We start from the raw sequence: 72089 nt of genomic DNA on the forward strand, positions 1-72089 counted from the left end.
CACAATTACCACTTGTAGTCATTTGGTCATCTTGCTTATCTAGAAACTTTCACATATTCAATTCTAGCTTTCCTTGTTTTAATTTATGCTTATTTGCCATTGTTTGGGTTTCTGTAGTGATTAGAACATCCTTCTCAGGAAACTATTTAGTACAGTAATACTTCTCAAACTTTAATGTACATATGATATCATCTGGGGAATCTTAAAATACAGCTTTGATTTGGTAGGTCTAGGGAGAACTATAAATTGTGCATTTCTAAGAAGTTTATCGGTGATGTTGATGATGCTGGTTTGTCTCTAGTCAGAAATCCATATATTAATTTAACTCACTTACTGAAAAATTAACTTCAGTGTTGGCTACGACTTTAGACCCTTCTGCATTCCTGATTTTTTGTATGTCCAAAGAACAATAAATTGGTCGCTTCTTCATTTCCCTCCTCCTGTGTGGTACAAGGAAATAATCCTATCTTCTCCCTTTATTTCCTTTTCAGTTAAGGAGCTTCTTCTATATTGTATGCCTTAATATAAATTTCAAGCAGTGTAATGTTATATTATTTATTGCAACATTTCCAGGAAGAACAGTAAATTTTTTCCTTTGGGGTGGGACCCTCACTGTTCCATACTCAGAATGTATCTATTGATGGAAATATTTTTGCATACAAGTAAAATTCTAAAATGTTAGTTATTACATGGTTTATTATTTTTAGTCTTTTATATACATGTGCATCAGTTTGTACTTAATTTGTCTTCTTTTATTTCAAGGGTGTGATTACTTTAGAGTCCCTTGGTAAAAGGGGTTATCGAGTACCTCCTTCAGGAACAATACAAGTGGTATGTGTTTTATAGCCTACAATTGCAATAATCATTCTCTCACATACATATAGAACTTAGCCCTTTCTCCTGCTACTGCTGCTGCAACAACTTTGGTAAGTAACAGTGGGGCTGCAGCTTTCTTTGGAGTTTCCCTGCTCTGCCCCAGGAATGGCCATGTGGGGACCTTCATAAAAGGAAAGCATAAATAATCTAATGAAGGTGAATGCTTTAGAAAAATAGTGTATGACAGTTTACACAACTTAAATAGAGCTCTTTTCAATGTAATTAGAACTTAACATTACTAGTGCCTTCTACTTAATATGATTAGCCAGACTGAGATTGACCTATTTAAAAGGAGACCTCGAATATTAGTATTGCTTTGGCAGAAAAACTTCGAAAACAAAATTAACCCTAGTGTAATAATTTCTAAATTAATCTACTAAGATGGTTATACAAACTAGGAATGTAGTCTGACAGATACGAGGGCAGAGAAGGCATCCTTTCCTTTTGGTCTAGGTGTTGGTCTAGTTTGGGCTCAGGAGAATTCCTCTAGCCCAGAGCAATCATTCATCATCGTTCTCGTGGTCTCAGAAGAGTAATTTGATATCAAGGCCAGTTTGCAATTGAGTTCATCTCCAAGTCAGACGCAGGATAATCCTGTAGGCCCAGAAGTCTGTTACAAAGCTGGCTCTTGCAGACTAAAAAGAATCTAATTGATATTTGTCGGTTATTCCTCAATAAAAAAGCTGAAATTTAAAAAAGAAAAAAGTCTAGCTAAGTTCCTTACACTCAGTATCTGGTCTAATTCAATAAGGCTGCTTAAGACTTTTGGCCTCAATGTAATCAGTGTTTCACCAGACCACTTTTACTCATCACCAGTGTTTGAATACAGCAAGGAGTCTGTACATTTATTTCCTGTCACACAAGGATGAAACATAGTACTGTGCAATACATATGTGTGCATATAGTGCAGTATATACACATACATGAATTTTACCAAGGAAGAATCACTGCATATTAAAGTAAGACTTTTATGTTAAATGGATTTCTTGAACTAAAACGAGTGATAATCTTCTCGTTTTCTTGCCTCTGGCTGTGTGGTTCGTGTGACAGAGGGGGTCACTGGAAAGCTAGCTATCAGTTGTCATAATAATAAGGCATAAACCCAGAGGCAGTATATTCGTACCTCTTTGTTTGAGGACTGCCAACTTTTAAAGTGATTAATTTTAAATCTGAAATTTAGGTATGTCTTCATTCCTTATATAGTTTAATTATGTATAAACATGGTTTGAACTGGCTTGCTAGTTGTTGTGGTTATTGAATGTATTAGCCTTAATCTTAAGACTCACTAGATTTCAAAAGTTGGATCATAATATTGATATATTTCTCATTTTGATTCAGTGAGTGATGTCCAGTGCCACGGATGAGCTTCTGAAAGCATGGGCACCAAGTTACCTATTGATGTGTTGGTAATTTGGTTAAAGTCAGATCAGCAGCTTGGGATCTTGTTTAAGAATTAGTACTTTAAAAAATAATATTCCTCCAATTATTAATAGCCAAGTATCAATTGAATTTAATTCAGTCTTCATTGAGGATACATATTTTGGTCTATTATGATATTGATGATTTTTTTTAAAGCTTAGTGTCACTACAGTTTTTGCAATGAATCCAACTGTGAGAACATGAAGTATTATTCAGCCTACTTTGTAACTAATAATAATGAACTTTATTTTCTAAACCTGGAAAAATTTTCCAAATAAGGAAATTTCTCATTTTTGAGAACATATTTTTAATTTTACGTAATTATATATACCTAATATACCAAAAAGTCTAGTTTTATCTAGCTATTTTATTTTTAAAATTTTCTTTTTAGTCACTGTTAAAATGTAAGGAAAATTAACATTCTGAGTATTTTGCAGCTGACACACTTTAATAAAGCTAATGTTTGAAATAAGTGAACTGGAATGTTTTTAATTCAGTAAGGGTGTATTTTGCTTACTTTAGTGGAAACACTTCTTAAAATCTGAACAAAGAGTAAAAGCTATGTATTGTCTAATATGAATTTTGTGACTAAAAATTTCGATTTGTTACAGGATTTTATAGTATTGGGAAATAAAAAATTGAACCATTTAAAAAAAATATCGAATATCACTTAATAAACTTTAAAAATGTTATTAACTTTAGTTTCCAAAACTGAATTATATCCCCTGGGATTAACTTATTGTTTTAAAAAACCTATTTTATTATTGGCACAATCATTTTGCATCAAATCAACAAATCACTTTTTAAAGAGTAATTTTTATGTTGTTTCTTCAGACCTTATTTAATCCTAATAAGACTGTGGTGAAGATGTTTGTTGTGATATATGACTTACGAGATATGCCAGCCAATCATCAGACATTCCTACGACAAAGAACTTTTTCTGTACCTGTTAAACAAGAAATGAAGAGAAGTGTTAATAAAGAGAACATCCGACATACAGAAGAACGGTTATTACGCTACCTCATACATCTGAGGTAATGTTTCAAAAAAATATGAAAATATGTTACTTCAGAAGAACAACTTCAAAATTTTAGTTTATTTTAACACCTGTAGCTGGACCAATGTCCTTTGAAATTTGCTTAATTTGGAAACTTTTCATATGCCAAGATGCAGAAGACACATGGCATATCTTCTTGTGGTCATTGTTACTTGTTGAATTAGGAGAGTTTTCATTTATAGCGACGTAATGTCAAATATTTTATATCAAAACAAATGCTGACATATCTGGGGCAGTGAAACACATTCTTGAAACCAATAGAATTATAATATGGACCACATATGTGGTTCTGTATTTTCTAGTAGCCACATTTTAAAAAGTAGTAAGAAACAGGAAAGATTAATGTATTTTATTTAATCCAACATACCCAAATGTTATAATTTGAATATATAATCAACATAAAAATTATGAATGAGGTATTTTACATTCTTTTATTGTACTAAATATTTGAAATCGAGTATAGATTTACAGGAACAGCACAACTCAGTTTGAACTAGCCACATTTCAAGTGCTCAGTATCCACATGTGGCTAGTGGCTACTGTATTGAGCAGAGAAGTTTTTAACTTTCATTCGTTCATTTAACAAATAATTATGTGTCAGGTATGCTTCTGGGCACTAGGGAAACAGCAATCTGTGTGAAAATCTCTGTTCTCAAAGAGTTTATATTCTAGTAGTTCCATCAAAACTACCTTTTCCTCTAACTTTTGCTACCCAGGTCACAGCGCTAGGTTGTGAGAAACTGTTTGCCCTTGAGGTCCTAGTTGCCAGTATTCTAGGGTTAGGTTTTCAGCCCTGAAATCCTAGTGTAGCTCTCACGCAATGAGCAAATCTGTTGGTTAAGAGAGAGCTGAATAGCCTTTTTTTTTTTTCTAAAGATTTTATTTATTTATTTGACAGGGAGAGAGCACAAATAGGGGGAGCAGCAAGCAGAGGGAGAGCGAAAGCAGGTTCCCCGCTAAGCAGAGAGCCTGATGTGGGGCTCGATCCCAGGACCCTGGGATCATGACCTGAGCCTAAGGCAGATACTTAACCAACTGAGCTGCCCAGGCGCCCCTGAATAGCCTTTTGCTTATTACTTTGTTCTTAGTAATTTTCTGATGTTGTTCATAGTAAGTTCTCAGTCACATCAGAGAATAATTTTAGCTTAACTCCTTGCTCCAAAAGTCACTATTCGTGAAAAGGAGGCATCTCTCATCCAGGGCCTAGGCAGAAGACCTCTTTAATCTGCGACTAATGGTGACCACCAGCTATCTTTCAATAGATCTGCCTTGTGGTGGTCTGGAGTGAATAAAGAGTGAGCTGGCCACTCAAGTCCCATACTTGAAAAAGTCTAGTACTGCTTAATTGATACTCTTACCGTGGGGTCTTGTGCCTGGTATTCTGAATCCTAAGGACATGTTGAACTGGCTCAGTGTTTCTAAACCTAACTCTACACCACTGTCATGAGCATAATGGGGAGTGTTATACAAACTGTGGAACGAAAAATCCGAAAACAGACTTGGAAGACTTTTAAAAAGAGAAATGGTATGAAATAGCAGACTATAAGAATAGCTCCCAGCCCAATCTAGGGTAAGATTCAACTCTCTCTAAACTTCCATTTGATACCATTCCTCTTGAAGTTTCACCACCATAGCCATAGGTAACCAACATTCACTAAAGTAAACATCAACTACCCCAGGCTTTCTAACCCCCACATAGTGATTAGGTACTTTAAATGCTGTAAAGAAACCTCTCTGGGAAGTATACCACATATGTATGAGTGTATTATGCTTGCAAAATGTCTCAGTTTTCTCCTTCAGATTAAGGAGAAAGATTATAGTAGTGTATATGGTAGCAGATTTTAAGATTAACTTAAAAAAACTTCAGACAGAATGAAAGAGTGAGCTAACATTCAGCTCACATACAACTGACCACCAGATTTTTCAGCTAATTTAGGAGTAAAATTCATAAACCCAAAGAGTATTTCTTCTATGCAAAGGGAAAACCAGAGAGATGAGCACTAAAGAGTATATTTGTATGTTTGACTATCTTCCAGATAAGTTTAAATGACAAAAGACTCTAGCCCCCGGTATTATGTTATAGATATTAGCAGGAGATAGACACAGTTCTATACACAGTTTTGATAACCATTTTCATTTCACTACAAACTTGTCTTTTTAATGATGGTTAGGCTTTATTTAGCAAGCCATTACTGATGATAGCAGTAGTTCCTCAGTACTTGATTATTTTCTGTGGTGAGTTTTCAACTTTGGAATCCATTTTAATGCACTCAGAATTGGGAGAGGACAAGTTATGTGAAATGGATGTGACTAGAAGATGCTAGGACTACAAATCCCAAATGTTGTCTGATTGACTGATGTGAACTGAAACTTGACACTCTAGGTGAGGGAAGGTGCGTGTGTCAGGGATGAAAAGTAGGATGGTATGTGAAACAAGCGTTATAGAAAGAAACATCTCTGATAATACGAGAAGGAAAGGGCGTATGGATTGTTTAGGGAGTAATAAGGGAGAAGCACTTAACTAGCAGCACATACTTTGGCCATAGAAGGCTAAAATATCTTGTTAAAGAGGCACTCTTAATATTGTAGCAAGACTTAATTCTTGTTGCTCTCAAAATTTAATGACTCAAGTTTGTTTGTTTTAAAGACTCAGTCCCTGAAATATTGTATCTTTCTGTTTGCTTGTTTGTATAGGTTCCAGAGTTCTAAATCTGGAAAGATCTACCTCCATAGAGATGTACGGCTCCTGTTCTCAAGAAAGTCAATGGAAGTTGATAGCGGTGCTGCATATGAACTCAAATCTTACACTGAATCGCCAACAAACCCTCAGTTTTCACCAAGATGTTGATAAGGAGTGACAGTTTAAAGCATTTGCTCAGTACCCAAGTTTGAAAGTAAAAATTAGCGTAGAACGGAGTGTACCAATTAACAACCAGGAGAGTGGATCCTCTCCTGTTATCCTGGACCAGTTTTTATTAAAGGATTCCTGGAATGAGATCCACATATTCCAAGTAGACTGGAAACACTCATGTCCTAATAATCCTTTTTGTACTGTTGAAACCACTTCATTGGACGTGTTGCAATAGCAAACCCCCCCCCCAGTTAGATTAGTGTTTACACATTTTATCTCTCAGTTATTTAATATTTAATGTTTTCCTTAATACTCAAGTGATGTTTGTCTCTAGTGTTCTAATGTAGCACAAATCCTATGTAAAATCATACTATGTATTTTTGACATTAATGTTGAAATCCAAAATATATGCACAAGTCTTTAATTTTGTGTGATGTGTTTTAAGTACTATTCATTTAATTTATTGAAAATGAGAATGAAATGTTGAGCTTCTTTAAGATTAACGCACTATGCAAGCATGTGTACTTTTTATATCTCCCAGCTCTAGTTTTTACCCCATCCAGGTTGCTGTCTCACATACTAGTCCTTTAACATGCTGTTTTGGCAGTGCAATGTGGACTAAGCTGCTTCACATTCCCTTTGCAAGTTCAAATCATTATGCCCATCCATACTCCTAGAACTCCTTCTCCCCCAAACAGTTCTGTTTTCCCTTAATTACCACTACAGAGGCTTTACATTAAATTGCTGTCCCATGCTAGATAACTTTTGCAAATTGTTAAAAAGAGTATGTACTTTGAAAACAAATTAGTATTTATATTGTAAATATATGCAAAAAACAAAGAAATGTGTATTTGGCTTTTATTTTTAGATGAGACATTCATGTGATTGAGTGATTTCTGGTAGCCATCAGATAGTTTCCATTCTAGCTTTACAGCAGACAAGAGGAGAGGGAAGATGTCTTGAGCCTCTTCCCCAAAGAAATTTATCACTTTTTTAAGATTTTATTTATTTGGGGGTGCCTGGATGGTTCAGTCAGTTAAGTGTCTGCCTTTGGCTCCGGTCATGATCCCAGGGTCCTGGGATTGAGTTCTACATCGGGCTCCTTGCTCAGTGGGGGAGTCTGCTTCTCCCTCTGCCCCTCCCCACTGCTCCTGCTCACTTTCTCTCCCTCTCTCTTTCTCTCTTGCAAAAAAAATAAATAATAATAAAATTTTAAAGATTTTATTTATTTGGGAGAGAGAGAACAAGCAGGGAGGAGGGACAGAGGGAGAGAGAGAGAAGAATACTCCTGGCTAAGCAGAGAGCCTGATGGAGGACTGGATCCCAGGACCCTGAGATCATGACCTGAGCTGAAGGCAGATGCTTAGCCAACTGAGCCACCCAGGTGCCCAAAAATTTATCACTTTCTTGCTCAGGGTCACGATGGAAGGAAGGCATTTGGCAGCTAGGAAAACTGTTAAGCAAGGGAACTTGACTGAATGCATGGAAAGCCCTCCCTCCATCACCCTTAGAAAGAAGAGTGGTTTTAGATGTTTGTGCAGGGACCACTGACAACAGCAGATGAGATAATAAGACATAGATACTGGGCATGCTGGTACAAATGTGCAGATACAGGTTAGAGAATACGTACCCCTCAAGTAGGCCATATGAGGAGATCTGGGAGTAAAGGACCAGGTGAGTGCTCTGGAATTTGGGAGACTGAAAAGTTTATTTTGGAACCCAGCTAACGGATGACTATTCAGGGGAAATCAGACCAGTGATGAGTATGTGGCTATAGGTTGTGGGGTGGCCAGTAAGAAGCCTCTTATAAATTTCTTTTAAAATACCAGCAGGGCACCTGGGTGGCTCAGTCAGTTAAGTGACTTGACTCTTGATTTTGGCTCAGTTCATGATTTCATGTGGCTCAGGTCAGTATCTCATGGGTTGTGAGATTGAGCCCCTTGTCAGGCTCTGTGCTCAGCAGGGGGTCTCTTTGAAGATTCTCTCCCTCTGCATCTCCCCCCACTTGCACGCATGTGCTCATTCTCTCAAATAAATCTTTAAAATAAAATACCAGCTAAGAGAGAAAAGTCTATTGATATTCCATAAAGCTGAAACAAAACGTCAGTGGCACAAATTTATGAAGATTTAGTCTTAATTTTCAGGCTGTGGAAACAACATAGAATCAGGACCCAGAACATTTGGATTGTAGTCCTAGCTCCAGTAGTATCTAATAGGACTGACTCCAGGAATTCTCTGACCTTTCTGGGTCTGTATGATTGAGAAAATGGGGTGAGAATATTGATGATATGCCTGCTTAAATTCTGGTCATCTGATTCTTGGAATAAGTATCCCAATATATGTATCTTGATTTCTTATACATTTGACCAAAGTAAATATTGATTATTCTATATAAAACTTGGAAAACACCAAGCATTTAAACCATCAAAATGCCTTTTTAAAAATTAAATGTTATTGTTTCTTTGAGCTCTCCAGTAATTCAAAAAGTAGTGATGTATGTTGTATGCAGGTGCCTTTTTATGTGGATACTCCACCTTTCTAGAATTATTTCTAGTACATGGTTTTCCATGTTTCTGGGCATTAAAAAAAAATTTTTTTTTGGGTAAGATTTTATTTGAGAGAGAGAGAGAGTGTGTGTGTGTGTATGTGTGCATGAGTGTGTGTGTGTGTATGTGTGCATGCGTGTGTGCATGCGCAGGAGGGGAAGGGCAGAGGGAGAAGACAACTCCCCGCTGAGCAGGGAGCCCCATATGGGACTCAATCCCAGGACCCCGAGGCCCCTCTATGGGCATTTTAAAGAAAATTTTAAAAAGATGAGTGGAACACCTGGGTGCATCCTGTGCTCTTGCTGGCAAGTTTGTGCAAGGGAAACATGTACTGACATTTTGTCCCTCTTCTTAGGGCCTCTCATGCCTACATTGTTTTTTCCAGTTGAGGTATGGTCCCCCAGCGCCTGTCTGCTCCCACTTGCCCTGGCACTATCTCTAACATAATAGTTCTTTCCCCACCCTTCTTTTGTCACAAGCTAAGACTTGACTACACTTCCCATGTCACCCCTCTTTGTATACACAGACCTTGTCACTAGATTAATTGTTGGCATGTAGGTAAAGCTACCAGCAGACAACCGGTTCACCTGTGGTAGATAATAGAGATCTCTTCACTTCCTGCAGGATCACTGGGCAGTTTTGCAGACTAAAAAAATGAGTCATTCTGATAACTTGCTTTAAAAAGGAACTCCAGAGGCCCCTGGGTGGCTCAGTCAGTTAAGCCCCAACTCCTGATTTTGGCTCAGGTCATGATTCAGGATGGTGGGATCAAGCCTGTGATGGAGCCCCATGTCTGTCTCCACACTCAGCAGGGAGCTTGCTTAATATTCTCTTTCCTTCTCCCTCTGCCCCTCCCCCTTCAAGATAAATCTTTAAAAAAAAAAGATATTATTTATGTATTTGAGGGAGAGAGTGCACGAGGCAGGGGTGGGAGGTACAGAGCGAGAAGCAGACTCCCCGCTGATCAGGGAGTCCGATGGTGGGCTCTCTCCCAGGACCATGGTATCCTGACCTGACTGAAGGCAGATGCTTAACCAACTGAGCCACCCAGGTGCCTCACAAGATAATAAATCTTAAAACAAACAAACAAAACAAACAAAACAACTTCCAGGTCACAAGCAAACTGCAGAAAGTCTTTGGAAATTTTCTTATCAGATGAGATTAAGTGATGAAATGGGGACTGAATAGAAGGCATCCAAAGGAAGATCCCCTCCTGGGGCGCCTGGGTGGCTCAGTTGGTTAAGCATCTGCCTTCGGAGGTCATGATCCAGCTCTCTGCTCAGCGGGGAGCCTGCTTCTCCCTCTGCCACTTTCCCACCCACCTCACCCCCCCCACTTCTGCTCTCTTTCATATAAATAAATAAAAATCTTAAAAAATTCCTTCCTCTGCCATTTTCCCCCACCAGGTCTTTGTCATTCCCAGAATGAAAGAAAGGAAAACATTTCTCTTTCAAGGCTTCATTCTAAGGATTCCCACTCTTCCCTAATTAGTTTTGTGAATGAAGCAGTGATTCTTTTTCAAGCTTAAAAGATTCATGCAATACATGTTATCAGATTTTTTCACATAGTACCTAATTATGTAAAGTAAATAAGAAAGTCCCTTTCTCTGTCCATCCTTTTGGCTATCACTTTACAGAGGTGGTCACTGTTGAAATTTTGGTATTTGACACTCCATATGGTCTACTAGACTTAGGAATTCAGTCTCAGTCTAGATAGGAAGAAGACTTTTCATCATAGTAGGAATTCATTTTCAATTTCTAAAATTATATGTGCATTGGAATCAGCCCATCCTACTCCATCATGGGTCATCTATAAGAAAGATGTCTTTTCTAAAAATTTTTATTGTGGAAGTATAGTTGGTGAGATATGTATTTTAAACTTGGACCCTGGGAGGAGGAAGAGAACATATGAATGCCTACTATGAATGTGCCAGCCAGTGTAACAATTTATATGTTACTTAATACTTTAAAGCCATACTGCAGAGAGGATAGATCTATAATGAAAGAAAAGGAAGCTTGAAGAGCTTGCCCAAGATCTCACTGTCAGAAGACTCAGGATTCAAATCTGAGTTAAAGCTTATGTCTTTTCCACTCTACTACCGGCATTTTGCCTCTTTTTTCATTGTTTTTCCACTAGTAATTATGGTCTGGCATAAAATATACTTTTCATCAATATTCTTGGCAATAAAGTTTATAAGTTGCGTGTGATAAGTGAGATATATAAGGTAATGCCTATTAATCATTAGGGGAAAAGAGAATAAAAAAAAAAAAGACTTTAGGAAGAAATGTCCTAAAGCTACTCAGAGGCCGTTCAACTTAGTATACGGTCAGGAAGCATGCAAATAACGTTGAGGGAAATTTTAGAAACTCATTGTAAATATTTTAAGAGATTTTATTTTTGAGAGAGAAAGCAGTTTGGGAGGTTGGAGGAGTAGAGGGAGAGAGAGAATCTCAAGCAGCCTCCATGTCCAGTGAGCCGCACAGAGCCCGATATGGGGCTCAATGCCACAACCCCAAGATCATACAACCTGAGCCAAAATCAAGAGTCAGACACCCAAACAACTGAGCTACCCAGGCACCTCATTTTAAGAAATTTTAAAGGTTTAAAGTTTGTGGAGTCTCTTCCAGACCCCACTGTTCATCTTTCTTTTTAACTCATTCGACATTTTCCTGTTTGTACTTTCAATTGATATGAAGATCTCTCATCTAAGTTCCTAGAGAAATGGCATCCTCCAATTTCTAGGTTCCATTTCCAACACTGAAGTTTTTGAAACTGCTCTCTCTCTTTACAGTTAACAGACCTTATTCAGGTAATGTTTGTTTCCTGGGCTTAGCTCACAGAAGTCACCATTTATATTCAGGGTTTTTGGCATTCTGTACCTCACTTGGCTTCCTGAGTTCATCTTCCAGGCTCTTCCTATATCTTCCTTTCATAAATGTATGCTGTTCTTGGGGCACCTGGCTGGTTCAGTCGGTGGAGTGTGCAACTCTTGATATCGGGGTTGTGAATTTGAGCCCCACATTGGATATAGAGATTACTTAAAAATGAAATCTTTTTTAAAAATGAGCTGGTGCCGCTGCCACTACAACCAAGATGGACAGGAGACTCAGCCTTCCTCAAGGATGCTTGGGCCAAGGAGCCAGGGCTGGCCAGGGCTTGGGGGCCACACTATAATTCTGCCTACCCTCAGCCCCTTCACCAAACACACCACCATCATCAACCAGGCCACACACTACAACTCTCCAGTGACCCTCCGAGATGATGGGGACATGCCCAACATGCCCAGGTCTCCAGTTGGGAATGGCTGAAGAAATTGTGAGCACCTCCGGCAGCATGGAGGAGGCCCCCTCCCCTGTGGACAATACAGTGCGAAAAGCCACCCCAGGGGGAAAGAATGTATTCTGTTCTTGATACTTGCTACAATACCAGCGATGATGCAGATGAATTTCCTCTCTTAGCTGCTTGAGGAATGGATGGGGTGGGACATTATCCCCTTTACTCCTACAACTCGTGCGCTAGGGCACCTACCCCTCTAAAAGACCACTGATCTTTTTTTTTTTTTTTAAGATTTTATTTATTTGACAGAGAGAGCCAGCCAGCGAGAGAGGGAACACAGCAGGGGGAGTGGGAGAGGAAGAAGCAGCCTCCCAGCAGAGGAGCCTGATGTGGGGCTCGATCCCAGAACGCTGGGATCACGCGCTGAGCTGAAGGGAGACGCTTAACGACTGAGCCACCCAGGTGCCCCAAGACCACTGATCTTTTTTAAGCTTTTTCACACCTACCAAGTTCTAAGCCTGAAAAATCTTGTGCATGTGTGGATCAGAATCACCAGGGGGAGCTTTGGTTAAATACAAATACTTGAACCTTGCCCCAAAGCTAACGAGGATCTCCTTTCACAGGGTTTCTCAGTGATTCTAATCCCTGTGGCTAATTAAAATTAAATAAAATTTAAAATTCAGTTTCTCAGTTGTTCTAGTCACATCTCAAATCCTTGATAGTCAAATTAAAGGCAATTGTTTTTTTGTTTTTTGTATTTTTTAGGGTGGGGAGGGGCAGAGAGAGAATCTTATGCAGGCATCTTGAACTGGTCAGAAATCAAGAATCGGACACTTTGGGGCACCTGGGTGGCTCAGTCAATTAAGCGTCTGCCTTTGGCTCAGGTCGTGATCCAGGAGTCCTGGGACTGAGTCCTGGGATGGAGCCCAGCGCTGGGCTCCCTACTTAGCAGGGAGTCTGCTTCTCCCTCTGCCTGTCATCCCACTCGTGCTCTGTCTCTCTCAAGTAAATAAATAGAATCTTAAAAAAAGAAAAAAGGGTCAGACACTTTAACCATCAGAGCCACCCAGGTGCCCGTTTCTTATTTTTTGTTTTTGTTTTTTTAATGTAGGCTCCATGCCCAGCGTGGAGCCCAACACAGCTTGAACTCATGACCCTGAGATCAAGACCTGATCTGGGATCAAGAGTCGGAGGCTTAACCAACTGAGCCACCCCGGTGCTCTTGACTAGTGACTACTGTATTGGATAGCACAGATACAGAATATTTCCGTCATCAATGAAAGTTCTATTGATCAGCACTGATCTGGAATATATAGATCACACTTGAAGCTATGAGGTGGAAGTGATCTAGAGAGGGTTAAACTTGAAAAAGAAGGGGACCTGAGGACGGAATTGTTAGAATCCTCCCATTAAGAAGAAGATAGAGACTCAACAAAAGAGATTAAGAAGGAACGGCCAGAGAAGTAGGAGAGAATAAGAGAGTAGTGTCCTAGAGGTCAAGAGAAGTAAGTTTTGAAAAACAGGATGTTGGTGATCAGTGTGCAATTTTAAACATTAAGGTACATGGTTAATAATGCAGAGGAGTGTTACCTGGGGAAGGATGTCTTCTCAGGTCCCCACAGTGTGGCACTGACCTTTGTAAATTCCCCATTGACCAAAGTCTGCTTCCCAGAAATTCAGACTTGCCCTCTTGTGTCACTATCTTTCAGAAACAGAATCCTTTTATCCAAGATCACATATACTGATTTTTTATGTATGTGTTCTCTGATTTTAACTCAAGCTCACAAATACATTGATACAAGATATATACCTGAATGCCAATTTATTAATAAAAATACAACTGTCAGATGCTTCAGTTAGCCTAACTAGTGAATTCTCCTTTCTCCCTATAGTTCTGCGTGAAGGGAAGGCAAATTTTCAGTAAGTTGCTTTGCCGTTATGGAGTGAGAACAAATAGTTGATCTTTTTTTTTTTTAATTTTTTATTTATTTGACAGAGAGAGACATAACAAGAGAGGGAACACAAGCAGGGGGAGTGGGAGAGGGATAAGCAGGCTTCCCACCGAGAGGGAGCCCCATGCAGGGCTCCATCCCAGGACCCCTGGATCATGACCCCAGCCAAAGGGAGATGCTCAACGACTGAGACACCCAGGCACCCCGAACAGATAGTTGATCTTAACGAAGTTTCTCAGCTGACCCAGCTTAAAGCACTCTCGATATAGTCCTCAAAGAGTTGGCCTTTTGGAACTCTTTGCGCTCTAAGTACTTGCTTGCTTGACAAACCTCTTCCTTCTTTTCTCAAAAAGAAGTGCAGTATAACAGCTTGTTTTTCAAGTTGCAATACCAATGCAATTCTTCCTGAGATTCTTCCCAGGACACTCTGGTTGAATGTTTTGATGGTTTCCAAACTCCCACAGAAGCGCATTCATTATCTGTTGCTGTTTACTAGTTTAACTCTTAGAGGGCAATCTTATTTCCAAGTTTCTGAGAGGCACTTCATTCGAACGACCGTGTATAGTATCGCCAGTAGCTGTTCAGATGTCAATTAGAATGAGGATTAAATGTAAAGTCAACAGATTACGGTAATTAAGAAAGTCATTGGGTGAGTTTGGTGCCAGGGGTTTCAGTAAAGTTGTGGGAGTGGACCCCCAGGAGCAGACAAGTGAATGTAATTTTAATTCCTTCGTCAGGTATTTATTGAACATCTAGGACATGCTGGCTCTCGGAGGGAAATATAAGCAAATATGGACGAGGTCTCTGCCCTGATGTGGCTTATCTGAGCAGGAAAGGTGACATTAATAGAGTAATAACAATTAGCGTCTAACGATACAGCGTGTGTGCTGGGAAGCTATACAGAGATGTGACCTGACCAAGCGTAAGGGCTCGAGAAAAGCCTGAGGCGATGACGCAGGAGGGAGGGGATGTGAAAGATGAAAATGGTTAAGTAGGCAAAGCGGAGCGGGGAGAGACTTGTGCAGGGAAGCAGCACAGAGCTTTGGAGCGCCCAAAAGAAAATATGCATGACTACAGGGCCGAACGAGTAAGAGAATCGGACTACGCGAGTCCGGGAAAGTACACCTAGTAAACCTCCTGAACAGGCAGGAAACGGCGGGGAGAGGCGGTTCCACTTATAAACTACAATTCCCAGGAAGCATGTGGCAGACGGATGTGAGGTGAGGCGCGAGCCGCGACCTTTGAAGGAAGAAAGGAAGTGCTTCGGCGTCGCAGAGCCGGAGAAGCGGGGTAAGGTAGGTAGGGGCGCGGCGCGGGAGGGGCGGCCGGGCTTCGGCGGGCCGCAGTAGCCGGCTGCCGGGCGCTGCGAGGCTCCGTGTCGTCATAAGGCGGCGGCCATTTTCGCGGGCGGAGGCGGCCCGAGCGGGCGCTCGGAGAGAGGGGGCGGGCAGGCCTGAGGCGGTGCGGCGGCCGGCCGGCCTCGGCCACCCGGTGATCGCATCTTCTCCCGGCGTTTCGTTGCAGAGGGAGCAGTATGTCCGCGGAAGTCCCTGAGGCAGCCTCGGCGGAGGAGCAGAAGGTGAGTGTGCACGGGGAGCGACCCCAGAGGCGAGGCTGCCGGGGGCCGGGCCTGCCGGGCGGCCTGCTCCAGCCGCGTGCGGAGGGGCGCGCCCGGAGTCGGCCCGGGGCGTCCGGGGCGGAGAGCGGGAGGAGCCTGTGCGCCTCGGCCCTCCAGGACCAGCTCGATCCCACATCTGCTGCCCGCTGGAACTCTGGTGCTTAGCGCCAACGTGGTGGGAGTTTGAACGTTGTCCACGTCCTCGCTGAGGCTTTCCTGTTCTAGCGCCTCAGTGTGTCGCGTTTTTCCTTAGACTCGACTGTACATACGAGCAGTTTCTGTGCGTGGAACTCAAGTTTTTCCGTGAGCTTCACTTTGCGTAGGAAGTTTTATTTCTCCCTTGGAGAACTAGCTCTCCAACTACTGGTATTGTCCGCATGCTTTTAACTCCTAAGGCTACGGTATCTCGTGTTTGGGCGGTGAGTTAGACCTGGGGTGGCATTTCAGTTCCAGTGCTTGTCTGCTGTGTAACCCTGACCAGTCGCTCAACTCCTTAGTTTTTTTTCAGTCTCCTCATCTATAAAGTGAGAGTAATAATACTTCATATGTCTGTTGTGAGGCTTAAATGAGGTAGGTAACTTAAAATATTTCGCGCCGTCTGTGCGCAGAAATGTGAGCCCCTGGGATCTGCATATGGTATTTGATCAGAAGCTTGGAATTCAAAATTTTTTACCATCTTAGTTGGTCTGGATTTTCGTAGAAACAGGAATATTTTTTAAACTCACTTGTATTGAGGGAAAATATGCCACAAATCAGTGTAATTCAAATTATGACTATTAAAGCTTACTCTTTTATCTACGCTACTTCTTAACCCCTTCCACCATTTTTATTTTTGCTGCCCTACCCTCCTAGGTACTTGTGGCTGGCCTGCAAAGGCCCATAATACCTTGTTTCTTAAATTGTTTATGGAAAGTTACCAGCACTTTTTCTTGAAGAATCAGAGGGCATTATCATAAATAGATTTGGCCTAATGCTTGGACTTTGTAAGGGCTTCTGCTTAATGTTCTACCCATGCTCCTAATCAGGTTGGAAATTTGATTAGTGTATTAGTGTTCTAAACCCACTCCATTTGTTCTTAACTATGTTAACTTTTCTTCAGTTGGATGGTTTTGTTATATTGTAAATATTTTTTAAAAAGAAAACAACAGCATAAATAATAGGCCAAGTTCCGATATTATCTGGGAATATTCCAATGAAAATTATGATGTATATTTTTTTACACTTGACAAATACATGGACAAAATTTTAGGGCAAAAAATATATAGTTTAAAGATTACAGTCTTAACTGTAACATGAAATGTAATTTATTAACTGAAAAATATTTATCATGGTGTTCATAATTGGTTGGGATTTAAGAACCCAGAAAAGTAATACAAACTGTGTCTGCGCTATCTTGTCCTAAACACTGGAATCAACCTCAGTTTTGACTTCCCATGTACAATAGTGTGCTATGTAATTTTCTTTTATGAGATTTGTTAGTGTGTTGCCAGAGTGTAAAGTGTTGATTTCTACAGTGTAAATGCTTTTACTTGGAACAGCCTAATACTGTGTCCCTAACAGTATTAAGCATGTCTTGAATGTTTTCTCTTTATGAATGTCTACATTAAAAATTCAAGTCCTTTGGTTTTAGGGTTGCTGTCATTAATACCAAAGTGTGTGGGTAATATAATGTCCCTTCTTGAATTAGGGATTGGCTGTAGATGTTAAGTGCCGGTAGCATGGATACCATCCCTAAACATGAGGAGAATGTGCAGAGTCACTTCTGTGTTCCTATGGGCCAAATCACCTGTTTCTTCTATTTGGAAGAATAGTTAGATGACCTAAAAAATTGGATTATTCTCTGTGTACCCAGTTGACCTTTCAACTAAAGCCAAATTATTCAGCTAAAATACTTTTATAGTTTTATGGTATGTTAGCCGATTGCCTCTGAAAAATTAAGGTAAAGAAATGAGCCTGCACGGAGTAAGAGCTAAGTCACTGTTTCTCTGAGTGCCCCTTGTTAAGAAAACTGTATAGACCACTGTTTTTTATTGGGATATTAATTAAATATATACAAACATGAAAATAAGCATAAACATCTATCTCTTTAACACTGCTTTAAAATTAAAACGGCACCTGGAAGGCTCAGTTGGTAGAGCAAGCAACTTTTGATTTCAGGGTCATGAGTTTGGGTCCCACACTGGACGTTGTGATTACTTTAAAATTTTTTAAAAAATTAAAACAAATACAACAAAATTAGTGTAAATTATTAATTCGTTGTGGCATGGTATTTTGCTGAAAGTAAATTTCCAATATATTGAGAATGTGGTGGCAACTGTTAAAGTGCAGGAAGTCTTTAAATACGGCAAGTTATTGCTCCTCTGGTCATATGACGACTGACTTCTCCTTTTTAAAGAGTAAATCTGTGTGATCATTTAATTCTAAGGTCAAAAATACATCATTACATTTTAAATTCAGTTGTGTTCTTTTCTCATTATCTTGGACAGAGTAGTATTGCTTAGTCTCTGACATCATGAATGAAAGCTCAGATAGAACTCTTGTAGCTCTTAGATATGAGATGGCAGGTCAGATGTGCTAGGGTATAGTTATATTTTTTTTCTCCTAGATTATCAATGAAGTGAAAACAAACTATTTTTTAAAATTTAGCAGAGATCTCCTGGATCTGTCACCTGTGAATTCCACTTTGAATAACACTAAGTTCAGTCAGACTGGTGTGTGCTCTTGTCCTGGGGTGAGAAGAGGCCTGTGGAGACTTAAAACATATAGTTCTGTTTTCATTGTGAGCATCTTAAACTCAGGGACCCTCCTTTATTTATCTTCTCCCATAGCATCTGTCTTACCCGATTGATTCCATTGTTCAGAAAATGTTGGTTGAATGAATTTTTCTCAGAAATTTTCAGTTGAAACCATTGCCAAAGTACTATTTCAATACAGATAGCGATGCTTGTACTGCTTGCACTGCAAGGGAAGGGATAGACTATAGTCATATAAAAACCTTTGTTTAGACCCACTTAAGAAATCTGAGTGAAAGTAGAGGAATGTGTGTGTGTGTGTGTGTATATATAATATATATATAATATATATATTATATATGCATTTTTCATATATATTATGGCTTTTAAGTTTTTTTTTAAAAAGATCTCAATAGCAGGTTTTCTAGGGATTTTATTGCAAGATTCATCAAATTAAGTTAGTAAGATGTCTTGGAGAAGCTAACTCAAGTAGGGCCCTCAACCAAAGTAGTTTTGTCAGTTTAAAAGATAATGCTTGGGTGGGATGCCTGGGTGGCTCAGTTGGTCAAGCGTCTGCCTTTGGCTCAGGTCATGATCCCATAGTCCGGGATCAAGTCCCACATGGGACGCCTTGCTCAGCGGGGAGCCTGCTTCTCCCTCTTCCTTCCTCTCCCCCCGCTTGTGCTCACTTGCTTTCTCTCTCTTTCACACACACAAATAAATAAAATCTTAAAAAAAAATAAATAAAGATAATGCCTGGTGCTTTTGCAAGTAGTTAAAAAGGAAGAGAAATATTGCATAAATTACTTCCATATATCACCATTGAAGAGTGGATACAAATTTCTTTCCTATTTTCCCAGTTTTTAAGGAATTGCCATTGCTATTGGCATTTTTCTGGGGCTATCTTAACACAGCCTTTGGTAACAGGCTCAAGGGTGTTTTTAATTTCAGTTTTTAAACCACAGCCTGCTGGTCAGCTTTGTGTGTAAGCATTGATTCTTAACAATCTAGAGGTAAACCTCAGAAAATGTTTTAAAACGTTTCTCTTTGCTGTCTTAGCAAGAGTGCTATACACAGTTGTTTTTTTTTGTTTGTTTGTTTGTTTTTAAAGATTTTATTTATTTATTCAACAGAGATAGAGACAGCCAGCAAGAGAGGGAACACAAGCAGGGGAGTGGGAGAGGAAGAAGCAGGCTCATAGCGAGGAGCCTGATGTGGGGCTCGAACCCATAACGCCGGGATCACGCCCTGAGCCGAAGGCAGGCGCTTAACCGCTGTGCCACCCAGGCGCCCCTATACACAGTTGTTTTAGGCTTGCCTCTGTTGTTAGACTTTTGATTCCTGGACCTATGCAACTATAACATGAACTATTTCGAGATTAAACTGTTGGTGAAACTGTCAGGTGTTTAGAAAGTTTTTAGCCTTTTTGAAACAATAGGAGTACACTGTGTTCATTCAGTAGGCTTTTACTGAACACCTGTTAAATGCCAGGCACTGTGCAAGTAGCAAGGACTTAATTGGACCACAGTATTTTCCCCTAGAGCTGATAATAGTACTGATACTTTCCTGGCAATATCCCAAAGGATTTGTTGGCTTTCATTAATCTTTTCTATTTATTCATCAGTCATTGCATCAGTGAACATACTGCTGAGCAGATAGAGGAGAATTTGCTTAGAGTGATCAGGTTTTTATTGCTGATGCTGCTGTGTAACTTCTCTGCTGAAGGCTAAAAAATGTTATCAATCATTGAGATTTATTACCAGTCCATGACGGACTACATAAATTCTAATTGTTTGAATGTTCTATTTTCTGTATGTTTTTATACTTTATGCCCCACCTACTTACAAAAAGGATATCTAATATATTTCAATAGACTAGTTCACAAATATTCAAGTGCCTAACAATATTAGGCTGTGTGCTAGGTATAGAGTATACAATGAAGATAAATTTATGTACTTGTCGAGGATAGTCCTCATTTAAAATATTGTTTTTAGGTTTTTGGGTTTTTTTTACATGATAAGTATATATTTTTGTTATGATAATCCTGGGTTTCCGGTTTCCCAGTTTGTAGCCAGAGTAAATGTTCCTTCTAATGGTCCTTCTACACTTCTCCCCACCAAAGGTATTATCAGCATAGAAACCACTTAGGTGGTGAATCCACTCACATTCTAGCATCTGTTCTACAAAGTAGTAAAATTGCTGTATGACACAAAAGTTTCTTGGAGGATAAAATTTTGAAAACAGATTTGAATTTTTAAAAATACTTCTTGGGTAAGCTTATCATTCCCCTGTTTTGTTGATCCTCTCTATTGTATCTGTTTTTTATTTCATTAACTTCTGCTTTTTATTTTCTCCTATTCTGTTTGGGTTCCCGTCTTTGTTTACTAAAGTTGGATACATAGCTCTGAGTTTTCGTTTTCTTCTTTAATATAAACCCTTTTTAGGGACCTTTGTTGTATCCTACACATTTGGTTAGTATAGAATTTTTATTATTAGTTCCAGGTGTTTTTTTTTTTTTTATTCCTGTTATTCTTTTAACCATCAATTATTTCAGTAATCTATTTTTTAAGTTTATACAGATTGCAGTTAATGAGTTAAGCTATTTTAGTAATGTATTTTAATTTCCAAATAGTAGGGATATATAACTTTTTAAATTATTGACTTTTAATCTTATGAATCATAGTTGTAGTTGGTGGTCTGGATGAAAATGGTTAAAACTTACTTTATAACCTAGTACTTTGTCAATTTTTCCATTTGTGCTCGAGAAGAATATATATTTCCTAGCTATTGGGTACAGAAATAAAATCTGATATCTTAACTACTTTTTTTCCACCTATGAGTTACTGACGAAGGTGTGTTGAAATCTATGCTGAGAGACTTGTTAGTTGTTATTATAATTCTGTCAATTTTTGCTTTTTATATTTTGAGGCTTTTTTTTAAGATTTTATTTTTAAGTAATCTCTACACCCAGCGTGGGGCTTGGACCCACAACCCTGAGATCAAAAATCACGTGCTCTACCAGCTGAGCCAGCCAGGCTCCCCTTTTGTTTTGTTTTTAAACTCATATATTAAGACACTAAAATTTGAAAAGCTAATGTGTTAGTTATATCTCAGCAAAGTTGGGGGGCAAGTTATTAAAGTGACTTGTCAGTATACATTAACGTATGCCAGTTTCTTTGCTATTACTTCCTAAATATCAAGCCTTTTTCAAGATTTATTTTCATTCTAGCTGAAATAAATGTTTAGGAATTACTTTGAAGTATGTCCAAAAACATGGAATCACACCAAATTCTGTGTGCCCTTTTGCATTTTTTAACATGACAGTAGGGATGAATTGGTCATCCCTTATTTTACCTGATTTTATCAACTAGTGTCCTGTCTGGAGAATAGAAACCACTCTGGATATTTTTAACAGAAAGGGATGTGATTTAGGGAATAAGGATACAAATTATTAGAAGAAGTGTGAAGGAATAAAGGGGGAAGATGATGTTTCTGGAGGTGAGGAATTGCAGAAAGCTGTTGACTGCACAGGTGAGCACTATTCTGAGCTCTGCATACTCTCATGTGGCAGCTGCAGTAGCCCCTGATTATCTGCTGGATGCCCCTCTGCAGGAGCTCCTGGGCTACTGCTCACCTTCACATTGTTCGTGGCCCATCACCAGGAAAAGTGGATTGTTTCTCCCATGCCTTTTAATCAGGTGTAGATGTCATTGGCAGAACCCAATAGGAATTCAGTCTGGGAAGTACAGCTTCAGGCTTCTAACTATAGTGATTATGGGGAGTGTTTTAAAGAAGGGTAAGTGTAGGCTGAATGCCAGTGGACACAGTCTGCCACCTGATGTATTATTTATACTTCCCTCTACAAGGTCCAGGCATTTCAACTTCCTTGTCAGTAAGGTCCTATAACTGTACATTTGCAAAAAGTTAAGAATGTTTCTGTATGATCCATGAAAAGTATCCTAGATGTCTTGATGGTATGTATTGTGTTTAAAAAATGGAGTTTTGGTCATATTTTCCCCCTTTCGGTGTTAAATGCAGCTGAAATTCTGAACGCAGCTACAAAGTTGGAGCTAGCAGACACTTGCTCTTGTGATATGTATATGGCAAGAAAGTTCAAGGATTAATTTGTTTTTCTAGGACATATTATATATCCATTCTAAACCTAAATGATATTTTCTTCTGTAGATGCTGTTGCCCAAAACATTTTTTATGGTAGACTATTTCGATTTAATTTTATATTAATATTATATGTAAACATACATGAATGTATTCCTTATTTAGAAAATAAGGGAATGCCAGGTACAGTGGTATATTGTGTACAACTTTCTTCCCCTCTCTTATATAAAAGGAGGGAAACCTGCAGAAACATTGGAAATTAGGGAAAGTTGCTACCCCTATACCAGGAACTTTAAGGGATTTCTCTTACATACAGAGAACTAATAATTCAACTCAAAGGAAGTGGAGAACCTTTATTTCCCAGGCCCAAGAAAGCTGGATGGTTTTAGTGGAAATGTAGGACTGTATTAACACCTTCTAATTTGAATGTGTGAGGACTCAAAGGCTGTAATCAAGTCACAGTCCTTTTCAACTAACATCCAAACTTAATGTTAACCAATTTAAAAAATAAGTGTATAGGGGGACCCAAGAACAGGTTCCTTCTCCCAGTTCCTCTAAACACCACAGTCAATATAGCTGGACCTATGGTGGATGCCTACAGTGAAAGCTGAGCCACTGAAGAGAAGCTGCCCCTCACCTTCCTGCACTAAACTGGTAACCTTAAATTTACATTATTTCTTTAGCTTTTGTGATGAATACAGTATAGTCCTACCTACATAGGGGTTAGATCCTAAAGTTAGTAAGCAGGAATCACATATAACTAAAATTGCCCTTGAAAAATCCCAAAGAAGTCATAATCATACTGGAGACAGCCCCATCAATTCTCAATGGGACAAGTAATCACTTTTTTAATCTAGTGGTTGAACAGATGTCTGGGCTGATTCTTCAGTTGATTGACAGCTGAGGTGGTAGACTTGTAGAGGCTGAGTTTTTAAATACCAGTATGATAAACAAAACACTGATACACTTGAACTCTGCAAGAGACCCAGGACTCAGATCATCGTGGGAATAGCAGGTTTGCATCACACACCTCACACTTGAGCTCTCTCTGGGGCATACTCTTGAATGGAATGACTGGCAGAATCACTGATACTATTTAGAGTCTCTGTCTCTGGCAGAGCGCATATAGTTGAATTTTGTGTATATCAGGTGAGTGATGTGACCACTTAAAGGACTGGAAATCTAAGTAGATGCATGAAACTGTAGCATAAAAGGAAGGTAGAACACTTGAAGCAGAAGGGAGCATACATACAAAGGAAGCCCCATAGAAAAAGTGTATTTGACAGCAGCAGTGGCTTTAATCTCAAAATACTGTAAGACTAAAAAATGAGAAGATGTACTGACACATGAGGAAGCTGGTCAAGAATAAGGAAGCATTCATGATATATAAGCTAAACAGAGCTGATTATAAAGCATGTATGGATATAATTTTGAGGAAAATGCATGCAAAAATAAATTTTGGGCATAAATGATTCACTTGCTCTACAGGAACAGAAGGCTTGGCATTTATGGGTATTCATTCATTTTTGACATTCATAAATAACCTGGAAAAATTGAGATATACAGCAGTATGTGATTTTGTCTAACTGGTATGCAGAAATGAGTCCATTAGCTGGAAGGTGCACTTTGCCATTGGCCAGCATTGCCTGTCAGGGAAACTTTGTTTTTCTTGATTCATTTTTCTTCAGTACTTACCATAAAGTGATAAACACTGCTCCCCCGTAAAATATGGCTCTTGGGAAGAACGTAGACTATATCAAGACTGGTGTTAAAAGTGAGTAGGCTTGGGGCGCCTGGGTGGCACAGCGGTTAAGCGTCTGCCTTCAGCTCAGGGCATGATCCCGGCGTTATGGGATCGAGCCCCACATCAGGCTCCTCCGCTATGAGCCTGCTTCTTCCTCTCCCACCCCCTGCTTGTGTTCCCTCTCTCACTGGCTGTCTCTATCTCTGTCAAATAAATAAATAAAATCTTTAAAAAAAAAGTGAGTGGGCTCCACCTCTCGGCCCTGTGCCCTACCCTGCAGATGGGGACCAGATACGCTTGGAAGGGGGAATGAAGAGGAGTTGAGAAGAGGAGAAAGAATAAGGGGAAGAGACGGGACCTTTTTCAACTTGACATATACTTTCTGTTGACCATGAAGGGATGACTAGGACCCCGCAGTCACTACAGGGTCTATAGGTGGGATCTTGGGAAAACTGACAAAAGTCACTGCAAGAAAAATGTCCCTTCTTAAATGCCAGTGGTATGAGCAATCATACTATATAGAGACCTAATGTAGGGGGTGTACCGCCATGTCCTGAAATGAGACATGACTATTTGAAACGACTGACCTATTCCCAGGACTGAGACTGATTCCGTGGGTTATAGGATAATCTATCAACTCAGTTTTTGGACTGTGAAATTTCTTGGGAAAGTTTCACATGGGGGAATGATGGGATTTAGGACATGCTACCCCAAAGTATGGCATCTTGGGATTTTGGATATTATAAGCTGAAGGAATTTGAGAAATGGCATGCTCAGGAAGGACTTTTTGACCTTCCCCTGAAGCAGGTCATAAGATCCTCAAGTGAGAGGTGCCTTCCCTGTAATCAGAGATAGAGGGACACTGAGAAGACTGAAAAAATAGGCCTTGCTGTTTTCCTCCATTTACAGCTCATATTCCTTTTGTTCTGTCGTATTTTTTTTCATTTTCTCTCTACTTTTGATTAAACCTAGTATAAAAATCAGGTTTAACTATCTTTGTTCTTCATCCTTGTGAAGCCTCCTCTATTGCATAAAATTTGTATTAAGTAAATTTCTATGCTTTTCAAAAAAAAAAAAGTGAATAGGCTAGGGGCACCTGGCTGGTTCATTTGGAAGAGCATGCAACTTTTGATCTTGGGGTCATGAGTTCAAGCCTCATGTTGGTTGTAGAGCTTACTTAAAAAAAAAAAAAAGGCATCTGGGTGGCTTGGTTGGTTAAGCATCTGACTTTGGCTCAGGTCATAATCTCTGGGTCCTAAGATCCAGCCCCGTATCAAGCTCTGTGCTCTGCAGGGAGTCTGCTTGTCCCTGTGCCCCTCTCCCTGCTCCTGCTCACTTCTCTCTCTGTCACATAAATAAAATCTTTTAAAAAGTGAATAGGCTTAAAATACTGACAGTCATTTGGTCAGAAAACACATTTTGATGCATTAAAGAATGGGACCTTGGCATGAGCAGGAATAATATACACTGATATGAAGGTCGACAAAGATGTTTTTCTTTAAAAATACCAAGGCTGGGTGCCTGGCTGACTCAGTCGGTGGAGCATGTGACTCTTGATCTTGGGGTTGTGAGCTTGAGCCCCATGTTAGGTGTAGAGATTACTTAAGAGAAATAAAATCTTTTTAAAAAAAAAATACCAAGGTCTTCTATATTGAGTTAGGGAGAACCTGCTGGTAAATAAGCGGTTGTTAATTCCTATTAAAGAATCTCAGAGCTTCCAGTCATACATGGTTTTGGATTAACAGGAGATCAGATCTTTTTTTTTTTTTTTTTTTGTATTTTAACAGTATTAAGATGGTTCTCTAAATATAGGCAAAGAGCTGATGAGTTCCATGGAAGGTGACTAAATATAAATGTATTATACATGACTGGAAAGTAATGGCAAGCAAGACTTCAGAGCTGAGTTATCTTGATATTTTTATCCAGTGTGTGGGGTGTACACATGTATCACAGCTATAATAGAGCTATCACATGGATCATTTGAAAAACAAGACAGAGATGTTTTAAAAGCTTCTGTGCTTGATTTCTTAGTCAGATGCTGCATTATTTGGCACTCGACAACTAAAGTCAGGATCCAGATATTAAAAGGTGAATTATTTTAAATAAGTGAATTATAATAGACAAGTAATTTATTTTAAATTATTTCAGGAAATGGAAGATAAAGTGACTAGTCCAGAGAAGGCTGAAGAAGCAAAATTAAAAGCAAGGTATCCTCACCTGGGACAAAAGCCTGGAGGTTCAGATTTCTTAAGGAAACGATTACAGAAAGGGGTAAGTTCTCACGTGTAATCTTCTAATGCTTAAACCCTATGAAATACTCAGTGCGATTGCAGTTATGAAATGGGTGCCTGTGTATATATAACTCGGTACCTTACCAGATACATAGAGATATATATTTTATACTGTTTATTGTATAAATATGTATGATAAGAATGAACAGCTCATCACTTTTAACTAAACTGTTTCAAGCATGTAGAAAGTACAGATAACAATATAGCAGAACTGTGTACCCACTACCCAGATTTAATATGTTACTATTTTGCCATATTTACTTCAGTTTTATCTTTGTAAGAAAGAAAATGTAGATATAGTTGAAACCTACCACATGTATGTATATATCTCCTTTCACCCTTCTTTGCAAAAGCACCGACTGTATAGAAGCTGGCATATATTCTTCTGCCCATATATTTTTTTTAACTTTTACCTGTTTTAGAGATGATTTCCATGCAAAGACTAAAAATATTTTTTATTTGGAAGAAATGTTCACCTATAAAAGCTGAGCTTATTATCTCCTTTACATAATACATTTTACAGAGTTACTCTAATACAATTTATACATGGTAATTTTAATAGTTCATATTACTGAAAACGTTTTTTCAGAATCTTACCAATTATGATGTAGAAACCATTATTGCTCAATAATGAGATCTGAATTGAGATAATGCGACTTGTTCGTTATTTACCACACAGGGAACAGGGAAATATGAAGAGAATTGTATTGAATTAGGTGCCAGATGATGTTTTTCCTTTAATAAATACCTTGAACATACTGGTTTCTGCTGTTTGGTTAACAAATACATGTCCATATGTATATGTATGTTTATATGTATAGGTATTGGCTATAGTTATATATGGATTATTTTCTCAAATTGCAAAAAGATATTTTTTTCCAGCTTTATTGAGATACTATTGACATAGCATTGTGTAAGTTTAAAGTGTACACTGTGATGATTTGATACATATACATGTTGTGAAATGCTTACCAGTAAGGTTAGTTAACACATCCCTTATTTCACATAATTACCATTTTGTTGTTATGGTGAAAATATTAAAGCTTTACACTCATAGCAACTGTCAAGTATACAATTCAGTATTGTTAACTTACTGTACATTAGATCCCTGGAACTTACTCATCTTATAATTGAAAGTTTGTGCCTTCTGACCAGTATCTCCGTTTCCCTCACCCCTCAGCCCCTGGCAACCACGTTCTGCCGTTTCTATGAGTTTAATGTTTTTAGATTCCACATGTAAGTGAAATCATACACTCTTTTTCTTTATACCAAGAGAGTATGGTAACATGCCACCTGGCTGGCTCAGTTGGTAGAACATGTGACTCTTGATCTCCAAGTCATGAGTTCAAGCCCCATGTTGGGGGTAAAGGTTACTTTAAAAAAAAAAAAATTAAAGCTCACCTAATAAAAATTCTAACAATTAAAAATAAATAAAAACTTATTTTTAAAAGTGGTAAAATACAGAATTTTTTTTTGTTTTATATGAAAGAATAATGTTCACAGCTTTGAAATACTAGGGTGGCAGGTAGGAATTATACCAAATATATAGACATAAAACCTCTAGGGGCGCCTGGGTGCCCCAGTCAATTAAGCAGCTGCCTTCAGCTCAGGTCATGGTCCTGGGGTCCTGGGATTGCCTGGTTCTCCCTCTCCTCCCTGCTTGTGTACTCTCTAACTATCTCTGTTGCTATCTCTCTCTCTCCTTCTCAAATAAATAAAATGTTTAAAAAAAATAAAAGCATTATTACAAAAATAATGCAATGTGGGGAATAAATAGAAAAGCAGAATGAGAAACATGTTCATTATGAATATAGCTATGTAGAATGTATTTGTATCATGTCTAATTTTGAAATGGTCCCATCAGGTGTGGTTTTAGTTATGAAATAAATTATGTAATCATCTCTGACTATTAAATTATTACTTAGATTTGATTATTAAGTGTTTAGGAAACTTTTTTCCTTTGCTAATCCCCAGCATAATTTATGCCAACAAGCTTTCTTTGTACATTGGCCTGTTGTCTTTGTAATTTTCCTCTAACTTCAACTGTTTATGGCTTTTTAAGCATCTTCAGGTCAGAATTTATAAACATTGTATCTTGGAGTTGGTATTGTAAATAGTTGGGAAAGAGAAAATGCTGCTTAAATTAAGAATTAGTTGTACAGAATTTGAGAAGGGAACTCTTGAATGACTTTGCATTATACCCAAATGTCAATGAATAAGCACTTCTGTATTAGGGAAATGAAGTCTTACATTCAATTATATAATTTCTTACTATTTTAAAAGGGTTTTGTTTTTTTTTTAGATGTCTAGATCACAGGGTCTTGGGTTTTAGTTTTTAAGTTACCTTAGTATCTTTAAATAGTTTCTTCTTCATTTGGGAGGGTTGATTAGATATTTATATTTAGTCCCTTTCTGTTTTACTGTACTTGTTAATGTTGTTATATCTAGTTTAGGCTTTTCACAGCATGGCTTGTATATTGTGACATATAGACTGTTAAAGCTGGGAGGGATATCAAGAAGCAGCCTGGCCCATATTTTTTCATATTTGTGGAGTTTGTGAAGCCCCAGAAAAACTGAGGATTCAGTTTTTGTTGTTTAAGATTTTATTTATTTGAAAGAGCACGCATGGGGGTCAGGGGTAGAGGGAGAGGGACAAGCGGACTCTGCACTGACACAGAGCCCGACGCACGGCTCCATCTCACGACCCTAGATCATGACCTGAGCCGAAATCAAGAGTCAGACGCCTAACCCACTGAGCTACCCAGGCTCCCCAAGGATTCACTTTTAAGAAACATGGCCTTAAAATTTAATTTGCCACTTTAGGTGATTACTTAGTGTCAATGCAATTATAAATACTGATGTAAGTGTGGCTCCTAAATTTGGGTGGGAGGAGGCTTTTATAAGCTTGTCACCCAGATGATCCAGAATATGTTTGGTTAATTTTTAAAGATTTTCACTTAAAATGCAAAATTTTTAAATTGTTAAAGACAATTACTATTGCCTTGTTAGACTGTGTCTGTCATATTGTGAGAGCCACTGATTTAGTTCACTCCCTCGCTAGCAGTTACAGTTGTTAAGCACTGATTTTAGTTTTGTCTCTGGCCACATTATATAAATTTAATTCCTTTTCCCCAAGCAGAGTAGCCTAAGAAGTAAGAACCCCTTGTGATGAACTTTGGCTTACTATAAAATAGGTATCATTAGCATTTCCCCATCATTGGGGAAAATATTCCTAAATTTTATACTGTGTATTAAATTTCTCATTTTGTGCTTTTGACTCAGTAAAGAAGTAAAGCTGCAGCAAGCCTTAAAAGGACCTGGTCCAAATTCCCTTGTTACTGCTCAGTGCGTTAGACGTATAGTGACACATAAAAAGCAATTTTCTAGCTTTAGGCCCTTTGGCTTTAGGCCTGATCTGGCTTATCAAAGAATAGTCCCTTGAGGGAGGCAGCCACTGAGACCTTTTCCCAGGCCACTCAACAATCTTAGACTAAGCTGTGAATTCTCATCTGCTTGATTTACCACGTGAGATATCCCGGAAGTCTCAAAGAGAATTTATTTTTCCTCCCTTCAGCTTTTGTCCATGAGGCACTCCTCTTATTTCTGGATGATTCCCTCTTTCTTACCCTAGAAAAGGTTACATTACCCACCTTTGAGCACCCATAGCACCTTGTGTACTAAAAACAGTATAATGGTTGGAATACTTGACTGTTGTGCATCTTTGCGTCTCTCTCCAGGACTCACACAGTGCCTCATGTATAACAGGCACTCAGTAAAGGTAGGTCAAACACGATAGATGGAAGTCAGAAACCAGGCAAATCTATCTGCTTTTACTCTGAAACAGGTAACTCATGTAGATTAGCTATATTGAGGTTCATCTTTAGCTCTCCTTGCAATTTCTATTTTAGTGATAAAGGGTACCATTACCTTATTCATCCCTCCACCTAAAAAGAGTGATAGTTTAACTTGTGCAGTGTCTTAAGTGAAAAAAAAGAGGTCTAGGATAGGGATGTACATTTTAAGTGATAATTTCTAATGAGTTTATTTCTTCTGTTAACCCTAGCATTTATATTTTAACCTTATTTTGATTTTAGTGAACTGCTCTAATTCAAATAAATGATTTTAAATCCTTGTAAAATGTTCGTCCTAGGTATCAGGAACTATAAAGTAATGGTTCTAATAATACAAGGTTATTTTTTATTTTGAAAATAATTTTTTTTAAAGATTTTATTTATTTATTTGACAGAGATAGAGACACAGCCAGTGAGAGAGGGAACACAGCAGGGGGAGTGGGAGAGGAAGAAGCAGGCTCATAGCGGAGGAGCCTGATGTCGGGCTCCATCCCAGAACGCTGGGATCACGCCCTGAGCCAAAGGCAGACACTTAACCGCTGTGCCGCCCAGGCGCCCCTATTTTGAAAATAATTTAAGCAAGAATTTCTGTCTGGTTTTTCTGTTATACATGAAAGCTTTGCTATTTCATCTATATAATGTTTTTGTTTAAATTTTTTTGGATTATTTTATACTGACAGTATAGGGTCATATCTACATGTTAAATCACTGTGATTGCATATGAAAGTTTTAAAATCCAGTTTCAATTTTTTTTTTTTCTTGTAGCAAAAATATTTTGATTCTGGGGATTACAACATGGCTAAAGCAAAAATGAAGAACAAGCAGCTTCCTACTGCAGCTCCGGATAAGACAGAGGTCACTGGTGACCACATTCCTACTCCACAGGACCTTCCTCAACGGAAACCATCCCTTGTTGCTAGCAAGCTGGCTGGCTGATTAAAAGAGCTGAACTGCATGAATCTTCTAATTCTCATTATTTCTCCTTAATATGTTACTTCTCTGCTTTTTATTTCCTTTCATTCACACTAAGTCATTTGAGAATGACAGCTTTGCAGGTAGTGGTAGTGTGTGCTGCTGTTGTAAGGGAATATACGTGTGTAGAGTTTTTGATTAGTTTAACAGTGCACTGATAAAGAGAACATGTTAGAGCATCATAAAGTAATCTACTTGAAAATAATTGTATATATTACCTAACTTCTAGTGTAGGACTGATTCAACAAGTAACAAGCAAGTTTTACAATTGTAATGTTTTGGCTTTCTTTAATTCATCTTAATTATAGCTTTGTATGTTACTTTTATTTAATATAACCTCTATTGTATTGATTTCTTCTGTATTTTCCTTTTGGATTTTGTAAAACAGAAGTTTAAGACCACAAGTTGAAAGGAGGGTCACATTCTTCAAACAAAACTAGATGGGGCTCTGAAAGATTTCGTTTCTCTGTGCTTGAACTTGAATGGCCTTAAACCTGTTTCAGCTTTAACAATAGAATTTTACTTGGGCAATATTTGCCCATTTTGGTGTAACTTACGTGACTCTAGTGCTTAACAGCTGCCGTTGAAGCTAGTGTTCTTGTTCAGTTCTGTAGTGTTAGAATATCTTTGGTTGAAGATGTGAATGAAGTGTGCATGTGCATCGACTGTTGAATTCACTTTTGTGCCATTTTTGTAAATACAATAGTTTTGCACAACCTCTCACAAATGTCTGTATTAATTTCACATATTAAAAAGTAGATGATGTGCCAACCAGAAGCACAAGAGTTCCTACACAAAACACTTTATGTCATTAGAGCTTTGTATAGTAAGAGTAGTTTACAATCTTGGGCTTATAGAATACCAAACAAATCTTTGCTTAGTCTGTCATAGACTTAAGCTTTTTCATTTGTTATTAATATCCATGACATTTGGTGGCCTTGTGCAGATATGATATGTTGCTTAGGCATATCTTTTGTCCTATGCAGAACATTTCATTTTGAATTTTATGAAAATTGCAATTCATGTAATTTATATAAACTTTTTTAATGTAGAAACTTTTTACTTCCACAGTCAATTTGGGGGACACTAGAATAAAAGGCTTCAATCCTCTGCCTCCTGTGGCCCCTCCCTCCTTTTTTTCTTGCTTCTTTGACTCAAATCGTGTTCGGCTGTGCTGTTTAGTCTGTTCAGAAGCATAGGCGTATATCCTCACTCTTGAGATTTGCTCTACTGAATGCTATATTTTATAACAGGATGATGTTTTTCTTATAATTTCTCAATTGTTAATTAACCACTCTTAATCCTGTATTATTACTAATATTTGACACTTGTTTAAATAAAAGGAACTTTATACTGAAACAAATACTTGAGAAGACTGGCCCAGGAACTCATGTAGGGATGAGCCGAATTCTGGTAAATAATTTTAAGTAAGCTAAGTGAATTATACTCGTGACACTTAGAGTCATTTATGTGGTAGGTGGAACATATTCATATTAAAATATTTAGATATTTTCCTTCTATAGATGTCACTTTAATAAAACAATTTAATTTTACTTGTTTATCTAGTTAGTAAGAATTTTAATTAACAGACTTTATTGGGATACATTTACTGCTCTTTTAAGAGCTCATCCCATAGGTGATACAATGCTGTAGCATGACAGTGAAGATCAGTAGCCTGAGATGATAGTATTTTTTTTCTTAGTCTTTGACTTGTGCAGGGCCTCCCTTTTTTTTGGATCCAGGCATCTTTTCCAGATCTTGGCTCCATCTGTATACTTGCTTTCCTGTGACCTGAAATCATTGTAAATGGTGCCTTGAGCATAGCACCTGCACTTAAAGGCTGCCCAGCGCTCTGAGTAAGGCTTGCTGATTATCTTCCTGTTCCATCCACCCCAAAAGGCAGAAAAGCAATGAAATCAGTAATGTTCTAGTTTGTAATTTTAAGGATCAGTTATATATAAATATTTTGTGAAGGGAGCAAGTAGATTATTCCACAATATGTATGTATAATCATTGTAGGATCCATTTAAGAATTAGAAAGTGCCCTAAAGTAGAATTTCTGTAATGTCTAGTCTTTTTTTTTCCCCCTTTGGTGAGTATTTGCAAGCTGTCAACATTAAATTTACACATTGGAGATGATTAATCTGAAAGATCACAGAGACCATGTTATTCTTGACCATGATAGGACTGCTGTAGTTTACAACAAGTGATATAACCTCTGTCTAAGTTTTATTTGTAAAATACAATGCTGACATTTAACCTACCTCAAAACTTGTTGAGGATCTGTGAAATACTGAGTAAGTGCCCAAAATAAAATACTGTTGATTGTCTTTTTATTAAAAGTAAGTTTCCTCATTAAACCAGCCTGCCTTCTGTAAAGTCACAGTGCTTAAAATCTCAGGATTTTCCATTAGGGAAAGACCTGTCAATAAGAATTTTTAGGTATAATTGCTTAGCCTCCATTATTGGTGCTTGGGATACAGAGGTTTTTAATTTTTCTATTTTTTGTTCTGCCTCAAGTCTCAGTTTATTGAAGACATATTTGCAGACTGTTTCACCATTGCTTGAGTGAAGATGTTGACTAGATGAGTTTAATTCTCCATTTCTCTAATTTGAGAGTTGTGGTTTGAAAAATGGTTAGTTTTAGTTGTTGTCTCGTTTATTATAAATGAATGTTGGAGTGAACTGAAGTTCAGGGTAACAGATATTTCATGAAAATTGGCTCAAGTCAAATAAATTACCTGTTTATGTCCAGTAGCTCCTTTGATAGTACATTCTGAGAAACATTTCATTTTTGAAGGCTAGTTCTGACAAATGATTATAGTTCTTGGCATGTTGGGATAGTAAGAATTGTTGGATTGTTTTGATGAACTTGCGGCAGCATGTTTGCAGTCTATTTACAAGTTATTCAATACTCATGCGCTGCTGACCTAAAAATAAGTCTTAACTATTCATCAAGGCAGTCCGGGTGAGGCCTCTCTCTGCTTGTTCTTACTTCAAAAGTTGGAATTAGTTGCTCTTTTTACTTGATGTAATGAAACCGTACCTCTGAATATTTATTGATACTTACTACTAAATCAGCCATGTATTCTTTCTCAGTCCAAATTAGTGATGTTTTATCAAAGCTTAAATGTAATCTCTACTTAACTTGTGCTGTAAATTTGGTGTCTGGTGATCCAGGGGCAGGTAGCCTGTAGGAAGAGCACACCTGAGTGGCAACTGCAGTAAGTTTCTCTGGTGGCCTTTTCATACTCCCCACCATTCAAACACATTTCTTGTACTTTTTGTTTTCCTTTTTCACTTCATTTTACTTCACCCCCCATCCTTGCTTACTTCTTAAGCCTCCAGATGGCATTCATTAAACGGCGTTTAGGACTGATGAATTATCAACCTTGAATATCCTTCCCAGTATGCCACATTTAGGACACATTTTTAATTTTCTAAAACACTATCCTAATCTGGATGACTAATTTGAGCCACTGTCCCAACTCCACAACTCAGCATGCACTGCCAGTCTTCCCCCCCCGCCCCCCCACCCCCACCTCATAAAAATGGGATCAAAGAAATCTCATTCTGGGATTGTTAATCTAAGGATTTAAAAAATACCAATTTTAATACTGTTTTACTGGTTTTGGCCTTTAAAGTAGGTATACTTATGGGTTTTATTCTGCAAATTGCTGGTGGTCATGAAGCCATTCATGTATGTTTGTATTATGTTACTATCAACCAAATAGCGTCTGGAAAAAACACCTAATTTCTTTAATAAGCCCTCAGATCTGTTACTGCATCTCTCATTTGTGGTGCAATAGGATACTTTGCCTGTATTAAAAGGGCCAAGAGTAAATGCTTTTTTTTGTTGAACATGTCTATAGAGTTGGCAGTTAATGCTGAAATTTGTCAAATAGCCCTTCCAAAATTATACTTGTGAAATATACAAAAAAAATAAATTGATCTACTTAATTTCTATTCATTTAATTTGCAGTTTTTGTCTTAATTAAATGTTACATTGTTTTTTAGAATATTTTTTGAGTTGATACCTTTAGATTTCAGTTACTACATGCAAAAAGAATTTTGTTAGTCTTTTTTGTTTTAATTTAAATAATGTATGGTAATGAGATCCTAGCAATATATATGTAAAAGGCTTTGTGATTAAGGTAACATTAAATGTTTGCATATTGCGAGTCTTCGTCTCATGTATAAAGCACTCAAGTACCATATGTTGGAAATAGATGGATGAGACAAGGAACTTACATTCTGAGAAATTATATAGTATTTAACGCAAGGTAGAAGGTGTTACATTCCTTAGGAGAGGTAGAAATAAAGTTCCAGGAAGTTGAGAGGAATGAGTTATTCAATTTAGGGGATAAATGGGATGAGTGGTAGAGGAGGGACTTTGGAAAGGTGGGTTGCTGCAGGCATGGGTGGGAGGCAAGGGAGAGAGAAAAGCATTTTAGTAGAGGGATTGTTATTTTCAAATAGGCAAGGACTTGGGGAAATGTGGACCGATAAAGGAAGTTTGGTTGGAGAGGGTAGCATGTGAAGGAAGGAACTCTTATTTTTCTCCTTAACGTTGTCCTTTCTTTCTAGCCTTCAATTCAGTAAGTGATACCACCATGCATTTACCCACTCAGTTACTCAAACCAGCCTTGGAGTCATACTTGATTCCTTAAACGCGGTGACCAACAGCCACCAAAATATACTGAATTTGCTGATCACTCTCCATTGCTGGCCCCATACCCCAAGCTGCTAATACTTCTTAGCTGGACACTTGGCTGTGGTTCCTAACACATCACGTTCCACTCCTGTTACCTTGTCCATGTTGTGCTCCCATCCATCCCCCTGCCTCACCTGCTTCCATTCTTAACTTATAACCACTTAAAAATGTTCCAACCTTATTTCTGTCCGTATTCGATATATTTCTTTTCCATTAGACATTTCCCCTGATGCATAGCTTGGTTGACTCATACTGATCTCAGCTCAACTTTTAACTTCCTTGGAGATCTAATTCATTATTGTATCCCTAGCAGTTTATACATACTCAAATGCTTATTGAATGAATAAAATGAACTGGAATCTTGGGTTGGCCATGCAGTTGGGAAACCAGGTTAAGGACATGGATGCAGGGAAAATGCAGTCTCAGCTGTGCCTAGCCTTTCCTTCATTGAAGTAGGTTTTTATACTTTATTCTCTGAATGAGAAAGTGTCAAAGAGCTTTGCTGTCATGAACCCTCACAATACTGATATTGATGTACCTGATTCCATAGCAAGGATGGATTAGGCACTGCTTCTATGCTCTTGCTTGTGATCATAACCTTGCAAGCACTCTGCATGTGACATCCAAGGCTCTTTACCGCCCTGTTACCAATAACAGGCTGGCAAGTGTATTGTAGACTCTTGTTGTAAACTCACATACAAGCTAATGTTTCTTTTTTTTTTTTTTTAATTTTATTTTATTATATTGTGTTAATCACCATACAGTACATCCCCAAAATTCCGATGTAAAGTTTGATGCTTCATTAGTTGCGTATAACACCCAGTGCACCATGCAATACGTGCCCTCCTTACTACCCATCACCAGTCTATCCCATTCCCCCACCCCCTCCCCTCTGAAGTCTTCAGTTTGTTTCTCATAGTCCATAGTCTCTCATGTTTCATTCCCCCTTCTGATTACCCCCCTTTTCTTTATCCCTTTCTTCCCCTACCGATCCTCCTAGTTCTTATGTTCCATAGATGAGAGAAATCATATGATAATTGTCTTTCTCTGCTTGACTTATTTCACTTAGCATTATCTCCTCCAGTGCCGTCCATGTTGCAGCAAATGTTGAGAATTCGTTCTTTCTGATAGCTGAGTAATATTCCATTGTATATATGGACCACAGCTTCTTAATCCAGTCATCTGTTGAAGGGCATCTCGGCTCCTTCCATGATTTGGCTATTGTGGACAATGCAGCTATGAACATTGGGGTGCATATGGCCCTTCTCTTTACTACGTCTGTATCTTTGGGGTAAACACCCAGTAGTGCAATGGCTGGGTCATAGGGTAGTTCAATTTTTAACTTTTTAAGGGACCTCCACACTGTTTTCCAGAGTGGCTGTACCAACTTGCATTCCCACCAACAATGTAGGAGGGATCCCCTTTCTCCACATCCTCTCCAACAATTGTTGTTTCTTGCCTTGTCTATCTTTGCCATTCTAACTGGCGTAAGGTGGTATCTCAGTGTGGTTTTGATTTGAATTTCCCTGATGGCTAATGATTTTGAACATTTTTTCATGTGTCTGTTAGCCATTTGTATGTCTTCATTGGAAAAGTGTCTGTTCATATCTTCTGCCCATTTTATGATTTGTTTATTTGTTTCTCGTGTATTGAGTTTGAGAAGTTCTTTGTAGATCTTGGATACCAGTCCTTTATCTGTGGTGTCCTTTGCAAATATATTCTCCCATTCCGTGGGCTGTCTCTTAGTTTTTTTGACTGTTTCCTTGGCTGTGCAGAAGCTCTTTATCCTGATAAAGTCCCATAAGTTCATTTTATCTTTTATTTCTCTTGCCTTTGGAGATGTGTCGTGAAAAAGGTTGCTCTGGCCGATGTCATAGAAGTTGTTGCCTATGTTCTCCTCTAGAATTTTGATGGATTCCTGTCTCACATTGAGGTCTTTCATCCATTTGGAGTTTATTTTTGTGTATGGTGTGAGAGAGTGGTCAAGTTTCATTCTTTTGCATGTAGCTGTCCAATTTTCCCAGCACCATTTATTGAAGAGACTGTCTTTTTTCCACCGGATGTTTTTTCCTGCTTTATCAAAGATTAGTTGCCCAAAGAGCCGAGGGTCCATTTCTGGGTTCTCTATTCTGTTCCATTGGTCGATGTGTCTGTTTTTGTGCCAGTACCATGCTGTCTTTGTGATCACAGCTTTGTAGTACAGCTCGAAATCCGGCATTGTGATGCCCCCAGCTTTGTTTTTCCTTTTCAACAGTTCCTTGGAGATTCGGGGCCTTTTCTGGTTCCATACAAATTTAAGGACTATTTGTTCCAGTTCTTTGAAAAATGTCCTCGGTATTTTGATCGGGATAGCATTGAAAGTGTAGATTGCTCTGGGTAGTATGGACATTTTAACTATGTTAATTCTTCCAATCCATGAGCATGGAATATTTTTCCATCTTTTTATGTCTTCCTCAATATCTTTCAAAAGTGATCTATAGTTTCTAGCATATAGGTCCTTTACGTCTCTGGTTAAGTTAATTCCAAGGTAACGTATGGTTTTTGGTGTTATTGTAAATGGGATGGATTCCCTAATTTCTCTTTCTTCAGTCTCGTTATTCGTGTATAGAAATGCAACTGATTTCTGGGCATTGATTTTGTATCCTGCCACCTTACTGAATTGTTCTATAACTTCTAATAGTTTGGGAGTGGATTCCTTTGGGTTTTCCATATAGAGTATCATGTCATCTGCAAAGAGAGACAGTTTGACTTCTTCTTTGCCGATTTGGATACCTTTGATCCCTTTTTGTCTTCTGATTGCTGTTGCAAGGACTTCTAGTACTATGTTGAATAATAGTGGCGAGAGTGGGCATCCTTGTCGTGTTCCTGATCTTAAGGGAAAGGCTTTCAGCTTTTCCCCATTGAGAATAATGCTTGCAGTAGGCTTTTCATAGATGGCTTTTATGTTTCTAATGAAACATCTTTGTCTACAGATGTAAAATTGACCCTTAAACAATGCAGGGGTTAAGGTGCCTGGCCCCCTGCACAGTAGAAAATCCACAAATAAACTGTTTTTTTTTTTAAAGATTTTATTTGTTTGACAGAGACAGCCAGCGAGAGGGGGAACACAAGCAGGGGGAGTGGGAGAGGAAGAAGCAGGCTCCCAGCAGAGAAGCCTGTTGTGGGGCTCGATCCCAGGACTCTGGGATCACTCCCTGAGCCGAAGGCAGACGCTTAACGACTGAGCCACCCAGGCACCCCCACAAATAAACTTTTGACTCCAAAATATAACTACCAATTAACTGTACTTTTTTTTTTAATATTTATTTATGGGATGCCTGGATGGCTCAGTTGATTAAACATCTGCCTTTGGCTCAGGTCATGATCCTGGGGTCCTGGGATCGAACCCCATGTCAGGCTCCCTGCTCAGGGGGGAACCTGCTTCTTCTCCCTCTACCCTTCCCCCTGCTCATGCTCTCTCAGTCTCTCAAATAAAATCTTAAGAAAATTTATTAAAGATAATTATTTTTTTGACAGAGCGAGCAGGGGGAGGGGCAGAGGGAGAGTGTCCTGAAGCAGAGCTCCATCCCAGGACCCTGAGACCATGACCTGAGCCAAGCTGAAATTAAGAGCTGGCTGCTCAACTGGCTGAGCCACCCAGGCTCCCCAAATTAAGCCTACTTTTGACTGGAAACCTTACTGATAAGAGTTGATAAACATTTTGTATGTTATATGTACTACATACTGTATTCTTAAAGTGAGGGAAAAGAAAATATTATAAAAATCATAAGGAAAATAAATTAATAATACTGTGTTGAAGAAGTTCATATATATGTAAGTAAACCTGTGCAGTTCAAACCTGTGTTCAAGGGTAAGGGTTACTGCAGAAATGATCACTGTAGAGCAGCCATATTTTAATTTAAGGATAAATATCAAAGGCAGACACACCAGTGGGCAGCTTTCTGCCAGGCTGTTTGTAAACTTATAGAACATGAGGGGTGCCTGCATGGCTCCGTCAGCTAAGCATCTGACTTCAGCTCAGATCGGGACCTCAGGGTCCCGGGATTGAACCATCCCCCCAAACCCCCTGTCAGGCTCTGCACTGGACATAGAGCCTGCTTGAGATTCTCTCTCCTTCCCCCCTGCCCCAACCCCCACACTCCCACTCTCTATCAAGTAAAATCTTTAAAAAAGCACAAAACTTTCATGTTTTCAGTTTTTCTCAACCACTTTAATATCAATACTATGAGAAGCTCCAATTACTATAAAGGTACTTGCTGAAAGAAGACCAAAAATAATAACTTTTTCTTTTTTAATTGGCAGACAGTTATTACATCTGTCTTGTAAAACATCTGTCTTGAATAACTGTGTAGGTTAGGTCTCTCAAGTGTTTGCCAGTTGGGGTATTTTAAGATGGTCATATATAGTAGTATTTCTGCCAAGTTTATTTTCTCACATGCTAGGTTTATATGTAAACTTTAAAGAACTATTCATTGTACTTGTTTCATGTCTTGTAACTTCTCTGTATTTTGTTACAACACTGCCAGCTGATTGCAGTAATTCACATTCCCATGGAGGATCTGTTCTGTAAGTGTCAGAAGCAAAGAGGAAAAACTTTCAATAAAAGGAAGATAAAGTGTGGAGTATAGCAGAGCAGTGAAGAGTGGGACCTGAGGAAAGGCCGGTAGATTTGGAAATTTGTATCCTGGTCACTTAACAACAGTTTCAGGAGAGAAGGTATGTATCCACGTGGGGCTGAGGAATAGAAGAGCAAGGATAAAGATGGGTTAGTGGTAAGGGTATGGTTCTTTTGAAAGATTGTGAGGCACATGAAAGACAGTACAGTTTTTGGATTTGCTTTTAAATGTAGGAAAGACTTGAGTTTGGTTACAGGCAAAACAAGAAGTAGAGAAGAAAAACCAAGAAGAAGAGGCGAAAAGGCAAGAACGAGGGTGGAGAGCATGGCTGAAGACATCACCTTGGCATGTCTTTTTCAGAGTCAGAGGCTGCATGACTTAAGGTGGGGAAAGGGACAGTAGAGGAGACGGCTCACCGACGGACCTTAGTCCCATTCATGAGAGGTGGTGAGGTCTTATTTCTGGGGGGGTATAAGAGAAGAGGATGGAAGTTTGAGACCCAGAAGGGTCTTTACAACTTCATAAAAGCATGTATGTACATTAATACAGATCTAGAAGGGATCTAGACATTTAAAAGTGGTTTCATTGGGATCATTGCTTAAATTTGTAACTTCTTTAAGAGAACCAAATGGAATAAATGCTATCAAGCAGGACATCAATCATAGGATAAAAATATGGAAAAGAATGATAGATGAAGAAAAACTTGGTTTTAAATTGTTCTTAGATTTCTCTTTCTGTTCCTTTTTTTAAAATTTCTTTTTTTTCTTTTTAAATTTTTATTTATTTTTTAGTTCATGTCTTTTGTTAACCTATATACGATTATTTGTCTTCCGGTTTGTTGAAGCAACAGGTCAGATGACATTTGCCACAGTAACGTCTGTCAAAGTGGCTAGCTGTAAAAACTCCACGCATTCATCTGAAGGGCACTCCCGACAAAGGTGACTGATTTTACCATTCTCATCCACCTTACAGTATTTCAGGACAGCCAGTTTAACCTCCTTTCTCTTACGCTTATTCTTAACGTTTATTCATGAGTGGTATAAGACTTCTTCCTTTTCTTAGCATCACCACGAAGTCTCAACAGAAGATGAAGAGTGGACCCCTTTTGAATGCTATATATAGTCAGACAAAGTACATTGTGTGCCAGCAAAGATCAGTCCCTGCTGCTCAGAAGGAATTCCTTCCTTCTGCTCAATCTTGGCCTTTAGATTTTCTATTGTATCTGAGGGTTTAACCTCAATCCTGACGGTTTTCCCTCGTGAGGGTTTTCACAAAAATCTGCAGCTTGGTGGCACCTCCAACTGAGATGGAGGAAAAGGAAGAGGAGGGTCAGACCTGGGCACACAGGAGAGAGTGTCGGGTAGGCCACTGGCCCGAGAGAGGCCCAAGAGCGCACACACCAGTTTGTGTGGGTTTTTTTAAAAATTAAATTTATACGTGTATGTGATTCTCAAGTCAAGTAGTACAGAAAGGACATCATGAAAAGCTAAGAATCACAATATGGACCTCTACCAGCAAGTTTAGCTCCCCACAGGGAGAACTACTTGAAAGAGTTTTGTGTTTTTTCTGGCAATTGCCTCCATACCGCTCAATAGTATGTTTATATCACTGTTTCTTGATTTCTTTCTTTTTTTTTTTTTTAAAGATTTTATTTATTTATTTGACAGAGATAGAGACAGCCAGCGAGAGAGGGAACACAAGCAGGGGGAGTGGGAGAGGAAGAAGCAGGCTCATAGCAGAGGAGACTGACGTGGGGCTCGATCCCATAACGCCAGGATCACGCCCTGAGCCGAAGGCAGACACTTAACCTCTGTGCCACCCAGGCACCCCCTCTTTTTTTTTTTTTTAAAGATTTTGTTTATTTATTTATTTATTTGGCAGAGATAGAGACAGCCAGCGAGAGAGGGTACACAAGGAGGGGGAGGGGGAGAGGAAGAAGCAGGCTCATAGCAGAGGAGCCTGATGTGGGGCTCGATCCCATAATGCCAGGATCACACCCTGAGCCAAAGGCAGACGCTTAACCGCTCTGCCACCCAGGCGCCCCACTGTTTCTTGATTTCTTAATTTTAGACATAAATTGATGGTTTTCAAGACTGAGAGGATTTAGTTTATGCTTCCCACCGTCCTTCGAGGATTATAATATCATTACTCTTGGTTCCTTTATAGGCTTCCTTTACAATGTCTACTAATTTTTTTTCACTTTTTTTTTTGGACAGAGAGAGAGAGAGAGCAAGTACAAGCAGGGAGTAGTTGCAGAGGGAGAGGAAGAAGTAGGTTCCCTGCTAAACAGAGAGCCTGATGTGGGGCTGTATCACAGGACCCTGGGATCATGACCTGAGCCCGAAGGCAGACGCTTAACCGACTGAGCCACCCGGGTCCCCTGACCTTTATTTCTTATATCGGCTATCAATGGTAATTCTTGTCTATCTGGTGGGTAAGATGACAATATTAATGCCACATCTTTCCTTTTGACTCTCCCTCCACCCTCCATCTTTTGTCATCTGTGTTCTTACAGTTACATTGTCAAAGTTGATGACATTTGCATTCTATTTTATAACTTTATTAATAGTTAGCTTTATTGGTTGATACAGTTGATAGAGTAGATCACAGTTTATACTAGGATCACATTCCCTTACATAGTATTTTGTTTTTCTTGGTGTTTTTAATTATTTTTTCCCCTTGTACTTTTGGCCTTTATCATAACTACAATTATTTTACTGTCCTTCCTCATATCAAGTATTCTCTAAGTCTTCCTTTTGTTCCAGGAAACACTTCTTTGCTTCAGTCTGAACCTGTTGCTTTTTTATCCTTACACACAGCTGTCAGCTTGGGACTTAGCTGCTCTCCTGAACTGAATCCATTATATCCTAAATTCCATATGGGGCAACTATTGCTTTTTGCCTTTGTCTTAGGTCAGCTTCCCTAGAAGAAATGTAAGTTCTTTATTTCTAAAAAATGTTGTAGATAGTATATGCATCATAAATATCTTTCCCCGGTCTGTGGCTTATCTTGTCTTAGTTGGTAATATCTGTTGATACACTCCTAGCTGTATTTCAGAACTTAATTCAAACATACCTTTGTGACAACTGAATGCTCACTTCCCCCACGTCATGTTAATCATTCCATCCTCTGAGACACAATAACCATTTCCACATAACACTGTTTTAGCACTTAATCACAGTGCATTCTAAGTGCCTTCATTCCATTATTCTCCTTTTCAGGAGAGGTACCTTATTAGTTTGCTCAAACACTTATTTAGCCCAGCCTTAGTTAAGTGCCCAATAAATATTTTCTGAAAGAAATTATACCCTTGAATTTTAGCCATTTCCATTAACTGCTGCTACTCCAATCTATACTGGTCAGGGTTCTCAATCACAAATTCTTTTTTTTTTTTTTTTTAAGATTTTTATTTATTTGACAGAGAGAGACAGCCAGCAAAAGAGGGAATACAAGCAGGGGGAATGGGAGAGAAAGAAGCAGGCTCCCAGCGGAGGAGCCTGATGTGGGGCTTGATCCCAGAACGCTGGGATCAAGCCCTGAGCCGAAGGCAGACGCTTAACGAGTGTACCACCCAGGCACCCCATCAATCACAAATTCTTAACTGTCTCCCTTAAGCAGAAAAGGGATTTATCAAAAATTATCCAATCACTTACAAAATTGTTGGAAATGCTAGAGGAGGTCTTGATGTAAATCTTGTAGAAACTCCAGAAACATGCTACAGCAATGACCTGATAGGCAAAGTGCCGCGGCTGCTGCCGCCACCAAACACTGGAAGCCAGGAGTCCAACATGTATATAACCACTGTTGTCTCCAGAGCTGGGCCACTTCTGCTGCTGCCTTCACTGGCAAATGGAAGTTCTGGACAGAGCCTATTTCCTCACGTTTGCTCCCTCCCATATCCTCAGTCTTATGCAGATGGATCTGACCTTTGTAGACGGGTCATACACTGCATCTGAGCTGCAAGACAAGTGGGGTTTGTGTTCTGGTATTTCTATCAGGAGGCAAGACTCATGTAGAAATTTCCCCCAATACAGAAAAGATGACAGGCAAACAACGGGGACAGATGCCATTACACCTTCCTAGATGCCTCTTCAATACAACACTGCAGTGTTGTCTACCTTCGTGTGTGAGAACTTCAGGGAATTCAGTATCCCTGTACTCATTTTGATTTGACATGCCTCACTCACATTGGAAGAACCTTAAACTATACAGCCAGGTGGTATAGCCAAATAAGTCAGTACATTTCTACAATTCTAATCTTTGAGCTATTCATCTTTTCTGGCTGATCCCTATTTTCATTTTGCTCCCCTTCCAGAATGCTTTTTCAGAAGTCACCTAATTCTTGATTGCGCTTCCATTGAACCCTACAACATGACAGGCCCGGGCAGTCCAAGGCAGGGAGTGAATATGTAGGGGGAGAGAGGACCAAAAATTTTATTAATGATCTCTTAAAATTGTATAGCACAGTCCAGTTTCCAGTACACTTTCTCATTTATCTCATTTGAATCCTTCAATAATACACATATAAGGTGCTGATTAAAAGAAGACAGGCTCAGATTCCTCACTATTGAAGAGTTTATGGATAAGCTAGGGGAGGAGGCCAGAATGACCTATGTAGTAACAGTTTAGGGTTGGAGAGATCACTATGAATTCATATTCAGCTTAAAAAATATAGGTGGCAATGTACAGAAATGAGTCTAGGTAAGTCTACATACATAGGTCAGTATACAGCATATCCTTGCTCTGTGGCTGACAGGTCCTAAAAGCAACAATACCCCAGTAACAATGAGACCCAGATATTAGTTTCTTTTTTTTTTTCACCTTTTTTTTTTTTTTATATTATGTTATGTTAGTCAACACACAATCTGAGTTACTGAGGTTAGAGCTCAACAGAAGAGTTTTGAGGAGATACAATTCAGCCTGTAACAGGGAAAAGAGTAACTTTACAATGGAAACCCTTGGCGAACACGACCCGAGACAGATGACCCAGGTCAGTAACCACAGTGATGTCATGTTGACAGTGTGGCCCTTGATCTGAGATGATGAAAATGGCAGCTCACCTCATAAAACCCCCAGTCTAATCAAGACAAATCCCAACTGAGGGATATTCTACGAAGTGCTTGACCTGCACTAGTCAAAGTTGGTATCAAAAACAAGAAAAGGGAAGAACTGCTAGCCAAGAAGATCCAAATGAGATGATTAAATGAGATTTCCTCGAACAGAAAAGGAAATGAGGTGAAAACTAAGGAAATCTGAATAAAGTACAGACTCTAGTTAATGTCAGTATAGTTCTTAATTTTTACAAATATACTATACTAAGATGTTAATAATAAGGCAATGCAGGGTGTCTTAACCTGTTCAAGCTACTGTAACAAAATACCGTAGACTGGATGGCTTATCAACAACAGAAATTTCTCACAATTCTGGAGGATGAGAAGCCCAAGATCAGGGTGCTGGCCCGCTTCCTCACAGATGGCTGTCTTCTCACTGTATCTTCACGTGCTAGAAGGGGTGAGGGATCTCTCTGGGGTCTCTTTCAAAAGGGCACTAATGCGTTCATGAGGGCTCCACCCTCACGACCTAATCACCTTCCAAAGGCCCCCACCTCTAATACCATGACCTTGGGGGTTAGGATTTCAACATATGAATTAGGCAGGGGTGGGGGAGTGGGGCTGGGAATGGGAGGGTGGTAGGGGCATAAATATTCAGTTCACTGACCAAGGTATATGGGAATGCTGTGGTATCTTTACAATTTTTTCTATAAATCTAAAACTTCTAAAATTTTAAAAATGTATTAAAAAAAATAAAAGAACAAAACAAAAGAAGGCTCACATGTAGTTTAGCCCCAGGATTAGAACTAGGACTAGAATCAAGTTCATTTGAATCTAAGTCATTTTCACTACTGAGGACCTTCCACCAACTACCACAGGGAAGTTATGTGTGTGTCTGGTTGTTGAAGGTACAGGATGAGGGTGGCTAATAAGTACTTAAACTCAAGTAGTTCAGGAAGATCGGGGCAATATAAAGCAGGTGAGTGCTATGGATATGAGCAGAAAGCACTTCACGAACCAGAGCATCAACTGATGGGGGAATCAGGTACCAAAGAACCAGGCGTAGAGATGCAGAGACTGATCAAATAGCAGGTGGTTAGGACACAGCCAGAAGAGTGGGAATGAAGGTCCAGAGATCACGTAGATATTTTAGGACACACAAGATTAGAATCTAGAATTAGAGTAATAGGTACTGGAAATAAAAATAATTGTACCTTTTGAGTTAAGGACTATACTTTTAATCCTTGCCCTCGGAGCCTTAAAGTGTGGCTAGGCCTAAACTCAGGTGGGAGGGAGGTAGGAAACCTGGCTGGAGTTGGAGAAGCAAAAGGGTGGGGAGCCAGTAGTTCCTGATGCCTGCCTTCCATCTTTCAAAAGTCTTTTAGGTCAGTCTCACTCTATCCTTTTTTTTTTTTTTTTAAGGTTGATTTATTTATTTGAGAGAGAGAGAGAGAGAGGCGGGAAGGGACAGAGGGAGAGGGAGAGAGAAACTCAGCACAGAGCCCAATGTGGACCTCGACCTTACTTAAAACCCTGAGACCATGACCTGAGCCGAAACCAAGAGTCAGTGGCTTACTGGACTGAGCCACCCAGGAACCCCAGTCTTACTCTATTCTTAACTTTGGCTTTTCTGCTTCATAGCCTAGTTCCCTCATGGTGTTCCTTTGTATATCCTTTGATAATAAATGGCCTTCCATACATAACATTATTTAGATCTTTCAGTGAACTATTTAGGGTTCTTCCCCACCCACTCAAATGTCACTCTTGCCCAGTGTCTAATCCTCTGAAATACTAAATATTAGGATACGTAAATGCCAACTAATTAACCAGGAACAGTGCTTTGCCTCTGCCTCCAGAATTGGGCTAATCTTACAGAATTAGAATTAGTAATGACCAAGCAGCATGGACTGCCCCTTCCCCTACTCCTGCAGCCACTCGTTACAGTGAGCTCTCCCAGGTCAAGGACCGTATTTCATTCATTTCTATCTTTATTATCTTAAGTGCTAGCACAAAATAGGTCCTCCATAAAGTTATTTTTCCAATTTGAATAAAGCAATGACCACCCCACTAAAATTGCTGGCCTCCCATTCTGTCTTCCCTGTTTAGTTTTTCTCCATTGCACACAGTTATGGGTTGAATTGTGTCCCCCCTTTTCCATCCCCAAAAGATGCTTAAGTCCTTCCTACCCCCAGTATCTGTGAATGAAACCTTAATTGGAAATAAGGTCTTTGTAGATGATCATGTTAGGATTGAGGTCATTAGGGTGGGCCCTAACCCAACATGACTGTATCCTTGTAAAGGGTGAAATTTAGACACAGACAGTCGTGCACACAGGGAGAGTGCCATGGAAAGATGAAGACTGAGACTGCGGCAGGCAGCAGAAGCCAATGAATGCCAAAGATTGTTAGCAAACAACTAGGATGGAGGAGAGAAGCCTGGAACAGTCTCCCTCCCTGCTTCCAGAAGGAACCAATGCTGCCAACACTTTGATCTGAGACTCCTAGCCTCCAGATCATACAGCACATCACGGTTTAAGCCACAGTGTGTGGTACCTTATTACGGCAGCCCCAGCAAATGAATACTTGCCGTCTTTACCTTCTACCTTTATAATTATCTCCCTGATTAGAATGTAAGCTCCATGAGGTCAGATATTTTTTTTTCTAAAGATTTGATTTATTTATTTGACAGAGAGAGAGACAGCCAGAGAGAGAGGGAACACAAACAGGGGGAGTGGGAGAGGAAGAAGCAGGCTTCCAGCAGAGGAGCCCTATGTGGGGCTCGATCCCAGAATGCTGGGATCACGCCCTGAGCAGAAGGCAGACGCTTAACGACTGAGCCACCCAGGCACCCCCATGAGGTCAGATATTTAACTGTGTTGTTCATTCATAAATCGTCAGCATGCAAAACAGTTCCTGGCACATGGTAGCTCTCAATATTTGTTGTGAAAAATAATATGAATGCTTTGGAGGAGAGGGATTTTTTTTTTTAAAGATTTTATTTATTTATTTGACAGAGAGAGAGAGACAGCCAGCGAGAGAGGGAACACAAGCAGGGGAAGTGGGAGAGGAAGAAGCAGGCTCATAGTGGAGGAGCCTGATGTGGGGCTCGATCCCATAACGCCGGGATCACGCCCTGAGCCGAAGGCAGACGCTTAACCGCTGTGCCACCCAGGCGCCCCCCCCCTTTTTTTTAAAGGGAGGAGAGGGATTTTTCACATTAACTTGGACATTGTTTTTATTTGAACACAACCTACATGAAAATGTGCCCAATCATAAAGTGACAATTGAGAACTTAATTGACTTAAAATATACAATGACATCTGGCTACTACTCTTTGGGAGGGGGGAATCTGAAATCCTGGGAAGTTGTCCCTATTGCTGGTTTCCATACTTCACTAATGACAAAGTGCTTGGGACTGTGAATATACATGGTTAAGTTAAGGGAGGCCAGCCATCAGGGTTCCTCGTTGCTTTATTTTTTGGCTTTTAAGTCTACTCTTTCTCTGAATGAGGTACACAGTTAAGTCAAGGGTAGAGAATCCTTCTCCTCTTCCTCATCTCCACTACCTTTCTCCTGTGGCCCCCAAAATTTGAGTGCTTGAATGCATGTGTTCAGGAATTAGAAAACAATAATTTTAGTTTCTTTTTCTTCCTGTCCCCCCCCCCACACAAAGACACTATATCTATAAGACCCTTTTTTTAGTTTTTCATCCATATAGGGGAAGAAAAAGTTTTTCTTAACCCTCTTAAGGTCCCTGACCTGGTCTGAAAATTAAACTGACGAAGATAGATTAAAAGAAGTGACATATATATTTATATTGTCTTATGTGACTCCGGAGCATTTGTAATGAAGACCCAAAGAAACGACAAAACCTGCTTGCTTTTACATTGGGTCAAACAAAGAGGCAATTGTGGAAAAGTGACTAAACTATGTGGGCAGGCGAAGGGAAGATAAGAATTATTTTAACAAAAGTCTGTTGGTGCAGAATTCTCTTGGTCTCAGCTTCTCCTTGATGATAAGAATGTTACTTTCCTTCTGGTATAGGGAGGACGTCTTTCATAAAGGAATTTCATTTCCTGCTTTTAAGGAAAAGAAGGAAAGTCAGAGTGTTTTTTCTTGTATTTGCTGTTTTCCAAGTCCTCCAAATTCTATGCCAAAGCAGCATACCCTGGGGTATATGCCCTGAACTCCTTCATCAGCATTTCCCAACAGTCCTGAGAGGTAAGTATTATCCGAGGGTGAGAAGGCAGTGGTTACCACCTTACACAAGGCATGAAGAAATTATAAGGGGTAGAGTTCAAGCCTCCTAAATCTCAATCCAGTGTCCTTTTTGTTGTACTGGTTATAGCTGCACATTTCCCCTTTTTACATCTGGACAAAGAAAGGGTGGGACCCGGAAACATGAAAGAGATGTGATTTTAGAATTGGAGGTAACAAAGAATTCTGTGGGTCTTTGGACTCCATAGCCATTACCTATGGCATCTCTGAGAGGACTGTGGGCAGTGAGCAAGGGAAGGACAGGCTTGAAGTCCAGAGAGTGAAGTGTCCCAAGTGCCCCCACCCCCCATGGCAATGGTCTTCCTTGACATACACATGCCGGACACACACACAGCCAAGGGGCCAGCCTTGAAACATGGTCTTGATAGAAACCATCCCAGATTGCCAGGACAGGCACTTAAGAGTTCAAAGAAATAAGGAAGATGAGAACACTAAAAAAAGAGGCTAGGATGAAAAAAAAATGGAGATTACTTAACCAGGAGTAAAAGTGTGAATGCAGAGCAAGTAGAAGGTGAAGACAGTGTGGGGATGGGTGGAAAGGCCACATTCTTGTGCCTGATGTGCAAGGATAATGGTGAGCAGATTGAATGCCACTCCTGAGACTCCTTTGACTTTTTCTTTCTTAAAGATTTTATTTATTTGAGAGAGAGCATGTGGGTGGGGAAAGGAGGGCATGAAGGGGAGAAGCAGAGAGAGAGGGAGAAGCTGACTCCCCACTGAGCAGGGAGCTCAACGGCGGGGCTCCATCCCAGGACCCTGAGATCATGACCTGAGCTGAAAGCAGATGCTTAACCGACTGAGTCACCCAGGGGCCCCATCCTTTGACCTTTTGATACAGAATTAATTTTTTTTTTTAAAGATTTTGTTTATTTATTCGACAGAGATAGAGACAGCCAGCGAGAGAGGGAACACAAGCAGGGGGAGTGGGATAGGAAGAAGCAGGCTCATAGCAGAGGAGCCTGACGTGGGGCTCGATCCCATAACGCCGGGATCACGCCCTGAGCCGAAGGCAGACGCTTAACCGCTGTGCCACCCAGGCGCCCCTGATACATAATTAATTTGCAGTATGGACTTTCCACAAAAGCCCCCTGCAGTTTTCAGGTGGCATCCGGATAGCTTCTGGTGGCACCATGGAATTGATAATCACTAGGTGGAACAGGAGGAGGGGCAGGAGAGGTAGTGGTACCTCCACGAACACACAGGCCTCGGAGAGCTACGCGCCGTGGGCTACCCCCGGGGGCATCATGATTCAAGAAACCATATCCAGGCAGATGCCCAGGTGTTTAGGGTGACCTTGGTGATCCTCTATCTCAGATTACTGGTCTTCACTGCCCAGCTCCCAGACCACTGCTCCTAGCATGATTTTTCTGGAGTTCTAGGTTGTTCTATTGACTCCGAAGAAGCCTCCTCCCAAATCCTTTCCTTAGAAATGTTTGGAAGGATAGCAAAAGCAGCTATCCCAGCCCAAACCTGGACACACGCAGTGACACCAGCTATCGCCGCCCCTCGTGGTGGCTGGGCCATTCTGCACGGTCCAGGGCTCGCTTGGGGGAGAGGGGTGACCCGGGTGTGACGCGTCCCCGGGGCAGGTGTGCCACCGAAGAATGGTCGGGGGCGGGCTTCTGGGCCTCGGCTGCACGAGAGGAGGCGGCGGCCGCGCAGGCTGGCAGGCGGATGATGCTCGGAGCCGGTTGCCGACGGGAGGCAGCGTGAGCCGGCAGGCGCCCGGAGCAGCCGCGGAGGTAGCGCTGGAGCGCAGCCTCCTCCCGCTCCCACAATGCACAGGGCGGCGGCGGCGACAGCAGCATCACCATCACCGGCCGCCGAGGGGGCTGCGGCGGCGACCCGAGGACCCCGGGCACGCGGAGGGCGCTTCCTAGTCGGCGCGGGCGGCCGCCCAGGCGAGGTGCGGCCTCCGCTCAGGCGGGGGGCGTCGGCGCCGCGGGGCCCCGCCATGGCCGCGTCCGAGCTCTACACAAAGGTAAGCGGCGCAGTGGGGAGGGGGCCGCGGCCGGGCGCTGCCGGCTGTCGGGCTGGGGCGGGGCGGGGGCGCGAGGGCCGCGGCGGCTGCACCACCCCCTTCCCCAGCATTTCAAAATCCCCAGCCCGGCCCGCCTGCCGCAGAGGCGCCTTCCTCTTTCGCGCGGAGGCGGCGGAGGGAGGCCGGCCTCGGGGGTCTCTGTGGCCCCCGCCACGCTCCCCGGGCTGGGTGCTCAGCGGCTTTCTGATTGGGAAGGGGGCCTGTGTCAGGATGGCCCTGCCCGCCGGCTTGGTTTTGGAAAAATCCTGGCTGCGGGAGATGCTTGATGTGCTCGATCAGATGGTCCCTCCCGTGGGGACAGGCGCTTAAAATAACGTCTTGTGTTGGTATGCGGTGCCACTTCTACCACCAGCCAACCTTTCTGTGAGATGATTTGGAATCCTGCAAACGGTCGCCAGTCGATTCTCACCTTTAGCTGCCGGGTTTCGGATGGCTTCCCTGGGGTGGTGAGCCCCTGAGGAAGATGCGGCCGGATAAATGCGAGATGATTCACGGACTGGGATGCTCCGTTCTCGTGTGTCCCTGGGAGTTTGCTACCTACGTGTAATCCCTTAGAGCCTTGTTAGGCTCCATGTCTTCACCATCCGCTGGGGCGAGCCTTTTGCATCAGGGTTTAGTTTAAGGAAAGCTGCAGGCTTTTCTTTCTCATAACCTACATCAGTATTTTCTGGGTCTGCTAATCTCTGAATGGCATATTTTGGAGAACTGTCCCTTTGAAGACTTATGAAAATTTGTCTTGGGCAGTGTGTAGTGCTTGGTGAATATGTGTCGTCATGGCATTTTATACTATAACTCTACCGTACGAAGGTGTTTTGCCAACTATTAATTACCTTCCGTTCCAGTTAACAGAATGGGCTTAACTTTCCAAGTTCGTGTTGGCAGCAGAATCTCCATTTAGGATCTTAGAATCATTGTTTCCACACGTGACCCAAGTAAGCCCAGGACCCAAGTTGCAGCATGTTATTAGAAGTCTGGACCCACCATCAAGAGACCTGGATTCTAGCCCAGGCCTTTTCACTTCCTGTGTGACCTTGGGCAAGTCACTTAACTTCTTTTGTTCAGTTGTCTCATATCTGTAAGTGGAGTTAATTATACCTGCTCTGCATCTCTTTCAAGGCTGTTGTGAGCATCAAACCTAGGAATTAGATGGAAAAGCTTTTGTAACCTGTGAATTTCTCAAGAAATAGGTATATGATTAATTCACCCATGAGATGAGGAGTTTGCATAAAATATTCTCTAGGACCCCTTTCTTTCCAGCCATAGACTTAAAGAGTGCACAGTTGGAACTTCTCTCTAAACCTGGTAATTTTCTTAGGCATTGTAGGTCTCTACTGTATGAATGAATGCAATTGGCAACTGATTTGATTATTAATAAACATTGATACAGTGCTAACTATGTGCCAGGTACTGCTCTAAGTGCTTTACAAATATTAACGCATTTAATCCTCATAATGAAGGTATGAAGGTAGGTACTGAGAAGTATCAGAGGCATTTTCCCATGAAGAGATGCAGGTCTGTAAACATTCCTTCGTTATTTTGCATAGCCCTCCATTCTTCACTGTGCACAGTGAGGAGCCCATCCCTGAGCTGCCTGACTAATTGTAGGCTGCTTAACTAGAGACTGATTGGGTGATAAATTGCTCTTGGTCTTGGATCAGCTTTTTTTCTCCCAATGTAATTTTTGAGAAAAAAAAATTTTTTTTTGAATACTGTGATCTTTAAGTCTCAAGGTTTGGGCTTTTGGTCATAGCTTCATCACACACTCTTAAAATTCAACTTCTAGTCATTGTAAAGAGAGACTGGTTTAGATATCAAGAGTAGGTTGAGCTTAAATTGCCTTCTAAACACATTTATGCCTAAGTATAATCTAGTCTCTTGGCTATTTGTTGACTCATTCTTTTTGTGAATGGGTCTTAGCTTAATGGTGGGTCAAAATATTTCTTGAGCACCTCCCGGGTGCCAGTACTCTGCTTAATATTGAGAGGTTCTAACAATGAACAAGACACAGCCCTTTCCCTCAAAGGCCTCACAGCCTGTTTCTTATATTCTTGACCTACTTCGCATATCTGGGAGCATAAGTAACCTGTTGTTACCTCCACAGCAGGCAGACAGCTAGTGTGGTATTTATAAGTAGAAATTAGGGAATGGGTCGGGACATGGGGAAGGTTGGAATGATTCTAGAGATAAAAGCTTGGGTAATGATTATTAGAGGAAGAGGGAAATGATTAGAAGTTAAATCAACGGATAAACACAAGGATTTTTTTTTCCTCACAGAGGATTATAGGGAAGGAAGTTCTGGAGTAGATTACAAGGAAAGATATATTAGTGACATGTCGTAATTATGGTATTCAACATAGTTGTTAAATCTGAAAAGTGCCCTTTTAAAAAATGTCATTCAGAGCTTAAAGACAGATTTTGATGTGTGATACAGATCAACTCCCATTACGGTGAAAGGAAAGAGACCATTCAGTTTATTCTTTGTAGCTAAAATGATAATGGTTTTGTCACAGTAATTTATCGGGGCTTCCATTTTGTAAAATTTTCCAGCAGTTTTAAACATTTTAAGGGCAATAACTAGGTTCCTAGGATAAAACATTTCTGGAAACGAACATTTTGGTTAAAATGTTTGTTCGTTTTTAAAATAAAGGCTTTATTGAGATGTAATTTACATACCATGCCATTCCCAATTTAAAGTTTATGATTTCAGTGGTTTTTAGTATATTCACAGAGTTGTGGGTCAATTTGTTTTTAGATCCACCTGGCTTGTTCCACAAGAGTTGAAGGTGGCTAAGATATCTCATTGCTTCTGATTGTGAATATATTTGCTAGTCTTGACTTGGCAATGGATAGATGAACCATAATGTCAGCCATAGATGCTTTCAGCAACTTCAAAGGATTCAGCATGTGTGGAGCAGGGTTTATTAACTAGGCCTGCATGGATCACCAGCAGCAATAAAATGGCATGGTAGTCCTCCTTTCATGAACTTCCCAGACATGGATAACACCACAAATGCTATAGAATGGTCAAGGTTACCTGAAGTTGTTTAATTGGGAGACTCATTGTGGATCAGGATGCTGAGTTTTGTAACAGTACAAAATCTTCTAAAACCCCTGCTCGAGACGCTATGTAAACTTTCCTAGATGAGACAGCAGTTTAGACCAATAGAGCGTATATTTGTAATCTTCCTTTCCTCCCGTATTCCTTCATACCTACTGAAGCCACATGGCCTAGATTTTTTTCTGGGATAGTTCCTGTTTTATGTTCTATGCCTCTTCCCCTTTAACATCAATCCTGGAAATTCTAACATTTTGGTGTTGAAGTTACATTTTTCAGACTACTTTCAACATCTGAAAGCAGGACAGAAACCTCATCTCTGATCATGTGCCAGATTTGGGGTTTAGCAAGTACATTCGATTTCCTCAAGTATCCTGTCATGCCTCTTCCATCTATATTTCCTCCTGATGTCCCTAACAGTCTGTCTCCGGGAAATAATGGTTTGGGATGACTAGTCTACTTGTAGGAATGAAGCAGGGTATAAAGAAGTGGTTAAACAAGTAAGCACGTTTTCAGGCATGTTGAACAGGGTGAGTAACAGAGAGGAGAGCTGGGAGCCAAGGGAAACCAAAGGAACTGTTGCAGGAAACAAAATAAGATATGATGGTCTGGTAGACTGAGGCACAGGTAGATGGTGTGGGAGAGAAGGGGACAGACTTGGGAGACAGGTCTCTATGATGGATTAGATACAGGGTGGGAAGGAGAGAGAACCATGTAAGTTAACACCAGTAGCTCTAGCTTTGGAAACTGGAAGTTAATTCCCATTATATCACAAATTTTTGCAGACTCTGTGTAACTTGTAAGCTACTCAGAAATACTTCAGACTGCTTGAGCAAAGCAAAAAGCTCATGACTTCCTCTTGAAATTTGTTACTGTCTCTTGAAGTGTGAATGTCTGGTATATTGCCCAGTGGCTAAAAGAGTACAAAGAAGTTTTAATTTTAATGAGAGTTGCTACTGCCAGATAAACATTTTAAATCTTCCTGGTGCTTTTAACTGTTCAAAGCAGGGAAGCTCTGGAGGAGGGTTTATGAATGGGGTTTCTGGGATTTAACTACAACCTCCAAAGTGTTGGCGGGGGCGTGCATTATAGGAAAGTGTGGGATGGGAGAGACAAACCCTCTTACCTTACATCTTATCTCAGAAGGTAATTTAGCTGTTTTGTTTTTAACTTTACAGTGAATTTCGCCTCCATTGGGAGAATCTAGGGGCACATGGCCCACTGGAGGGTAGACTTTGGTTTATTTATCTCCACTTTAGGCCATTCCTAATGAAGTATAAGGTATTCTCAGAAGTAGAAACTCCTGGCTGATCTATGGAATAAGGCCTGGCCCTAGTAGGTCATGTGGGCAAGCCCACCCCTCCCATTCCTTCCCTGAATGGCATGTCCTCTTCCCACAGTGTCTTCCCAGACCTTTTGCATTTGTCTCCCTGGGAAGTTTGTCTCCTCCTTTTCTTCCAGCTGTGTCTCTCTCTCTAATCAATTTAGTGAGGTATAATTTATATGTAATAAAATTTATCATTTTAAGTGTATAGCTTAGTGAGCTTTGACAAATATATTCTGTCATGTAACTGCTACCACAAGCAAGATAGAAAACATTTTCATCATCCTTAGTATTCCTTATGCTAAGCTTCTTCTCTTCCCCAGTTTATTCTTTGTAGCTAAAATGATAATTTTAAAAATAAACTCCAGTTTACTAGAGTTGTGCTTACCCACTGGGACAGCAGGAAGAGTTGTTTGTGTGTTTTCAAAATATATTTTATGGTTTCACCTTAGCCCAACCAATAGAGATACTTAATATAGAAGACTGAGCTAGGGTGTCATTCACAGTGGGGGGTGAGAGTGGATGGCAGAGGAGTTTAAGTGGTTTATTTAATCTTTACTTCACACACTAACCCCTTTACCTTAATTGATGGTGTCTGCCTTTGAGGCCTTGGGTCCTTCGGTCCTTAGTGTGTTAAAACACCTTTTGGTCAGTTTTGCCTTTTAACATAGTTGTCCTGTTCCTTGGTTGTAATGTCAGTCTGGGTTTGTGGTAGTAACAGATTTTTAAACTGCAGAAGCTTATCCCTGGCTTCTTCATGCCTTGGACCTTCTCCATTTCTCTCCTAAGCCCTCCTCAGCTGGAAGTCCCCTAAACCAGCGGCCATTAGCATTAAACATTTCCTTGTACAATAGAGGATTTTTACCGATTGTGGAACTTAGGGATGGTGTGATTATGTTTTGGTTTCAAAATAATGGCTCCAAGCTTGGTTGAAATCAAGGGAGAAGTACATTATCCATTTTAAAAAAAAATATTTTATTTATTTATTCGACAGAGATAGAGACAGCCAGCGAGAGAGGGAACACAAGCAGTGGGAGTGGGAGAGGAAGAAGCAGGCTCATAGCGGAGGAGCCTGATGTGGGGCTCGGTCCCATAACTCCGGGATCACGCCCTGAGCCGAAGGCAGATGCTTAACCGCTGTGCCACCCAGGCGCCCCTACATTATCCATTTTTAAGTGTTCATGAGGACCATCTATCTACATCCTTTGGCCCGAAGTGCTGCTGTGGCCAAAAACATGAGCACGTTGCTGAACTGGAGGGAGGCCTGACACCAAAAAGACAAGTTTTGTCTCTCCTTAGTCATACACAAACTTGCATTTTCCGGCAGACAGCCTCTCCTTTGCTATCCTGACTGCCGCTCCGTTTTTGCAGTGTAGTCAATAAACTATCTACTTTAAAAACAAAACAAAAACCTTGCATTTTCCTGGCTAGGAATCCTGTGTGGGTGGTTGGGGTTTCTACTTTTTGATAAAAACACACTGAAACTAGAGGAATTTCAGAATGGGAGAAATAAAATGATTGTGGCAGTAAAGTAGGTAGATTAGAAAGGCAGAACTCTTTAATTTAGAGAGGCGAAGGTGGAAATTGGTGAAGTAGTTAACGTCAAGAATAATAGAAATTTGTAACATCAAATCTCAGTAGGGATACTTGTTAGATCTTGAAATAAATGTGTCATTTAAAATGAATTTCTTCTTTAAACGTTAAGTTTATATTTATGAAACATATTAGCTCAAGTTATGATGACAGCTGAGGTATAGTAAATAAATAAAAAGAGTTTGAATAGTTCATGCATCATCATTCTGAGATACCGAGTTAACAAACCTCTCTTTGACAGTGTTAAACAGTTTACCAGCCAGAGCTGTTTTTGTTGGAAGTAACAGAAACACAACTCAAAGCTGAAAAGGATTTTATTTGCTTCTGTGACCTGAATGCCCAGGTCCATGGATTCAAGGCTAGAACGTGCTCTCAGACGCTCTCTGTCACTGGCTCTCATGTCAAATTGTGCTGTCTACCATTGATTTCATCCACATGACAGCTCTTTTCATGATGACAAAGATGGTCAGTGGCACCTGCCGACCACATGATCTTCCAGGTCTCGGCCTGGAGGGAGTCTGGTGAAAGAGTTCTGGTTGCCCTTGCTAGGGGTCATGCGCCCTCTCTGTTCACTGTGCTGTGTGTGTTGGGGAAAGAATACTGTGCGTAGTCAAGTCATGCTCATCTCCAGGACAAGGCGGAGGACAGGACATCATGATTGATGGCTCCACTCAGACCTGCTAGGGTGGCTGAAAGCTGTTGCCCATCAAAAAGAGTAGTTAATATCCACTATGAATAAGTTACCCAAAATACAAAGTGATTGAATTCCACCCCTCCTCTTCTGATCTGTAAGCAGAAGAATGGGAGAATCTTGCCAGACCAGGAGGACATTGGATATCTTACCCCTATAAATCATTTTGAATTAAAAAAAAAAAAGAGCCATGGAGAATCCATATAAGCAAATATTGCTGTAATCACATCAGAGATTGAAGATTTGAGAAGTATTTTTCATTTAGTCTTGATCAGGGGGTTATGAACCCTATGTCACCTTTCCTTGGGACCTTTTTCTGCCATATTTCCTCCATGTTTTATTTCCCCTCATTTCCTTCATATTTTTGCTTGAATACACTACATTATTCTCATCCCCCATTTTCATCAACAGATCATTTGTAAAATTTGTTATTCCCATTTGATTCATTTCCAGTGTTTTCTACTCTCTTGCCTTCCACCCTGTGGTCTGTTCCTTAACACCCCTACTCCTTTATTTAATCTACTCACGCTAATGCTCTGTTGTGCTTTGTTATACCCAAATACGCACAAGCCCACACACACATAAAATGGGATAAAATAAATTCTTTTTTTTTTTTTAAAGATTTTATTTATTTATTCAACAGAGATAGAGACAGCCAGCGAGAGAGGGAACACAAGGCAGGGGGAGTGGGAGAGGAAGAAGCAGGCTCATAGAGAAGGAGCCTGACATGGGGCTCGATCCCATAACTCCGGGATCACGCCCTGAGCCGAAGGCAGACGCTTAACCGCTGTGCCACCCAGGCGCCCCGGGATAAAATAAATTCTTATGAAGTGATTTGTTGTTCAGTGACTTCTTAGATTAAGGAGGGAACTTCATTTCCTCAAATCCTTGTACTTTTGCTTTGTTACCACTCCCTGAATCCAACAACACAGTAGGAAGTAATTTCTCATGAGTTTACATAAATTATTTTCTGTGTATGGGAGTATCTATATGTTTTAAACAATTAAACATTTTTGTGTTAGACTACACTTTAGTCTAGACTAGTTAGAACTTAGTTTTTCACTTTACCGTACTGGAGTATATACAATATGGTGACCAGCTATTTCTTTAAGGATACGATCTCACTTTAAAACATTTTTTTTTTTTAAAGATTTTATTTATTTATTTGACAGAGATAGAGACAGCCAGCGAGAGAGGGAACACAAGCAGGCGGAGTGGGAGAGGGAGAAGCAGGCTCCCAGCGGAGGAGCCTGATGTGGGGCTCGATCCTATAACGCCAGGATCACGCTCTGAGCCGAAGGCAGACGCTTAACCGCTGTGCCACCCAGGCGCCCCCACTTTAAAACATTTTTATAGCAGTCCTTAAAAAACTTTTACCCAGGATTGGTCTCTACATGCTCAAGCTGAGAAAAATCTTACTTCTAATTTGACGAGCATAATGCTCACGCTGGGAGCAGGAGTCCTGGAGATGTGGAGATGTTTTTCATAAAATCAAGACATACGTATTTTAATAAGGAATTTGGGTCAAAACCTGGATTAAATGTTTATCAATTCAGAATAGATAGATCTCTCTCTCTCTCTATCTTATTACAGAAGTGAAAAGTTAAACCCACTAAAGTTAATATTGTATTTTAACCCACTTTTCCTGTTTATACTAATTTTTTTTTATCTTAAACCAAGATTTCTCAACCTCTGCACTATTGCCATAGTAGGCTAGATAATCCTTCCTTTCTGTGGGCTTGTCCTTGTAGGATTTTTAGCCAAATTCCTACCCTTTATCCGCTAGATCCAGTAACATCCTTCAGTTGTGATAACCAATCCTTATTGTCTACAGACATTGCCAAATATCCCTGGGGGGCCAAATCCCAGTCCCCTCTGCTGCAGTAGAGAACCTCTGCCCTAGACCTTAAGGCTTAGACTAGGGTAAGAAAAGGTGGGAAAGAGTTAAAAATAGAAACAAATTTATTGGAAAAAACTTTTAAAAAATCACTTTTCAGTAATTTTTTTTCTGCTTATAGAAATCATACATCTCAGATAATTTGGAAAATACAGAAACATGTAAAGGAAGAAAATTAACCTAATGCCACCCAGAGATAATAATTATTAGTTATTAATTTACTTCTTTAAGTCTTTCATCTATATTCATGTGGTAATTTTTATGATTTTTTAAACGTTATATATATTGTGAGAATTTTTATAGTATTAAATATTCACTGAGAATGTTTTTGGTGGCTGGATAATATTCCGTCACCTGGATGTACCATAATTTATTTATTGCTGGGCATTTTCACTATTATAAGATGGGTACTATGGTGAGCGTCTTTATATATAAATCTTTGAATTAGTTTTAGTTAATTTTATATTCCAAGTCTCTTTGACAAGTGTTGACATTTACATTTAGGCAGGGTAGGGTATTCACATTTATTTCATTTTTAAAAATAGCATTTTTATGTACATTGCTTCAGGGCTGGGATGACCAGATGTCCCACTTCTGTGAGACGCTTTCTGCCATCCAGTGCCTTTATTGCGTTTTGAGAAATCCTCTTAGATAGAAATATATAAATTTATTTAGAAAACCTAACCTTTTGGAAATCTCACCTATTTCCTTTTCCTGACCATTTTCCTCACTTTTCTCTTATTCATTGTTTCTCCTTGATTTTGAGGGGAATCTGGGCCAGACAGAATTACTAAATTAGAAAGAATTAATGAAGAAACAACCGTGAGGCTATTGTCTTAAGAGTATAAACAAAGTATAATTTTAACCTGAAAATTACCTGAAAATATGTTATCAATTTATTGTAGACAACATATCCCCTTAATTAGAACAAATTACTATTTGTCGGGAGCAGTCAGAGGATGAGGTTGTTTTCAGTGGATAGTCAAGAACCCGAGAGACCCTCAGCCTCAACTACCTGCTGTGAAACAAGTAGAATGGTGTTAAAGATAGCACCCTTGAATGGCATCTTTACAGCTCTCAGAAGGTATTTGGGGTTTGTGAGGCCTGTGGGTCATTGCCGTGTACTTGTAGCCACAAGTGTGGTCGAAAGTTGATGGTGTGGAAACTTAGATATTGAAGCTATAGGAAACTGAGTAGAAGTTGGAAGTTTCTTTGCTTTCTTCTTCCACGAAAACCTTGATTTTTACCTTCTTTAATTGTCATTTGTTCTCTTCTAAGAACCGTGGCTTGCATAAATTCACGACTCCATGGCAGTATAATGATCAGATAACAACCGTTAGTATTTACCAAGGTCTCACTGTAAACCAGACACTATTCTGAGAACTTGGTTACAACTGTTTCCTTCCTTGGCTTCCACCTCTCCCAGTGCCTGAAAGGGAGGCAGTGTATCATACAGTCAAGCGTGGACTCTACACTTAGCATTTGAATTCTGGTTTGAATCCTGGATTCAGGGGCGCCTGGGTGACGCAGTCGTTAAGCGTCTGCCTTCGGCTCAGGGCGTGATCCCGGCGTTCTCGGATCGAGCCCCACATCGGGCTCCTTGGCTAGGAGCCTGCTTCTTCCTCTCCCACTCCCCCTGCTTGTGTTCCCTCTCTCGCTGGCTGTCTCTGTCTCTGTCAAATAAATAAATAAAAAATCTTAAAAAAAAAAAAAGAATCCTGGATTCACTCTTCGCTTTCTGTGTGACCTTGACCAAGCTACTTAACTTTCTGGTGCCTCAATTTCCTCATTTTTTTAATGGGGATAATAATACCTACCTCATGTGGTTCTAATGATGACTGAATTTTTTTACTATACATAAAAATGCTTAGAATGGTAACTGATGCATTATACAGACGTAACTGTTGGCTCTTGTTGCTATTTGGTTATAGCTATTGTTCTTTCTCTCTGGCCACTTTGTCTTCTTCATAAACTCAGTTGCCTCCTATAACCTCCTGGATATTGGTGCTCCTAAGTTCTGTCCTTAACTTACACTCCCTCTGGCCTGATCCGCTCCTGAAAAGTTAGGTGTGAGCCTGTGCTGATGACTTTCAAATCTGTTTCCAGCCTGCTTGTTCTACTTACTGCTGCCTATGGACATCTTTACAGACACCTCAGACCTGGCATATTCAACATTGAACGTGTCATCTTCTACCCTCCTCTTCATTCCACTCTACCCTACTTCTTTGTGCCTTACTTTGCTCATCCATGGGATGGGATAATAGTAATATCGACTTCACAGAGTTACGAAGAGGATTAAGTGACATAGTTCATGCATAGCACTTAGAATAATGCCTGGTACACATTTGGGAAATGTTAGCCACTATAATTGTTAGTATTTGTGTTCCCTGTCTGGTGAATGGCATCAACATTGATCCATGTGCCCAAACCAAGAACTTAGAAATTGTCTTGATTTTACCCCCCTTTAGTCATCCACCCCTCCAATCACTTACCATTTCCTGGTACTATCCTTACTTTGTTTAGACCCTTATTATTTCTTTCTTGGATCCCGTAACAACAACCTAAACAATGTTTGGTCTCACCTCCTATAGTCTGTTTTTTGTTCTGTTACCAGAGTGATCTTTATGTAAGGAACATATCTGATCAGCCACTCTCTGACTTGAAATTCCTTAGTGATTCCCTATAGGATATTGTCTTGAGAATAAATTTGTTAATGTAGCGCTTTCCAAACTTTGATGTCCATCTGAAATCGCTGAGGAATCTTGTTAAAATGGAGCTTCTGATGTAGGTCTGTGATGGGGCCCCAAGACCTTCTAACAATTTCCAGGTGACACATGCTGCTGGATTGAGGACCACACCTCGAGTAGTGAAGCCCTGATACACTGGGCTTTTCCTGATCTGCCTTCACCCTGGACCTGCCTCCTATCTCATTTTCCCTCCTGGCATTCAGGTCTTCACTTTAAGCCAAAAGCTGTCCAGGTTATCTTCTTCCTGCTTTGCAGCATTCCCCTTGCCTGGCTTTCTCCACTGTTTGTTCATGAATTATGTCTTTCAGATCCTAGTCTGTCTGAGACGTTCCCGAGTGTTCTTATAGAACAGTCTGTCTACATCTGTCCTGACACAACACTGCATTGCAGGTGCTTATATCCCGAGGACAGGGGAAATATCACATTTGTTTTGTTTTAATAACAACTTTATTGAGATATCATTCACATACAGTACAATTCATTCATTTAAAGTGTGTAATTCAGTGGTTTTCATGTTTTTTTGACCTAGCATCTAGACTAGTGTTTAGTACATAGTAAGTAACACCTCCATGATTGAATGAATGAATGAATGAACTAGACGGCGTTAACATACCATTGGAAAATTTTCTCCAGATCTTCCTCTGTGCATCTGTAATTTTTGGCTTTAACATTTCAGCATTCAAATCATGTTATTTATTCATCAGTAATTCTTCATGAGCTTCCTTCTCTCACCTCTCTTTTTGGCACCAGGATGGGAACCATTTTATTCTTCTCTTGGTCAGTTTTAATGTATCATTATAGATCACTTTCCTGAATTCTCCAGTGCTTCCAGTTCTCTTTTTCAACTCAGGCTGTAATGAGAGTATTGACCCAAAACACAGATCTTAACATGCTGTTCACCAGCTTAAAAACTCTGGCTGGTCCCCAGCCCCTCTTCCCTTGCCCTATTTATCTACTGTAGAATCAACTCATTCCTTATCTTGACATTTAAGACTCTTGATCTTTTTCTAACCCTATTCTCTTGGCTTATCTTTCACAACATGGGTTTCCCAGACTTTATATGTAGCAATCATCTGGAATGCTTTTTAAAATATAAATTTCTGAGGGGCGCCTGGGTGGCGCAGTTAAGTGTCAGACTCTTGATATCCATTCAGATCATGATCTCAGGATTGTGGGATCGAACCCCGAGTCAGGCGCCACACTCAGTGGGCAGTCAGCTTGAGTTTCTCTCTCTCTCTCCCTCCCACCCCCCGCGCTCTCTCTCAAATAAGAAATAAATCTTTAAAAAAAATGTAAATTCCTGAGTCTTGCTCCCAGAGACTCTTTGAGTCAGTAGGTTTGGGAGCCCCAGGAATCTGCATTTTTTAACCAACGCCCTAAGGGATTCTGATGCAGGTGATCTGTGGAATTCCACTCTGGGACATACCTTGCTGGGAACCTGCTGGAACCAACCTTGCCGCTTGAGCCTGTGTTCCAGCTTTGCCTGACTTGGGACTTTGTCTACCATATTTCCCTCTTACCAGAATCCCCCACCTAATAAATTCTCAGTAAAAGTTAGCTGATTTAAACTCTTTGTTCAGTGGTGGTGGTGGTGAGTCTTTTTAAAATTATAAGGCTATATTACTGTAGATACCTTGTGGGACATTTTCCCCCTGGCTATCCTTAATGTTTCACTTTTAATAGAACATGTGAGAAAACCCGGCACATGGAAGTGACCCAGTAAATCTTTTTGCTATTTTTAAAGGCAACTGGAAAAACTGCCTCTCTTATATTAAAGCTAAATTGAGAATCTTCTATGGTGAAAGATGTTCCATTACCTTTACTAATAATAGATGTGAAATAGTATAAGAAATGACTTGCAAAATTACTTTGGGAACTATTTTCCTTTTTAAAAAAATCTTTTAAAAAAAACTATAAAAATAATTAATATTCAGTGCAGATCCTTGGAAAATTCAGGGATACAAAAGAAAAAATTGCATGTAATCTCACTGTCCTCACATATTCTTAATATTTTGGTGTATGTCCTTTTGCTTTTTTCCTATGTATATTTTCTCCAACAAAATGGTTTATTTTGTGCTTACTATTTTGTAGCAAGATTTTTTCTCTAAGTAGTATATAATGAATGTTTTCCATGCCAATACTTATTCTTTTACAGTATCTTTTTAATGGATTCAGAGTTTTATATTGCAAAAGTCAGTCATATGTTAGTCAACCAGTCCACTATGGTAAGTTCCAATTTTTTGAGTTTACATTTTAATTGAAGAGAACCAAAAGCCTTTGTGTGTTCCTTTAAAAAGAAATCAGTTGTAGTAGTTAATGAATTTGACTGTAATTAACAGAACATCTCATTTTTCTACATAACAATATTGGTACAAAATTTTGGTGATTATCATTATAAGAGTTTAAAAGGACTAAAAAAACCCCCAAAAACCCACAGGAATAACAAAGCACTCAGGAATAAATTCTTAAATGTTTGAGATCTCAGAGCATGCAACAGCCCACTAGAAGGAAATCCTCCAGACTATAGACATAGGCAGATCAAGGTTATTAATCAGCAGACCAGGAGAATCAAGCTGTAGGTTAGCTTCAACTTGAGAGGACAGTGGATCCCTTCCTCTGCCAGTATTTTGGAAGCCATATCATAAGTGGGATAAATTGTAGTGTAATCTACACATTAATATACTTGTTTTTTCTTGTTAATCAAGGAGACTAATAAAAACCACTCAGGATTTGTCAAGCCTCTACATCCATATTTAATGGCAGGATATCCTGGTTACCTAGAAACTGTTGTCTGTGGAAACGAAAATGTGGACTTAGGCTAAAGGAAGAAGAAATAAGTAGAGGTTGTTATTCAAGAAAAAACACATTTACCTAATCAAGAGAAGTAATGTGGAAAATGATCTCTGAGACATTAGATTGAACTCTTAAAACCCCTGAAAAGAAGTGTTTGGTTAATGTATTTCAGTTAAGCCCCCTTGGTTTACAAATACTGTAATTAAATGTTTCTTCTAATGAGCTTCTACCTTAAATGTTTGGGATATTGGCTAGGGATCCTTAGGGGCCCAGTTCTTGAGATACCAGTCTCCTGGGGCAGAGGTGGTACCTTGCTGGGTCCAAGGGTTTTCTAAGTCTGTGTCAGGAGCAGTGCCTTGGTCTTGGACTAATGCGTTGACCATGCAGAGTTTCCTCTTCAGTCACTGCCCGCTGGGGTTTGAGATCTAGTTTGTCTTTGGAGCTGGAGCCTCCAGTGTGGTGTGTTTAACAAGGATCTGGACAAAACCTATAGTGTGCAGCTTAACTGGTTAGAGTAAGGATTGGGATGTGTCATCTGAGTTGATGAAAATCTAAGTGATGGGGACATTTAAGTCAGTATCAATTTAATAAATCTGTAAGACTTGGTTGTGATCTGTGCCATTCTGTATATTAAACCTAGATTCTTTTTTTTTTTTTAAGATTTTATTTATTTATTCAACAGAGATAGAGACAGCCAGCGAGAGAGGGAACACAAGCAGGGGGAGTGGGAGAGGAAGAAGCAGGCTCATAGCGGAGGAGCCTGATGTGGGGCTCGATCCCACAACGCCGGGATCACGCCCTGAGCCGAAGGCAGACGCTTAACCGCTGTGCCACCCAGGCGCCCCTAAACCTAGATTCTTAAAATAATTATGTTCACGAGGCTAATCGTCTCCTGTGTTCTTATTTGGCTTGCTTATCTATTGGTTGTTTTTTCAGGATTTTGTAAGGTAACTGTCATAGACTATGGTGAAATTTAATAAATCTGAATGAGTAGAGGCCAAATTCTTCTAAAATATGTGGGTGAAATAGATGGAGTAGTACCCCTCCATACAATTCCAGCTTGAAAATTTCTTCCGTTGGGCAGCAGTTAAGGTTTTATAACTGTGAAATTACATAGATTGAGTTTATTCAGCATGTAGTCAATATAGAGACCCACACAGTCTCAGGAAGAGCCCTGGAAATGTTTCTGTGCATGCTTTTCACTTTAGTCAACTCAGTTCCTTTGGTTTTCATTCTTCCCTGCCATCTCACAGTGACATCGGATGCAGCTGGAGCTTAAAGAAGGGGCATGTTAATTAATTCCAGGGAAACAAAACTGCCTCAAATAATTAAGGGCATAACAGTCTTTTTAAAAGACTTCAGAGTTGGGCTTTTTTTTTTTTCAAGGACTAGAGAAGGAGAATGGCACAGATTGTTCACTGGATATCATTTTAAGCTATTGGTGCATCTTACAGACCTCATCTGATGTTTCTGATTTCAATATGAATCATTCAGGCCATGGAGTGATTTTTTTTTCTTATTTTCTCTTGAGGCTCTCTCTGACTTTAGCGACAATTTTCAAGAGAGCAACCCCGTGAGCTTTGGCTTTGTCAGAATCTAAAAATGGTCCCTATTTTATTATTTTATTTATAGTTGTCATATTTTAGTTTAAACACAGTTGACCTAGCAAGTAAAAATTTGTGTGTACAAGTAGGGTGGCAAATACCAGGTCAGGTTGCCTGCTGGGTTATGGGAGGGAAGAAGAGGCTATGTATGTCCCCATCACTGTTTTCTTCAGTTGATCTTGCCATTATGAGGTTTGATTTTTTGTTGTTGTTGTTTATTTGTTTGTTTGTTTTTTATCTTCCAAATTGTTAAGGAAAGAGGGATTAGTGGACAGAGATAGCCAGAGTTAGGGAAAACCAGGTCAGGAGGTAAGTAGAAAGATCCTTTCCCTTTGATTGCCTTTGTTTTCCAACCCAACATTAGAAGCTTTCAATTTGTGACCTAACCTTCAACTGCCTTCAAGCAAACTAGAAAGTTTAATCTACTTATTTTAGTAGGTAAAAAAAGAATAAGAGGAAATTAACATGTAACATATGATGTATGGTTTTTCTGACAAATAAAAAGGTCTGGATTTTATTATGTGTTGAAAATATGCTCAGGATCTTATGCATGTTTAGGAGCTCAATTTCTGGAAGCATAATAATAAAGATGTAAAGAAAAAGAAAGGAAACAAAAACGTGAAAAAGAAAAAGACTAAGAAAAGGGTGGTTTGAAATTGGGAGATTTGGGTATGATTACCTGAATATGTGTTACCATGTATGTATGGGGCACACAGGGTTCTGTCCTAGGAAGGGAAACAGCCTGATAACTCAGGGAACCAGTGACTTGTCTACAAAAAATATTGGCCATTGTGCTGTAGCGGTAGCAAACTCAGAATAGGCGAAACAGAGGAAGCACTAGAACAAACAGGTGGAATATAGATGCATGGTTATATTTCTACTTTAGTCCTTTGTACTTTGTGTTGTGATGTCTAATTTGGTTGGTTGTTCAGTCAAGTTAGCTGTAATTTTTATTTACGATTTCTGAAACTAGCTTCAAAATCTGTTTGGATTACCTGACTTTTTAGGTTTTTGAAAAATGTGATTGAAATGGCTTTGCCATGTAGGGGTTTGTATGAACCAGATATACTATGAAAAGAAAATAGAGAAAAGACTATTTACATCGTGTAAACAAGAGTTAAACTATAGGCTCAGAGGTGACAGCAGGGTTGGTGGCTTCAATGAAGAAAAGTGAGAGTTCCATCTTTCATTTTGGCCTGAGAGTTTTTTGGCTCTTAGGGTCGCCGTGTCAGAGAAAAAGTAGCTTGGGTAGACTTGGGTCTCTTAGAAGAGGACGACGCGTTCGAGGAGCTCCCTGAGGAAGACTGGGCTGGTTTAGATGAAGATGAAGATGCACACGTTTGAGAGGATAATTGGGATGATGACAACACAGAGGACGACTTCTCCAGCCCGTTAATGAGCTGAACTAGAGAAACATGGTTATAAGATAGAGACGCCATAACACCCAGAAGTGTTGAAGCAGCCTAAACTTGAACTGTTTACTGAATTCTAGGACACAGAACTCAGGATGGGACACTTGAAACAATATGGTTATTTCATGACCTGCTTGGATTTATTTTTGTTTCTGTAACACAAAAAAAATAAATGTTTTGATCTAAAAAAAAAAAGAGTTAAACTATGAATCTGAATGATTAAATAACAAGTACATAAAATGAATGGGAAATGCTTGAGAACAAATAAAAAGTAGCAAATAATGTGATATGGTAAAAAGCATGATCTCCTGTTTTAGGCTGAGCATCTTCCTGTGTGACCTGGCAAATTAATGAATGTACTCCCCTCCTAGGGCATCTGCGAGGTTATATATATATATGTGAATGTAAATCACGCACATATATGTCTAAAGCTCTTAGCTTACTCCTTGGCATGTCATAATGGAATCTGTGAATATTAATTCTTAGCTGGTATTATTGGCTTGTCTATTTTTTTTTTTTTAAGAGAGAGAGAGAAAGTGTGAGTGGGGAGGGGCAGAGGGAGAAGGAGAGCGAGGATCCCAACCAGGCTCTATGCTCAGCACAGAGCCTGATGTGGGGCTCAATCTTATGACCCTGAGACAATGATCTGAGCCAGAATCAAGAGTCTGACGCTTAACCAACTGAGCCATCCAGGCGCCCCTATTGGCTTGTCTATTTTAAATGATTTCTAAAAATTTAGTTGCTTTAAAAAAAATCTTAGTCCTAATCTCTCTTTATCATACTCTTAATGTTTTTGGAGGGTTTCAAGACATGAGTTATGAACACTATTACAGTTTTCCCTTTATTCTAGGTAGGGTTTGGCCAGCAGTTCTCTTTCATGTATAATCTGTCTATAACTCCACATTGTCAGCATCATCTGCCATGGCTGTGACTTTCATCCCAGTCCTTCCTAAATTTCTCCTTCAGTATTCTCAACTTTTTTTTCTGCTGGAAAGAGAAACTTATTCTAAATGAGGGCTCTTAAAGATCCTGCACCCTGTTGTAATTAACTGGATAACTAGCACTTTATACATAATATAAACATGTCATAAATTATTGGTTGAATCGCAAAAGCCAGTCCCAATCCCTTTTCTTTTGCCAGTATGGAGGTTTACAAGACAAACATTCCCTTTTCTCACTTTTTTTTTTTTAAGATTTAATTTATTTATTTGAGAGAGAGATAGCGAGAGAGAGCACAAGCAGGGGGGAGAGGGAGAAGCAGGTCCCCTGCAAGCAGGGAGCCTGATGTGGGGCTTGATCCCAGGACCCTGAGATCATGACCTGAGCAGAAGGCAGACGCTTAACCAACTGAGCCACAGAGGAGCCCCACCCTTTTCTCACTTTTGTTGGGAATTAGAAGTAGCTGTATAATACAGTTGGCTAATGTGTTATACCCAGAAACCTTTTGGAGGGCCTCTACAAAGGAAAAATTGCTTTTCTGGTAGAAGGAACAAGCAAGAGAACAGTTGGGATGCGTATCCTTTTCTTTATTCCATTCTGAAATGTGGACTACGATGTACGGAGTTGTGGCAGCAAAGTTGCAGTCGTGAGGGAAGTTGTCTGAGAATGCATTTAACAAGCTGAGATGGTAGAGTAGTAAGATGAAGAGTCTGGGTGCTAAGTGATATTATCGAGCTGTCAGAACAACCGAGAAAACCTTCTCTGGACTTCTTGTTTCGTACATTATTAAAGTCCTACCAGTTTAAGCTACTTGGTCAGACTTTCTGTTCCTTGTAGCTGAAAGCATTCCCAACTTAAACAAGTTGTAGCAGCTTTAATGTGAATAAAGTTAATATAAACTTGGGAGACATTTGTCTAATCTGTACAGGGTTATTTACACACAAAATAAATGCAGGTAACATGGGAATATGACAGAATCCAGGAGGTGAAACATTTTTTGACATTGCAAAACATGGATAGTAATATCAAATAACCTAGTCCTAGTCCTAATTTCTAGGTTGTCTGGCTATCTCCTGAGTCCTTTCCCACATTTTCTATGGCTTTTCAAAGTCTTGCTTTCCTCAGGCTTAGAATCCTGCACATGACAGAGGCAAGGACTAAAGTTTGAATAAGAAGAAAAAAGCTGGGTCTGAATGAAGGTGAGGGAGTGGGAGATTTCAATTAAAAGATGAGTGTGTAGAGACCACACCAGTCTTCCAGCATGACTCGTTCCTGGGATATCTTGAAGTTCAGCATTCATGAATGTCAGTGGGGGAAGAAGAGAACAAGACATTAAAAAGACAAAGGAGAAGCCACAGCAGCAGCCTCTGCATTGAAGGCCTAGAAAAATGAAAGGCCCCTTCACCTTTGTGGTTCACTTCTGCTTGTTCTCTCAACTTTCACATGCAGCCTATGGGAAAGCCACACCAACCAGATGCTTCACCCAATCTTACTAAATTTTATTTTATTTTATTTTATTTATTTATTTATTTATTAAGATTTTATATATTTATTTGACAGAGAAAGAGACACACACAGCCAGTGAGAGAGGGAACACAAGCAGGGGGAGTGGGAGAGGAAGAAGCAGGCTCCCAGCAGCAGGGAGCCCGATGCGGGGCTTGATCCCAGGACCCTGGGATCACGCCCTGAGCCGAAGGCAGACGCTTAATGACTGAGCCACCCAGGTGCCCCAGTCTTACTAAATTTTAGATTATCAAGTGGCATTAAGATTTTTGGCAAGTTTGTCCTTTTGGGGTGAACATTTAAAGTAGAGGTAGGCAAGGAAGGGAATACATATGAAAAACTACAGAAAACTCTTCCGGAAAAAAGTAGTTAGAAGATTAAGAAAATTTGACCATATAATGAGATGAACATGATAGTGGCATTTTCCACTGAGGAATTGCTCTCACTTAAGTTTTATCATTTGCTGGGACTCCTAAGTCAATGCCTCTTTTGCATCTTTTTAAAGCTAATCATAAAAGAAAACACTAACTC

At 39.9% G+C, this 72089-nt stretch overlaps 3 protein-coding genes and 1 pseudogene across 18 annotated transcripts in view; 3 read left to right on the top strand and 1 right to left on the bottom strand.

Annotated features, from left to right (window-relative positions):
- FAM214A (family with sequence similarity 214 member A) overlaps positions 1-7043 on the top strand; it is an 88538-nt gene extending 81495 nt beyond the window's left edge. For 6 of the 8 annotated variants that reach the window (XM_011230577.3, XM_034660956.1, XM_019804462.2 and 3 more), the window contains 3 exons: positions 763-831; positions 3130-3329; positions 6047-7043. In XM_011230577.3, coding sequence (XP_011228879.1) covers positions 763-831; positions 3130-3329; positions 6047-6200 — 423 coding nt within the window. In that variant the 3' untranslated portion in view covers positions 6201-7043. Of the gene's footprint in view, positions 1-762; positions 927-3129; positions 3330-6046 lie in introns of those variants that run through there. The other 2 variants (XR_004625628.1, XR_002143641.2) reach the window with 1 other exon arrangement.
- A 7979-nt stretch (positions 7044-15022) lies between these two features.
- Positions 15023-35271, top strand: ARPP19 (cAMP regulated phosphoprotein 19). 3 transcript variants are annotated; one of them, XM_034660959.1, is made up of 4 exons: positions 15023-15267; positions 15502-15556; positions 26336-26458; positions 31095-35271. In XM_034660959.1, exons 2-4 carry the CDS (start codon positions 15512-15514, stop codon positions 31263-31265), a joined length of 339 nt encoding a protein of 112 aa, XP_034516850.1. In that variant the 5' UTR covers positions 15023-15267; positions 15502-15511; the 3' UTR covers positions 31266-35271. The 3 variants fall into 3 exon arrangements, with proteins under 3 accessions (XP_034516850.1, XP_034516849.1, XP_034516848.1); XM_034660958.1 differs by having other exon boundaries at positions 15028-15272; XM_034660957.1 differs by lacking the exon at positions 15023-15267 and having other exon boundaries at positions 15294-15556.
- A 6179-nt stretch (positions 35272-41450) lies between these two features.
- On the bottom strand, positions 41451-44528 carry LOC100468011 (annotated as a pseudogene).
- Positions 44529-51823: 7295 nt separating this feature from the next.
- Positions 51824-72089, top strand: part of MYO5A (myosin VA) — a 183280-nt gene continuing 163014 nt past the window's right edge. For all 7 annotated transcript variants that reach the window (XM_034660960.1, XM_034660961.1, XM_034660965.1 and 4 more), the window contains exon 1: positions 51824-51940. In XM_034660960.1, coding sequence (XP_034516851.1) covers positions 51914-51940 — 27 coding nt within the window. In that variant the 5' untranslated portion in view covers positions 51824-51913. The remainder of the gene's footprint in view (positions 51941-72089) is intronic.

The sequence above is a fragment of the Ailuropoda melanoleuca genome, chromosome 5 (assembly GCF_002007445.2).
Source record: "Ailuropoda melanoleuca isolate Jingjing chromosome 5, ASM200744v2, whole genome shotgun sequence".
Taxonomy (NCBI): Eukaryota; Metazoa; Chordata; class Mammalia; order Carnivora; family Ursidae; genus Ailuropoda; species Ailuropoda melanoleuca.

Coding starts and splice junctions, on each gene's coding strand:
- ARPP19 (XM_034660959.1), top strand. CDS start 15,512: ATGTCCGCGGAAGTCCCTGAGGCAGCCTCGGCGGAGGAGCAGAAG. Junction 15,557..26,335: donor CCTCGGCGGAGGAGCAGAAG/GTGAGTGTGCAC, acceptor AAATTATTTCAG/GAAATGGAAGATAAAGTGAC. Junction 26,459..31,094: donor GGAAACGATTACAGAAAGGG/GTAAGTTCTCAC, acceptor TTTTTCTTGTAG/CAAAAATATTTTGATTCTGG.